The 72,089-nt window shown below is 41.8% G+C and overlaps 1 long non-coding RNA gene and 1 other non-coding gene across 2 annotated transcripts; both read left to right on the top strand.

The window, feature by feature from the left end:
- Nucleotides 1-31,344: 31,344 nt before the first annotated feature.
- On the top strand, nucleotides 31,345-44,627 carry LOC131484406 (uncharacterized). The gene is made up of 3 exons (XR_009248227.1): nucleotides 31,345-31,401; nucleotides 38,766-40,034; nucleotides 44,570-44,627. It is a non-coding gene; the product is annotated as an uncharacterized LOC131484406 (long non-coding RNA).
- A 12,453-nt stretch (nucleotides 44,628-57,080) lies between these two features.
- LOC131486394 (U6 spliceosomal RNA) lies at nucleotides 57,081-57,186 on the top strand. Its single transcript, XR_009249307.1, has one exon. It is a non-coding gene; the product is annotated as a U6 spliceosomal RNA (small nuclear RNA).
- The last annotated feature ends 14,903 nt before the right edge of the window (nucleotides 57,187-72,089 follow it).

The following is a 72,089-nucleotide window of genomic DNA, read 5'->3' as shown; positions in this document are numbered from 1 at the left end:
CCAATCTTTGGGTAAATTCCTTCCTTAGTTGTTTTCTAAATTTCAGCTTCTTCATCATTTTTTTTTACATTTATTTATTTTTGAGAGACAGAGAGAGACAGCACAGCAGGGAAGGGGCAGAGAGAGAGGGAGACACAGAATCGGAAGCAGGCTCCAGGCTCTGAGCTGTCGGTGCAGAGCCCGACACAGGGCTCGAACCGATGAACCCTGAGATCATGACCTGAGCCAAAGTCGGACGCTCAACTGATTGAGCCACCCAGGCTACCCAACTTCTTCATCTTTAAAAGGAGAATGACAGGGGCCCCAGGGTGGCTCAGTCAGTTAAGCATCCAACTTAAGCTCAGGTCATGATCTCACGGTTCATGGGTTCAATCCTCACATCGAGCTCTGCACTGAGAGGTCAGAGCCTGGAGCCTGCTTCAGATTCTGTCTCCCTCTCTCTCTGCCCCTCTGCTTATGCTCTCTCTCTCTCTCTCTCTTTCAAAAATAAAAGAAAATAAACATTTAAAAAATTTAAAAATATTTAAAATGAGAATGATAATACCTACCCTAAGTATTACTGTGAGGTTTAGTGAGATCATGTGTATAGGGGGTTTAGCACAATGCCTCATACAGACCAATAGCCATTATACTGAAGAATATTGGGTTTGCAGACACTGTATCAATCAGTCCATTCCCCTCTCCACACACATTCATTCATCGATTTCATTTATGTGTAATTCATTCATTTATTCAATCAATCTGACAGTCACTGGTTTATTTAATCACCACACAACAAACAATACCTCTCCATTGTATGCCAGGCACTACACTAAAAACTATGAGAGATACAGAAATGAATTAAATGTTGACCTGGTGGTTAAAGATTTCAACAAGTTTAACAGAAAAGTGGGATATGGGGTACCTGGGTGGCTCAGTCGGTTAAGCGCTGGAGTCTTGATTTCAGTTCAGGTCATGATCTCATGGTCAGTGAGTTGAAGCCCTGTGACAGACTCCCCACTGACACCCAGTGCCTGGTTGGGATTCTGTCTCTCTCTCTCTCTCTCTCTTTCTGCCCCTCCCCTGTGCTTTCTCTCTCAAAATAAACTTAAAAAAATTTTTTTAAGTAAAAAAAGAAAGAGGAAGATATGACCACAAATAATGGTAATAATATGAAGTGCGAAATGTTAAGTTACATGAACTGTACCCATTGAAATGGACTGGGGGTTGCAAGACAGGAGTTACTTTATTAGGGCAATCAGGACAGGCTCCACAGAGGAGAGGTTGTTTAAGCTAAAGCTTTTGGGAGCTGATGTTGGACTTTCAGAGATAAGGAAGACAAGGGCTTTTTAGGCAATCTGTTGTGCCTCCAGTAAACCTCATATCACAAAATTCTGGATCTATACCATTTAACAGCTGCCTTCCTCTCATCTTTCTATGGAAAAGCTGAGCCCCCGAAGGGGGGAATTATCCCAGGCTCACAGTGTTTGCAAGTCCAAGCTGAAAATTCAGAAAGCTTAGCTCCCATGCCAGAATTCATCTGCTTTCTCATAAACGCTTGCTGAACATCAAGTGCCTGCTTAATGTCCTGTTTAAATATTCATCTTACAAATGTCTAGTTAGCACAGCTGAATTACAACAGAACCTGACCACCAATAATTTCATTTGCATGTAGGATCAACATGGATATATGGCTGAAGCCAGAATCTGGTCTGAGTTGAACTTTGTGGTCACTTACATAATTTATATAATACTCCCCATGACTGCTTCATTATTGATGCTGATATTGAGATTGATTCCATACCCAGCTATTTCCCCCAGTAAATATTCTTTAGTCAATTCCACCAATATATTATGTCACACGTATATTAGCAAAATTAGACACCTAGAAGGTACTCAGTGTTACATTTTTACTTTAGGACTAAATGATGGATGGATGCATGGATCTTTTGTGACACTTATTAACAATAGACAACTGTGGCCCTCAAAGAAACAAAAGGATCAACAGCCAAACCTGGGGAGAAAAAAACCCCTGAGATTCTGGTGTTCTGAAAGGTTTGCCAAAAATCCAACAGATGAAAAGGAGAAAAATGAGGAGTCCTGGTAATCTGACAAACCAGGAAGAAGGTGAATTGGGAAAGGAAAGGCAGGCCAGGGTCGAGATCCAACAGTTCTGGGCATTTGAAGTAGGAAGAAGCAATATGGCAGTTTGCACTTCAAAGACCAATAAGAATGAAGGGAAAGAAAATTTGTTTCCCTACCTTCTTCCTCTGCTTCTTTTCCCACCTGCTGGAAGCTAGGCTAACAATTGCAAGTGAGTGTGCATTAAAAGTCAGAGTCAGTTGTAGTTCTTTGATTCGCTTTGGTGGTCCTTTCATTCTAAGGATCCCAATAGGGCAAAACTCATGATACATGTTGAGCACAGCAATGAAACACAGTCACTGGTTTCCTAGTCTGCTGTAGGCTGAGTCCTGAGTATTTTAACAAGAGTGTTCCACATAGTTCAGATAGTTTTATCAGAATTCTCTGCATCGGGTTTTTGTGCCAAATCTCAGCTAAGGTACTCTTCATGTTTGTTTTTCTAACTCCCGTTGAGTATTTCTTCCTCAGAAACCCACGTGGAGAGTGGCTGTGATCCACACATGATGCAGATATTCCCAGAATCCCAGGTCATTATAATATCAAGCTACTCCAAAATCCATCTTTTTTTTTTTTCTGATGGCAGAGAGACCTGGATTTAAATCCCAGTTCTGCCACTTCCTAGAAATATAAATTTGGGCAGTTTCATATGTGAAATAAGGATCAAGATAAAAACTAGGTTATAGGGTTGTTTCAAAGTCAAATGAGCTAGTGGGGGTAAATCTGGTTTGTAAACTGCACGCAAATGCAAATATGCAATGCTATAGAAAGAACACTGACTTTAGGGTCAGAGAATTGTTTCAAGTACAGAAATTTCTCCTTCAGTAACTTATTTAGCTTAAGAGACCCTGAACAACTTGGTCTACTATTCTGAGTTTCAATGTCCACACCCATGAAATGGGTTGAATGATACCTCCCTCCAAAGGTTGAGTGAAGTTAAGATAAGACAATGCTTATGAACTATCTGAAAATTAGTCATTTAATTAATATTTCTTTTTATTGTTGTGTATGGTGTTGTTCTTATTAATATTATTTCTGCTAAATTATGATTAAACCAGTCTGGCTGATGAACACAAACAACACAGTGATCATGCTTCTTTGGCAGGGGCTGTCTGTGGAACAGAATGCCTTCTGATTTTGCACCAACTGAGGGGGGTACAGACAGGATCAAGCCCATACCTCTGAGGTACAAGGGGAGAGTCCCACAGTAGAGATCAACTCTGCACTATCACCACCAAAAATCTTTCTTCCCGGGTCAAGGCATCCCTTGAAGTCTTTGCATGGAAGTGGCCTCTTCCCATGCATTTTCAGCAAACCACAGAATCTCTGGAGAGATGGGATCCTTTGTCTGGGCTCCCAAGTGACCATGCTGCTATATCAGGCCCTATCAGTGACCCAGAACCTTTTACCATTGACTGAATCACTGGCCAGGCAATCGGCTCAGAGGTGAGAAATGCGAAACACATAAAACACAGCGAAGGCCCAGCAAAGCCAGTTCTACCCCTTAGAGGAATTACACTTCAGTGAAATGAGGTGCATGTATGAAGACTTGACCTCTTAACAAGGAAGGGCAGAAACTAATCACCAACCGCAACCCCATGACCCAGAGCCCTGATAAAGATAAGTAGGCTCCCAGTGCCCTCTCTGTCTGGGCTTACCCCAGGGAACCCAAAAGATAACTATTACCTGAGAAATGAAATGACTTATCTCATCTCAGAACCTTTTCAGTTAATCAATCACTCGCATTATGTTCTAAGTGCTCAGCTCAATGTTATAAAGGTAAAAATGGCTGCTTTCAAGGAGCTGACGATCTAGCTTATGTTCTGCTTGGAAAATATTCACCAGGGAGAATTTGTGTTTTTTGGTTTATTTGCTTTACCTTGCTTTCTTTTATTTATTTTTGTTTGTTTGTGGACTTACTCCTCTGAATTTAAATTGTTAGGTGACCATGTTGCCTGAACTCTGTTCTTGTTCCCAAGGATTCTAAAGAAGGAAGACAAATTATATGTAAGCTCTGTATATTGTCTTCCAAATCAAGGCACTTGGTTCCTGTTCTGCCACCATCCGGTTATATATAGGACTTCAAGCAACTTACTTCTTTTCTGTACTATCTCTAGGCCTTATTTTCCTTTTCTAAAAATTCAGGGAGGTATGCTAGAGACCTTTAAGGTTCTATCCAGGACTGTATTACCAGACTCCTTCCAGCAGAACCTCTCCTCGTGCAAGATCAGACTTCCACCCTCTTCCTCCCCATCAAAAACTAGTTTTCCTACTGGTGGGCAACAATGATATTTCAAAGAATAATTCCGGTCGCAAAGCTGAGAATTTGCAGAAACAAGGTAGCAGTACAAACAAGACCAACGACATTTCATACAAAGCATGTGAACCGTGGTTGTTCCCCTTCAGAGTACTCCAGTATTCATTGACCCATTCTATGCATGATGAAGCAGAAGAGTGCATTTCATTAGTGACATGCAGGAGAAGCCAGCCTGCTATGAACGGCGAGTCACAAAACCACTATTAAGTGTATATTAAAATTCTAACTGTGCCAGCTACTGCAGACAGCCATAATTGGGTTTTACTTTCCTTCTGTGCCAAATGTTGCCCTTTGCATATGAGACCAGACAAGGCGGAACAGAAAAATCCATAAATACTGGGACTTTGCTGCAATCCTGAAAGGTTTTTAAAAAAATCATTGGGGTGCTTGAGTGGTTCAGTCGGTTGAGCATCTGACTTCGGCTCAGGTCATTATCTCACACTTAGTGGGGTTTGAGCCCCATGTCGGGCTCTGCGCTGACAGCTCGGAGCCTAGAGCCTGCCTCAGATTCTGTCTCCCTCTCTCTGTCTGCCCCTGCCCTGCTCATGCTCTGTCTCTCAAAAACGAATAAATGTTAAAAAAAAAAAAAATTTTTTTTAAATAAAAAAGAAATCACTAAGATAAAAGCAAAGCTGTTGATTTCCAGAAAGTTCCTCTCCTCTCTGGGTCTCCGTTTCTTCATCTGTAAATTGAGGGGAAATAAACCTCTTAGGTCCTTTCTTGTTCTTCTGTACTATCTCCCCATGCACGATCTAAGGAGGCTTCTGTTTCTCTCTCCACCTCCTAGCCTGACAAAGAGAGGGGTGAGTGCAGCTTGTATTTTGACTATGGCCACAGCGAGGGGTCAGGAAGTAAAAAGAGCATTCATTACACTTCAGTGAGGAGCCCTGGGCTTCTTCATCCTGTCTTGTCATGGACTGAGTAATACCAGGTGTCACTTACCGAAGGACAAACGGCTTCCGTGCGCCAGGCTCTGTGCTCTCACGACAGCATACAGAGGCACATAGTGTTAGCCCCATTTTACAGATGAGGAAACCAAAGCTCAGAAATTCTGAATAATTTATTCAAGAACCCAGAACTGGTAAGCAGCACAGCCCAAACTGGGCACACCCCATCCTCTTAGGGACCATTTCTTATTTCTTTGTCTACCTCAATGTCTCCCTGACAGAAAGACATTGTTGGAACTCACTCTACTTTGAACCTACTTTACCAGAAAAGATAATAATTAAATCAGCATGAAAAAAAAATAGGAAATAACTTTGAAGAAACAACTCCTAAATCAAGGAGAAATGGTTATGCCCTATTAAAGGAAATTATGCCCCCAAATAGCTAGCTACATCCTGTAAAGTCCTTATTCCCCGGCAAGGGCTCTAATCAAAACTCACCGTTCTGAAGTTGGGGGACAGGATGGGACCACTGCTGCTCAGCATCCCGATGTCCCTGGCCCCAGTGTCGCTCCCACCAGGTAGCCAGCTTAGCAAGACTCGCTGCTCCTTGGGAGCTGTCTGGTCCCGGCATTCGCGAGTTACCTCGCTCTGGCTGATGCTGAACTCAAACTAGAACGAAGCTGGATTTGGCTTTCTTGCTCTAAGGAGCATCCTCAGAAACCTGCATGCTTCGATCTTCCCAGAAAAACAACATACAGGAGCTTGAAAGTGAAAGGGGGCAACAAATCCACACATTTGTTTTTTGTTTCTTTAAAGAGTTAGTTTTTAAGTAACCTCTACACTAATGTGGGGCTCGAACTCACAACCCCAAGATCAAGAGTCACATGCTCCAGCGACTGAGCCAGGCGGGTGCCCCCAAATCTGCACCTTGGTTAAAGGAAGTAGCTGGACAGCTCTAAGTCTTTCACAATCTCCTCTCTGCTGGCTTTTGAAAACATTAAGCACCACCTTATGTTTCAGTGTTCGACTTTTCTGAGGGTGATCACAGAAGCACAATTTCAGGTCCCACGAGAACTCATTAGCATGGAACTTCAGAGTTTGCCAGTTTTCTCTTGAGCTCTGCCATTCATCCATTACAAAGTGTCTCTCAAAACAGGAGAATCTCTCCCATATCTCTCCACAGTATCGCTCATGCCAATTCTTTCCAGTGGAAAGATTAGCATGCACAGAAGTGAGCAATTTGCTCCAAGTCTCATCTCTAGTAAATAACTGAACAGACCAAGAAGCCATGCTTTCTAACTCCAGGCACCTGCACATTATTCCCTGAGCCTTCGGCTCATCACCTGCAAGGTCCAGTGACATACCCCCTTTGGTGCAGACTGCAGATTTCCTAACAGCATAAAACTGCATGAGACTTCCACAAGTCTCCTGAAAGGAGCTCCTGAAAGGGAGGATGCCCACTCCCTCCTCCAAGCTCATTCATCTGGAACCTTGCTGATGAGGGTCGCATTCTAGAGATTCCATGGAGGAAAGCTGAAAGGATCCAACCCCCTCTGTGATTGCAGAATCACTACACCAGCCTTGGATCACCTACCTCTTGACTTTTTTACTTAGAAAAGAAATAAATATATATCCAGCTTAAGCCTCTAATTTGGGGATAACTGTCATTCACTACTGAACATGAAACTAAGAGACGTAGCTGCCTCACAGGATTCTTACAGGGTGAGAAGAAGGGGGCAAGGTCAGTAGACATCAAATGTGGACACAATGTATCTCCCTCTCATCTGAGTTCCTACTGTGTATCTATGTGTGTTGGTATGTATGTGCATGTGTGAGTGTCTTTTATAAGCTATTATGTGGTATTTCACCACCTCACAGTGACCACGTGACTTCTAAAGGGCAGAGACCTTGCATTAACATTCTTTGTGTTACAGGTGTCACATTCATTGTCTGCAACAAAGCAGCTTGAGAATTGACAATATACCCTGAAGGGGCCATTTTCAGTGTAAGAGTCGGTATGAATGCAAGGATGGAAGGCTGTCAATGTTATTTTAATGTGGGTTCCACCCTTTGGACCTCCAGGGTGAAATCCCAAACTGGCCCCTAAAGGGCAAGAAGAAACCTAAGAAAAAGGCAGACCATTCCAAATTAGTAGGTGGCCACCTTAATAAACAAGGGAATTTACATCTGAAGCTTGTCTTGGACCCCACAAAATAAAATGGTTTCTTCACTGCACATCAGAATCTTTGTTTTTAAGCTTATTTATTTTGGGGGCGGGGAGCACGTGTGTGCACAGAGAGAGGGCAGAGAGAAAGGGAGAGAGAGAAAAACCATGAGATCATGACCTGAGCTGAAATCAAGAGTCAGCCGCTTTACAGACTGAACGACCCAGGCTCCCCACACACCAGAATCTTAAACGTTTACTTAGAAGCCTTAACTGGGTCTAGCCCTGTAAACCTCCCAAAGGCCTCAACAACAGTTAGCCCCCTCAAGGCCTCTACCTTGAAAGCGGGCCCCCACTGTGTGAAGGTGATTGAGTCCAAGGACAGGGGAGGGGTGAGGAGCCTCTGATTGCCCGCCTGGCTTGTGGGGGTCAATCTGTGGTCACATCCTCTCCATGACTTCCTCCAACATTGAGGATTCTGCAAAGTGAAACAAAGAAAATCTAAAATGCACAAAGTATCACATTCTCAGTGATTTCTGTAACTAGGGAAGACTTATTGTGATGGCATGAATAAATGCTATGCATTTCGTCTCAGTAACTCAACTGATTATATTTCAGATGTAAATTAGTCATCTAATGCAAACACAAAGTAATTTGTGACTAATTACTCTTTCTTCTTAATGCAGATCAGAGGAGCAGCTCTGCTGTCCAAAATACCCTGAGCTGGGAGAAGAACATCCTGGTAACCATTTCAGGCCCACAGGTGGCAAGAGAATGGAAGGAAACGACATGCACTTTTAAGAACAACCCTGAAAGGGCGGGCCTACCCGGGCTGACTCCATCTTGTTCTGTGTCCTTCACCTTGACCACGCCTCCTCCCCTTAAGTAACCTCCCACTCACCTGCCTAACAGGACTTGGACCCTTCCCCAGCCAATCGTCTGAGGCCACAGCCATTACCTCACCAACTGCCCCTAGGCCCCAATAAAACCTTTGTCCTTTTGAAATTCAGCCCTCTCTCTCCCCAGTATCTCACCGCTGCACCAGTGCAGGTAGGGGATTGAGCTCTGAGCTTGAGCTAGCTCGAATAAAGGCTCTTTTGCTTTTGCATCGGACTCGGCTCCCTAGTGGTCTTTGGGGATCACGAATTCTGGGCATAACACCCTACGTGTCTAGAAAGACTCCCGAGGATGCCTGAGCATTAGAAGCTGAATTTTGACAGGCCTTCAGGATTAAAGAGATACATGTCCCATGACCCTGGACTCAAGGAAATCAGTCTGGTGTGGAGATCAGCATGAAAATAAATAACCACATACGATAAGATTAACTGTTGTACTGAATATATAGGAAGCATAGGAAAAGTGGCAAATACATTTGTTTGATAAAGGAAGATAAAATTTCATATAGGAGCATTTGAATTGAGATTTAATTTTTTTTAACCTTTATTTATTTTTGAGAGAGACACAGAGTGCAAGTGGGGGAGGAACAGAAAGAGAGGGAGACGGAATCTGAACGAAGCAGGCTCCAGGCTCCCAGCTGTCCGCACAGAGTTCCACGCAGGGGTTGAACTCGTGAGCTATGAGATCATGACCTGAGCCAAAGAGGGTCCCTTAACTGAGCCACCCAAGTGCCCCGAATTGAAATTTAAATAGTGTCTAAATTTGTCTCCATGGAGGGGCGCCTGGGTGGCTAGTTGATTAAGCTTCCGGCTCTTGATTTCGGCTCAGGTCATGATATCACTGTTTGTGAGATCTAGCCCTGTGTCAGACTCTGCTCTGACAACACAGGGCCTGCTTGGAATTGTCTCTCTCCTTTTCTCTCTTACCCTCCCCCACTTGCACTCTCTCTCCCTCTCTCTCTCTCTCTCTTTCTCCCTCTCAAAATAAATAAATAAATATGAAAAAAAAGTTGTCCTCCTGAACAGAGTAGGGGAGGACATTCCAGGAAGAGAAAACACTGTGTGAATGTTTGGGTTGGAGGAAAGATAGGCCTATACATAGGGATTGGAAATAGCCTTGCATATTTAGGGAAACGATGAGTTATTAAGTTACCAAGACTGTGAGTCTTGCTATCTACCACCTTGTTATCCAGTTACCCATCCCAGGTGTACTTTTTTCCTTTGGGTTAAGACAATCTCCAGAAATCCACAGAGTTGAGAATTGTTGGGTTTCTTAATGTTGCTAACCACAGCAACAAAGGGAAGTGAAAAAACTCAGATGGTCACATCAGATCGAGACCCCTTCCTAAACCTATGGTGGAGAAAATCCAGTGACCGAGGAGTTCTAGCATGTTCACAGAGACCTAATTTTCTTTACTTCTTCAGAAGTTCACGATGTATGTCCTTCCTATCGTAAGGTTTACCAGGCTTGGAGCGTCAAGAAAAACTGAATGCCAGGAGCCCAGGACAAGCAAGGAAGTGACACCCTCAGAAAACAGTATTTCCTTGTTAACTTTTCAATGAGCAATTATTTCATTTCAGACTTTCAGTGGAGTAATATTTTTTAGACTGCTGTCCTTCAGGATTGAAAATGATAATAGTGCTGACTTACATGTTATGACAGGTTCAAAGACAGAAGAAAAAGAACAGATGAATTCACAAAAGGCACCCTGAGAAGTATATGAGATCCAATAACTAGCCCAGAGAATCCTTCATTCTTACATCAATGACTTGCCCCAACTCTACTTATTCCACACTGTACTTTAAATCGGGTATGGTTGGGGCGCCTGGGGGGCGCCGTCGGTTGAGCGTCCGACTTCAGCCAGGTCACGATCTCGCGGTTCGCGAGTTCGAGCCCCGCGTCGGGCTCTGGGCTGATGGCTCGGAGCCTGGAGCCTGTTTCCGGTTCTGCGTCTCCCTCTCTCTCTGCCCCTCCCCCGTTCATGCTCTGTCTCTCTCTGTCCCAAAAAAAAAAAATAAAAATAAAAAAAATAAATCGGGTATGGCTTTTCAATCTTCAGGTTTCAAAACTTGAATTTCAAATTAAAATGTCCGATATAAAATATTGACCAAAAGACAAATGAGCATATAAGTATCTGAGAAGAGTAGTTAGTCAAAGGAAGAAACCTTGTTTTTCCCACTCCTTACAAGGTTTGATGAACGTACACAAAGAAATTATACAACAGAAAGAGTTCTGGGAAAATATGGGGTAGTGCCCATGATGTGGGGAACAAAAGCAAAAGAAAGGTAGAAAAAATTAAATTTTTGCAGCCCATTGACAAGTACGTGAAACAGGCAGAGTGACCTTCCTCCAGGAACTCGGCTGCCTCAATGTTACTACTTTGCTAGAGGCTAAAGGCAGCCTTAGCTTGACATTAGCCTCATGTCCAGGATCCTGTAAGTCTTCTTTAACATATGAAAATCCCTTTGAAAATTCCTTTATCTCTACCTGCCCCCCCACCCCCCCGCAAGATACATGTTAGCAATCCCCTAAACATATAGCCCAGTGATATACATCTAAAGAGTCTCATGACTAAGGGTTTACTAGATAATAAAAAGTGGCATTACCCTAACAACAGCTAACCCCTCAAGGTCCTAAAAACCTTGCTTCCAAATTCCTTAGAGACTTACACTCTCCCTAACCCCCTCCCAAGTTAAAAGTATATAATCAGTCACTCCTCACAACCTCAGTGCAGCTCTTTCTGCCCACAGGTCCCATCCCCGTGCTTTAATAAAACTACCTTTTCTGCATTGAAAACATCTCAAGAATTGTTTTTTGACAATCCACTCCCAGCCCACATCACATCAGCAAGAGTATCGTTTCTCTTCTCTCTGAGAACACAGTCCTCTGCTTCCCGTTTTCCGGTATCTATAAACAATTGTTTTATAGATTTTGTCCATTTTTCTAATTGTATATGGCAGGAATTTCATTTCAAAGCCTAACAGAGCCATAATATAATTTTGAATGCAGATCAGTCTATGGGCCATGAAGTGAAAATAGCAAGAGAAATCCTACAATCACCCCAAAGTTCTGTCCAGAAGCATATTTTGGACCATAATGCAGAGAGGAGACTCAAAGCTGAACAAGATCTTTCTAAATTGAGACAGAGATTAGATTAGAGTCCAGGGAAGATGAGACAGCTGGAAAAAGCAAGAACAAGTTCTAGAGACTAGTGTGCTATGGAAAAAAACTCCAGAAGTATGCATGCAGTGTCCTTGAGTCTTTGCTGAACACTGAGCTGTGCTTACATAAGACCGGGCTGCACACAGCCAAGGAAAGTGTGACTGGGAGCCATAAGCTAAACAATTTCCAAAGGATATACAAAGTGAGAAGACAGTGACTCTTCAAACAGCCAGAGAGGACAGTCCCCAGACCACCTGGGCATTCAGAAGAGACCTCAGGGGTCACACCTTAGTAGAAGAATTAGGAGTCTATTCAGGGGGAAAATGCCATTCAAAAATGCAGGCAAAATAAAGACTTTCACACAAACCAAAAGTGAGATAATTTGTCTCCAGGAAATCTGCACCCCAAAAAAATATTAACGGAAACTCTTCAATTAGACAGAAAATGATACCTTATAGAATGGGTCTGTTAAAAGGAATTAAAAGTGCCAGAAATGGTAAATATGTATGTAAATATAAATGAAAATTTTTAATTTCGTAAGATATAATTAATTTTAAAATAATAAAAATTCATTATGAAATTTATAACAAATGTAGAAGTAAAATGCATGAAAATGAAAAGCACAAGGGATGGGAGAGAAAAAAATGAATGCATGACATTTTAAAGTTCTTACATTTAGGGGCACCTGGCTGGCTCAGTAGGTTGAGCGTCCAACTTCGGCTCAGGTCATGATCTCACAGTTCATGGGTTCGAGCCCTGTGTCAAGCTCTGAGCTGTCAGCACAGAGCCTGCTTCAGATTCTGTGTCTCCCTCTCTCTCTGCCCCTCCCCTGCTCATGCTCTGTCTCTCTAAATAAATACATAAATACATACATACATAAATAAATAAATAAATAAATAAATAAAATAAAGTTCCTACATTTTGAGTGAAGTGATACAATATTACTTCGGTGGGACTGTTAGAAATTAAACATGCATATTTATATTTATATGATAATATTTGTTACTTTGAGGTAGGCAAAGAGATCTTAGATAAAATATAAAAAGCAAATTTAAAATATCTGTTCTTCAAAAGATTTCTTTTTAAAAATGGAAAGGTAGTCCATTAACTGGTTGAAAACTACCTATCTATACGTACATATAGTCCTGGCACACATTTATTTATTTATTTATTTATTTATTTATTTATTTATTTATGTTTATTTATTATTGAGAGACAGAGACAGAGCATGAGCAGGGTGGGCACAGAGAGAGGAGGAGATACAGAATCCAAAGCAGGCTCCAGGCTCTAAGCTGTCAGCACAGAATCCGATGCAGGGCTCAAACCCACAAACTGTGAGATCATGACCTGAGCTGAAGTCAGACGCTTAACCAACTGAGCCACCCAGGCGCCCCCCATCACACATTTAAAACTCATTCATATAATCACATCTATAACAACATGTGTAGAACTTATGTTCAAAATTTATAAAAGCAATTATGACTTAATTTTTTTTTAACATTTTTTATTTTATTTTTGAGACAGGGAGAGACAGAGCATGAATAGGGGAGGGGCAGAGAGAGAGGGAGACACAGAATCTGAAACAGGCTCCAGGCTCTGAGCTGTCAGCACCGAGCCCGACGCGGGGCTCCAACTCACGGACCGCGAGATCATGACCTGAGCCGAAGTCGGACGCTTAACCGACTGAGCCACCCAGGCGCCCCAATTATGACTTAATTTTAAGACAAACACCCAAATGACAAAATAGACAAAATACTTGCACTGAAACTTCACAAAAGGTATGCAGATGAATATATATCAAAAATATGATTAACATTAGTCATCAAAGGAATATAAACTACAATGAAATGCCTCAACACCCCATTTGAATGCTGACATTAAGAAGACTATACCAGTATTAGTAAAGATGTGGAGAAATCAGAACTTTTATATACTGCTGGTGGTAATGTAAAATGCAACAACCACATTGGAAAACAATTTGACAGTTTCTAATAAATTTAAACATAACATTTATCTGACACCCAGTAAGTCCATCCCCAGGTGTTTACCCAAAACAGATGAAAACCTATATCTACTCAAGGCCTTTTATGTAAATGCCCATCAAATGATGATGGATGAAGAAAAGGCTGGACATCCATACAATGGAATAATACTCAGCAATAAAAAGAATAACTGATGTCTCTCTGCATGCAACAGCATGGACTCTCAAAAACATGCTGAGTGAAAGCAAGCAGACATAAAAAAGTGTATACTTTGTTATTCCATTTATATAAAACTCTAATAAGACAAATCTAATATAAAATTGGCAGAACGCCAATTGGTGTTTGCCTTGAGTCAGGTTTTGGGGACATCAAAATTGTCTAGAACTTTCTAACATGATAGAAATGTTCTATTTCTTCATTGGGGCAGTAGTTACATGGGTCTCTACATTCTTCAAAACTCATAGGAATGTACACGTAAAATGGGTGCATTGTATATATTGAGATATACAGTTGACCCTTGAACAACACAGATTTGAACAGTGTGTCCACTTACACACAGATTTTTTTTTATAAATACAGCACCGTACCATAAATATTTTTTCTCTTCCTTGTGATTTCCTTAATAACATTTTCTTCTTTTCTCTAGCATCTTTTCTCTAACTTTATTGTGAGAATACAGTATGTAACATCTATAACATGAGTTAATCAATTGTTTATTTTATCGGGAAGGCTTCCTGTCAACAGCAAGCTAGTAGTAGTTAAGTTTTGGGGAGAGCCAAAACTTCTATGTTGCATTTTTGACTGTGCGCATTGTTCAAAGATCAGCTGGAATTTACAACTTAATAAAGTAGATTTTTTTGAATAGCACTGGCTTCCTTTCCTATCTTCTGCTTCAATGTTAAGGAATTATGTTCTGAATTTAGAATTTGACTTTACTGCCCCTTCCAGATCACAAGTTAACTTCTCTTTTTATAAAAATATCTGAATGTTAAAAAATTATTCCAGCCATTTATCATTTAAATAGGAAGGGATTTATCCTACCAGAAATATTGTAATAAGAATGCTGTGCACGTCAAACAAAGTGGCACAATGGGTAAACCATTAGAGTCTCTGCAAAATTGTCACAGGGCACACATCGATGTCAAAAAGGTGAGGTGAGGGGAACTCTGAAGCTGGACCCACCAACCTTACATTTCTGATCCCAGCTACTCCAACCAGTGTATTCATTAAGACCATTTTTTTTTTCCTCAGAAACTAGAAGGCTAACAGGAAAACCATGCCCTGGGTATTTGTGTATTGATCAGTCCAAGTTGATCAATGGCATCGTTGGCTGCTCTGATGGCATTTCAGTTGCTATCCACTAAGAAAGGAAGGTAGAGCTTAATGTTGACTGAACTTCAGGTATCAGAGAAAATCTAGAGTTGGCTTCTGGGGTTACAACCTTCATGGTCATTCCAATAATAGGCACTAGGGAGATACCAAGGAACTAATAGTATATATATTGCCATAAGAAAGTGAAGAGAAAAGGAGAAAGGAACAATTTTTTTTTTTTTTTTACATCCGTGGCTGAGACATCTCACTATCTGTGTTGACTGAGAAAGCATCATTTGTCTAGTTCCAATAGCCTACTCTCACCAGGACAGACCATAAGGTGTTATCCACAGAATGAAACAGACTTGGAGACTTCCACAAACATGTGTCAAAGATGCCGGAAGGCATTAGAGGAAACAACATATAATTTCCTTTCAGATTCCTCCAAAGAAGACTTGCCAAGGAAGGATAAAAGAGCTAGCTTCAACTTCTTGAGAGACTGTAAAAAATGTATATTGGTGAGGTGGAACTTAGGACCAATGGATAGCAGTTGTGCTGAGACATATCTTGTCTCAATATGAGAAGTTTCTAACCCAGAAGCTGCCAGGCAACGAGGTGGATATCCAGTCATCATATCTGCTCATGATCGAGTGGAATGACCTCCTTTCAGGAGCGGTCTTTTAGGGTTACAAGTCATTCCCAAATATGATTCGATAATTCTCGCCTTCAATCCTGAAGATTACATAATTTCCTTAAAATCCTTTGAGCAGGATGGGGATAATAAACATAAAATATTGCTCATGCTTAAATGAGTACAATTCCCATTTTCTCTTCCGTCTCCCATATAAATTTATTTGACATCTTTTACTACATGGACTTAACAACATTTCATTTAGCAAATAAGAACCTTCCTTCCCCATTATTCTCTGACTAATGACATGCATAAGCCAGAACCCAGCAAACTTAGTTTCCTTTTGAAATGCGCCTGGGCTCAGTTTCAAGACAGCCCTTGAAATGCAGCCATGACACATCTTGATTCAGCGAATGCCTGTGTCTTGGAGGAAGGTGAGAACAATGGATTCTGTTCCTCAAGAGACGGGAGGGCGGTGATTTTTTTTTTTTTCTAACAACTGAAAGACCGAAATTCTTTTCATTCTGATCTAGGAGGTTCTCTGAATTCTTCAATTCCTCACAAATGGCTCTAATCTCATTACTTCTAGGAACATTTGGGAGAAAGGCAATTACAGGAGACACCATTTTTTTGTGAGGAATAATGAGACATTGTCAGTAAAGTGGGTTGTGCTCTCAGGAAGAATAGCACCAGAGGGGGAAAAAAAAAACACAAGATCAACAGTCTTCTTGTCTTCAGAATGGTCCCTCTCCCAAATAAAAGGAACACAATTTCACATGACCGAGTTTAAACCATGTTTTTATTTATTTTTTTTTTTTTAATTTTTTTTTCAACGTTTTTTATTTATTTTTGGGACAGAGAGAGACAGAGCATGAACGGGGGAGGTGCAGAGAGAGGGAGACACAGAATCGGAAACAGGCTCCAGGCTCCGAGCCATCAGCCCAGAGCCTGACGCGGGGCTCGAACTCACAGACCGCGAGATCGTGACCTGGCTGAAGTCGGACGCTTAACCAACTGCGCCACCCAGGCGCCCCTAAACCATGTTTTTAAATGCTGCTCCAAATTCCAAATATAAAGACACGTGTTTATGGATCTGAGCTTAGAGGCTGGAAACTGATGGACAAATTTGGTTAATGCCAGCACTTGTCTTGCTCTCTGAATTCTGACAATCACAGAGATCTGACCCTAGACGTGTCTTACTGTGTCTTACTGTGAGGACCTGTCTCCTTACTTCTGTTAGGTGCTATTTAAGGATGGTCACTGCCCTTGGCCCCAGCCAGGGTTCTTCAGCTCACAGTTCACACCATCCTACTTTCCCTTACATTCGAAGAAAAGGGAAAAATAATGGCTCTTGTCTCATTCGTTTGGTGCAGTATTCAAACAAAGAAACAAAGAAACAAAAATAAGATAAAATAAAATGAAGAAGCCTATATTGCCCTAGGAAATGTGTTCTCTTCCCTGATAACTGTTGCCCCAAAGCAGTATCCTAATAACCCCAGACTCTCCTTAATTCCAGAAAACACATTTGTACCTTCAAATTCTAATGTAGGCAATCTAATATGTAAGAGTTGGATTCAAACTTAAGAATACTCATATTTGATAGCTTAACACTGTACCTTTATATCCATTTATTTAATTTTCAAAACAATTCTATACGTGGGTTTTATAATATGGCCGATGAGGAGAGAAGACTTGATAAGACCTCACAGCTATTAAAAAGCATCACAGAACCAGTCCTGAGTGCTTCCTAATTCCCCCCTGCCCACCCTTATAGCCCTGTGTAACAACGCAGGTAAGAAGACTCTCTCCTATGTGTTCATTTTGCTCAATCGAATGAGTACATGCTTTCCTATGGGAAGGTTTCCAGCATTTCTCTACACTTGGAGATTTTTACAAGGGTAAAAAACTCAACAAGTAATGAATTATAAGACTCATTTCACACCAAAAATGATTCCTGACATCATCTAGAGTTCCTGTTGCATTTTTCAGTGTGTCCTGAGGGGTCACAGGCATATAAGTCAGCGGCTATTTGTTTTGTATGGAAGTTTGGTAGCAGCCAAGAAAATTGAGTCCAAGTGAAAACGCTTCTATTTATTATTCATAAGTTCAAATGGCATCTTTTATGGTTGGCAGGACATGAAATTCATTCTGGTCTCTTTTTAAAAATTCTGCATTTTATTTTCATTTCCCAAAAGATGTCAATAAGTTTGAAGGTAGCAGATGGACAATAGCTTAGCTAATGACCACCTGATCTGAGAATGAAAACCTTCCTCTCATCCTGAGGAATTATTCCACTTGAAATGGAAGTGGATTTAACTATTACAGACCCTCAGAACTAGGCTAGAGATCCCACACTTCCCCAGTCTTCCAGCATAGAAGGGATCACAGCCTGCAAGCTGCAGCTAATTTAAGGTCATTTGGGAGGAAGGAAGAGTCTTGCATGGGTGACAGTTTCATATTGGTGTACCTGACAGATGACGTGCCCATTAATGTCATTAACACTAAGAAGCAGACTCCTTCAGACATGGCACTCTTACCGGATTCCCATGTACCACCGACTTCCTTCATCCTTTTCTAAAGAATTTCAAAATGTTCATATTTCTGAAAACCGTGAAAACAAGGAATGTTTAGAAAAAGAACTTTCCTGAGTACACTGGTATTGCGATGGCCTGTCAAGATCCTTGACCCTGGACCCTTGGAAGTTGAAACTAGTCGGCTTTCACTTCAGCCTGACCTGGATTCTGGGATCGATGCTGGAGGCAAGCAGGGAGGGGTGGGTAGCATACAATGCAGTGGTATTTGCTAGGGAGCGCAATGGAAACTGCTCATTTGCCCAGCTTTTTAGGCCAAGTTCTTCATTCTTCTCCAAATCAATACATGGCTTGACCTTCCTGTGCCTCCAGGATTAACATCCTATCCTGAATTCCAGTTCCAAAGCCCTTCACTGCCTTTTCTACTGAAAGGGCGGGCCTACGCCGGCCGGCTCCATCTTGTTCTGTGTCCTCCACCTTGAGTGACTATGTCCCCGACATGACCCCTTTTCCGGGAAAATCGCAGAAACCTCAGACCGCGCCTCCTCCCCTTGAGTAACCTCCCGCTCACCCGTTCAAACTTCCTGATCAAAACACGCCCAGCGACCTGCGTAACAGGACTCCGACCCTTCCCCAGCCAATCGGCCGAGGCCACGACCCTTCCCCAGCCAATCGGTTGAGGCCACAGCCATTACCTCACCAACTGCCCCTAGACCCCTATAAAACCTTTGTGCTTTTGAAACTCGCTCTCTCTCCCTGGTATCTCACTGCTGCGTCGGTGCAGGTAGGGGATTGAGCTCGAGCTAGCTCGAATAAAGGCTCTTTGCTTTTGCATCGGACTCGGCTCCCTGGTGGTCTTTGGGGATCACGAATTCTGGGCATAACACTACCAGTTCTTTCTCTCCAGGCATAATGTTTTCTGTCCCTGAACAATACATTTTTATGACTACATCTCCTGTATCAGTTACCATCCAGGACAACTTCTACAAAATTCCTAATTAGTAGTTTTTTTTTTTACTTTGTTCAGCATTCTGCCTATCTTTTTCTCGCTACACTCATCACCTAATTTTCAACAAAACTTCAAATTCATGTCCCTACATGCCTGAATCTACAAAAATGAAAATAACCTCTGAGAAATGGCTCTTCTCTTCCAGAGTCCCTCAAATGTCAGCAAAGATTCAAATGAAAATTCTGGGCTGAATTTTTGGTGAGATATTCAAAGGGTGTGCACTGGAATGTAATACAGACTCTCCATTCGGACAGGGTGGTCCTTCATCCTGACACGGGGCATGGTTAGGAAATGAGTGGGTGTGGTCCTGCCTTTTCCAGGTAAGTCACTTTTGCCATAAAACAGTTCCTCTGTCCAGTACTTGTGTAGAATAGGAATGCAACATACTTTTTTCATCCTTGACCCCTGCAATCAACTGTAGCAATTAATTTCACACATTATATCAGGGTCTCTGACCCCTTGCCAAGAAGTAGCTACTTTTACCCTTTTTATTCTTAGAGTTTAGTGCTCCAGAAATACTAAACAAAATGCACACACACACACACACAAAAGTTCTCTTAAGTGTAACAGGGATATAGATCACCTTAATGGAAATGTATCTTTAACCTTGAATATTTAATCTCGAACTGTGCAATCAACCTGAAACTCTCCACCGTGAAATGCATTGGCCTCGGAGCTTATTCGATTTCAGTTTAGGACATAAACTGGGAGCACACACCCTTCAGAGAGTTCCTCTTCCCCTTTTGGACATGGCCAGTCACCCTGGATCCCTTTCCTTTCTGAGAGGGTGGGTTTTTGTCTGATTTTATGTTATTTTATTGACTGAGAAAATATCCAAGCAGGAGGAGTTCTCGGATCTCTTTAAACAAGAACCATCATTTCACAGATGAGGACACCAAGGTAAGGAAAAGGTAATAGGTCAAAAGCCACTCAGCTAGAACAGGGACCACTCAACTCCTAACTCAGTAAGCGATTACATAATTCATTAAGTTATAAAGTTTCTACCCTGTGCCAAGCACCGGGTTCTGTGAATACAAAAAACACAGTCCCTGCACTCCAGAAGCCCATGTACCCAGCACCTCCCTGTGGCTCAGGCACAGATAGCCACCATTTTAGACATGGTCTTCATTCAGACTATACTTTATAAGAAGCTTCTGGAGGCTTTTATTTGTGTCAGCCTCTGAGGACAATTTAACTGGACTCAAAGGGGAATGCCTTTTTACCGAGCTAATGGGTTGAGGCCCTGAGGAAGAGAATGAGATAATCCACCTGAACGCCAGCATCTACTTTGTCTCCTAGAGACTCTGCAGTCAGTGGGGAGGATTTGCAAAGGAGCATCTGCCAAACTCAGATTGGGACACCCTTGCTGCTGGAAGCCGAGCTATCCCAGCCTGAGTGGCAGGGCCCGGGCTGTGGACGGATTGGTGACTGCAGGGTGGCCCGCGGACAGTGAAGCTTCTTGTACTCCTGCTTGTAGGTAATTTGGCCTTGTTAAAGTACCTGGGGTATTGTCTGTTGGGGAATTGCCCTCGGCAGGCCCCTGGGAAAGGAACCATTAGGAAAAAAAAAATTAGGTTCCGCTAGAAATCGTGCGGCCTTACGTTTAGCCCTTGCCATCCCCTATGGAGACTCCTCTACTTACAGGAAGGAAGGATAGCCTCATCCCTTTGCCAGCAAAGAGGACCTGTAAGGAGAGACATGGATTTGAAAGCCCCACTCCGGCAACTAAGGAGTGTATCTCTGGGCACAGGTGACTTCAACCCCTAGGCCCACCTGGCCCCCCGGGAGGCATTCCAGATGATGACTGAACCTAGTCAGCTCATTGGTTCCTAGGTGCATTGTCTCTCTGAGAATGTATGAGGCATGGGTTTCTAAGGCTTTTTCGGCCCCTTTCTGGCACCTCGGACAGAGACAAACACATTGTTCTTCTGGCCTCATGTGGTTAGGAGGTCATGTCCCTGTAACTGTTCCACTTGAGGTGTTGAGAAATGGAGGGCCTTTCACGAGAACAGCAAGGCAAATGCTTTGTAGATTATATATAAACGCAGATGCATAATGGAATAATGTAAGAAATTAATCTATAATCAAAGGGTATGCAGGAAAGTTAGGGGAAAATCGCCATGTTATTTCTTAAAGGTTGATTACACATAGGAACATTTTCAAAGTTAGGTAATGTCAGAAAAACATAGATGACGTATGCTATAAGGAAATCACTAGCAAATATAATGCCACGTTTGCTGCAATAAATCGGCCAGTTCAACACACTGCTGTTGTCTGTGTCCATTTTTATTTTAGTTTTAGTTTTTTATTTTAGTTTTTTATTTTTTAGTTTTTTATTTTAGTTTTGTTTTACTTTCACCGACGACGCCGTTCTTCCTTCGGGAACCCCTGGTTGCCGGAGCTCGTCTCCGGCACCTTGTCTTTGCTCCCCTGGCACCACGTGCTTGGCTGGGTGTGTGTACATGTCTCCTAGTTAGACTTGAACTTCCTGAGGACAGTGATTATGAAGTCCACCCACAGTGCTTAACATGGTGTCAGGCACATAGTAGCTTTATACCAAGTGATTTTCAATTTCACTAATAATATTCATATATTTAAATGAGCTTGGAAGGGGGCTGCTATGGAGACAAGTACTAACGAAAGGAATTTGGGAGACTGGTTTGTCCAGCGCCCCTGCAGCCCTCCTTGAAAGCGCTTTCTGCCCTGTCACCTTACAATCCCTAAAGTCACTGTACGCAGAGCAGTCACACTTGGGCAGGGAGGGCAAGGCGTTCCTCACCTGGGCTCCTGCTGGTCCTTCTTTGTGCAGCTTCCTCACCCCCCTGGGCCTGTGGAATCTGAAGCTGGATATGGTCATGGTGACCGATGCAGATGGAATGATATAGAAACAAGAGTTAACACCCTCTGTCAGCTTTCACTTTAAGTTCACAGGAAAAGAAAATAGAGAAGTTTTCAAGCATAAAAGAATTTTCTATTCCAACTCCTTAAAAAAGAAAAATGCCTCACAAATAGAATCTTCCTTTGGACATCAAATTGCTCAGCTGACAGCATTTTTAACCAAGAAATCAAAAGAAGAAAGATGAGTGGAATTTACAAAAAGCACCCAGACAAGGGGAATGAAGTACATTTACCATGTAGGTGAAGCATCAGAGGAGACTCATATGTCTGCCTTGGAAATTCCCAGTCTTGTCATTGGATTCATCTGAGTCCATGGATATGATGACCTGAGTGGCATAAGGCTTCCTTGGGACATGTGCTGTGACCAGGAGGATTCCAGCTGTGCAGACTGGTCCATCTCCGCTGGAACCCACGAAGTTCAGGGATAGATGACAGAAGACAGAAGGAGATAGTGACCAAAAAGGGGCCTTGGACAGCAGTCCCCACCACCCTGATGCCTGTGATGCTATGGACAGTCATACAAGCCTTGGGTTCTAGGTGATAACCAAGTCAAATTGCCATTTAGAATCTTAGCCTGTGTCATACTTGGCTTTCTACGACTCTGCTTGTAGTGAGAAAATTCTGAGCAGAGCTTTTATTTACTACAAAACTTTGGCATTTTAGGCTGCAGGCCTCTCCTGCCAGGAAGGATAAGCAAAAGAAGTAAAGGGGGAAGGAGGGAAGATTCTGTGACTTCTTGAGCCGGCATTATTGCCCAACCTAGGAGCTCAAAATAAGAAGAATGTGTTTTGTCTCTGCCTACTTTTTGTCTCCAAGTCTCTTTGTAAGGTGTCCAAAAGCTCTTATCTGAAAGTCCTGCCATTCTACTAGGGTGAATGCAGCTCTTGGCACATAGTAGATTCTTAATATACAGTGATTGATAGGACGTGACTTGATTGGGTTTACTAATCATAATGCAAATTGGGACAGAGTTTTTCTTCAGGTCCTACTGAGCAAGATCACCTCCTCTGGTTCCCTGATTATGTAGATATCATCATGCCAAGTTTCTCAACAGAGCTAGAAAAATCAACACACAGTGCCCGGTATGGATTAAATGTCATAAGCAGCAATTCTAGGAAGAAGATGATGCATCCTATAAAACTAGAGTGACCCTTGCCAGCAACCCATGGCTGGCTTGAGCATGCTCACAAAAAAGAGCAAAGCAAAACACCGGAGACCAGAAGTGAGTAAAATGCATGCCTGCCTTGAAGAGCTCACCGTCTGGTGTGGAAAGGGAGGAATAAACCAGACATACAAGAAACAACTCCCACAGAATCCAGTAAGAACCACAATGGAGGAGAGCTTAGGTATGGTGGGATGTCAGAGTGGTGGCCAAATAATTCTGTGTGTGGTGGTGAGATGGGGTGGTAGCAAGGAAAGAGGTAGTGTTTGAGTTCGAACCTGAAATATGTTGTTGAAGTATGACAGGAAATAGAAGCATCAGTCAGACTCCCAACAGGAAGCAGATGGCACTCTCAAAATGAAATAACTTCAGGAGATTTTATTGTGTGGGGACTACTTCCCAAAGTATGGGTAAGAGAAACCAGAGTAATCCAGGTGAGAGCACAGTAACCCAGGGCCGGTGGAAGCTGCACTATTACCGACCCTTAGCTGGAAAGAATGCGTAATTACCAAATCTCAGAAAGTGACAGTAATCATTCTTGGACATCTGGAGAAGAATAGTGACCACTTGTCGAGGAACACAGCCAGCCTGTGGCAACCTTGTAGGATGGGAGCTAAAATGCATAGCCTGATCTCACTCTCCTCCTTTTAATCTCCTGCAGGTGGTGTGGGCTTTGGCCAAAAGCATCTGGAAGCCAAAGGGCAAGGGGACCTACTGATGTAGTCCAGGCTCAATGGAGGAAGGTAGAGAGTGGGTCTGGAGGGGGTCAACAAAAGATGTCTGCCAGGATCAAAAGTGAAGTCACAGTATGAGCAATGACGTGACTAGGAACGGGAAGGCCTACTGGGGAAGAATGAGAAGCTGAGCCTATAACCCACAGAGATGTCAGTGGGAGATGAGACATCTCTCCCTTCCACGCCTGGGGCATGAAAGTTCTCTACTTCAGTCCTGAAAAGGCAATATTTCATCAGCAGCCCCAGGCTCTAAGACCCTTGTCGTTGCTGCTCAGTTCCCATTGTGAGTCCCACCACCGCTGAGGCACTCCCTCCCCTCACACCCCCATCCCGTCATGCTCTCCTGTCACTGCCTCTTCTCACACTCTGAGGCCTGCACTGGAAATCAGTGAAGAGAACCAGGTGGGCTGGAAGGGTTAGTGTCCATTTCAGAAACCTGCTCCCCACACAGACTGAGTTGAGAGCTTCATCAGGAATGACCCAGACCTGGACATGTCATTAATAATAGTGATTATGTCACCAGAATTTGCTGTGTTCCATCCTTTTGCTGTAGACTCCACTCCATGCTGGAGCCACTAGGTCTGAACTCTAACTCAATCATGGCTCAAAATCCATCCTGACATCAAAATGTGGGATTTATTCTGTGCTTGAGTTCCCTCTCTGATAACTTGCCTCTGGACCAGTCTCTTGCTAACTCTGGAGATTGTCTTGCTTGGGACTCTACCTAACGACACCTCAAATAAGACCCAGGAGAGATGCCTTCAGCAGAAAGAATGCACATAAAATCAAGGAATACTGTAGATTTTATAACATGTCTGGTCCAGGTTTAGGCTCAAAACTATTATTTTTCAGCTTAAGTAGTAGTTCCTTGAAGAAATGTTTTCCAACTCACCAGCCAAAATTCGTTATCCTTTTTATACTCTATAATAGGGCAAGGTTCCTCTCCCTCAAAGCTCTTAGACTGAGTGCTATGTGGAGTCATAGAGACTATATATGGCACAGCTTCACAGAAGACCATGCATACGGACTAGGATATAAATGGTTCGCCCTGGAGTTGTACAGTGCAATCCTGCACAGCCATAGAAGTGGGTCCCTCTCGATACAGGAGTGCTGATGCATAGGGGCACTTGTACCCCAATGTTTATAGCAGCACTTTCAACAATAGCCAAATTATGGAAAGAGCCTAAATGTCCATCAACTGACGAGTGGATAAAAAAGATGTGGTTTATATATACAATGGAATACTACTTGGCAATGAGAAAGAATGAAAGCTGGCCATTTGCAGCAACATGGATGGAACCAGAGGCTATTATGCTGAGTGAAATAAGTCAGGCAGAGAAAGACAGATAGCATATGTTGCTATCTGTTTCACTCTTATGTGGATCCTGAGAAACTTTACAGAAGACCCTGGGGGAGGGGAAAGGGGACAAAAAAAAGTTAGAGAGAGGGAGGGATGCAAACCATAAGAGACTCTTAAATACTGAGAACAAACTGGGGGTTGAGGGGGGTGGGGAAGAGGGGACATTGAGGAGGGCACCTGTTGGGATGAGCACTGGGTGTTGTACAGAAACCAATTTGACAATAAATTGTATTTAATATAAAAATAAATAAATAAATAAATACATACATACATACATACATAACCCCCCCCCCCAAAAAAAAAGGAAATGGTTTATGGGAGAAAGACAGAAGACAAAGAAATCAGAATGTTACCTGTGTGTATCCTCACATGATTTTTATAATTAGTTGCACTGGCAAGTGCCCTCCCGCATCCTGCTTCTGTGCAGTAGTAAGGGTCTGTCCTGTGGAAACTGTTACTCATATTAAATCTTAAAATTGCTCCCTGTTACCCATTAATAGAGGATTAGGTATATAAAATTCAGGTTTTTAGTAAAAAGCAGTGAATAGTATAAATTTTATTTGGTTCAACCTAACAAGATTCAAGACTGAAAACCTTGATATTGGGGTCATATAATGAGTCTTTGTTGTAAGGGCCTGTCTTGTGACTTGTAGAATGCTTAACGACATTATATATATATATATATGAACACATATATATATGAACAGAAATGTAGCTTCATGATCTCCTTCAGGAGCATGCAGGCACAGGTCAGTTGCAGGAAAGACAACAAGCACCTGAACGTGAAGGTCATTTGGGAGGCCTCCCCTGCCCTGCCTGCCTTTGTTATTGCTCTTCTGCAGTAAGCTCTGAACCTTGAAGCAGTAAGTCTCCAAGCACGTAGAAATGTATGAGGACACAGTGCTGGTTTGCACCCATTGGTCCCCATGCAAATACATTCCTAAGAAGCCTATTGCAAAATTCATTTTTCCTTATAATAAGAAAGATGGTTGAATTTCTCTGATTTTTATACATTCCTTTATTGAACTCTTCTAAGTATTCATTGGTACAGAATTCCTTAGACATTTGTCCCCACGTGCAAAGAGCAGGTCATTTTCAGCCTACACAGGCCCAGCAGTGTCTGTACATTTAGGAACACTGCCATCACGCACTTGGTACATGCAGCTCTTGCAAGAAGGTCCTTATTTAATGTTCTGACGTCTTTTATTCTGATAAAAGTTTATAGAGATGGAGTCATTCTGGCTACAATCTAATTACTGGCAGAAAGTAGCGGGAGGAAAGTCAATGAAGCAGACACAAGAGACTTCCATTCCAGTGTTGGCCCTGGTAGTTTACAAATCATTATCATCTTGGGGAAGCTAAAACCTGCATCAGCTTCAGCAGCAGCAGTTTTTGCTTCTGTCAACGATGACACAAGTAACACGCTCATGTCTAACTATAGATATTGTTAAGTAGTCATGGAAAAAAATAGAGGATCTAAGGGATCTATGAAATGTTGCACAAATCATCATCATTATTCTCTGCAAATCTCCAGCAGAGTTGATATCAGGTGGAAAATAGCCCATGGTGAGCTGTTATGCATTCTTCTGTGTGTCTGGTTTTGATGTGTCACAACAACTCTTAAATTACCTCAAGAACCAGGTAACACACTGATGAGCATAAATGGACAGGGGAGGAAGTGGCATGAGATGGATTTGAAGACATAATTAGGTGTCACATTATGTGAGGCATTGCATCTGTGGTAAAGGGTCTGGATTTCATCTTCAAAGCAATGGGAAGCCATTGGAGGGTTCTGGGTAGAGAGAGCGACCTCTGCTCTGATGTGTGTGTGTTAAGAGACCACTGGGAATGTTCTGTGAAGAACACATGGTGGCAGCAGAAAGACCACTTGGAAGCCTTTTCCATGAGTGCAAGCAAGAGACAAAGATGACTTAAAGGAAGGATTTGGAATATGCTTTGGAGGTCAGTCAACAAGAATTGGCTAGTAGATCACATGTGAGGCATGAGGATAAAGGAAAAAGAAAGAATGACTGTCAGGTGGTACCTGAGCAGCTAGATGAATACAAATGTCACTTATTTAGAAGGGGGGATACTAGAGGAAGGAATTGGTTTGGGATGGAAAGCAAGAATCCTGCCTTGGCCATGTTGATTCTGAAATGCCTACTAGACATCCAACTGGCCCAAGCTACATAGCAGTGACACCCCTGCTGATCATTAAGAGTGACTGCTCAAACAAAAACATTTGTGCTTCACCTCTGGGATCTGCATCAACTAAATAGAAATCAAATTAGCTAGGAGTAATTACAGTTTATAAAATCTGCCAGAATTGTATTAATGAGGATGTTTTTTTAGGTTCGGTGTCAGAAACCCAATGGCAACTGATTCTGTTCAATAGAAAAATCTATTGGCTCTTGAAATGGAAAAAGTCCAAAAGAGGACTCACACTTTACTGAATCTGGGTTAGCTCAGATGATATCCCACAAATCTTTCCTCAGTTCAGCTTTCACTATTGTAGCTTCAACCTCAGGCAGAATCCCACATTTTGGGCTGTACAAAGATTTCCCAGGGTCAATTCTAATCTTACTTCCTACTAGTCTAGCAATCCAGAAGGAAAAGGGCATCTTTTGCCACAGCAGCAAAAAGGCATTTGCCAGTTCTGAGCTCCTAACCATCCCTAGAGCCAAAGATGAATTCAGCTCCTCACAAACCACATAAACTGAGGTGGGAGTTGTCCAAAGGGAAATAGAGGTGCTTTCATTACAAGAGAAGATCGCCATTGGATAAAGTCAAGTAACACGTGATGTATTAGTTCAGGCTGCCATAACAAAATGCCATAAATCGGATAGCTTAAGCAACAGAAGTTTATTTTCTCATAGTTCTGGAAGCTGGAAGTCCAAGATCAAGGTGCCAGCAGGGTTAGGTTCTGGTAAGGTTTTTCTTCCTGGCTTGCAACTGCCTTCTTGCTGTGTCTTCTCATGATGGACAGAGAGACAGCAACCTCTCTGGTGTCTCCTTTTATAAGGGCACTAATCCCATCAGAAGGCCCCACTCTCATGACTTTATCAAATCCTAATTAACCTCCCCAAAGCACCATCTTCAAACACTATCATATTGGCAGATAGGGCTTCAATATATGAATTTGGGAGGGAGTTGGTTAGAGCACAACTCAGTTCATAGCAGGTGGACATTAAAAAGCTTACAGAAGTAACTTGAAGTTTTAACAGCAAGAAAAAGAAAACATAGTGCTACGCAGAACTTTGCTAACATCACATAAAATTTGTGACTTATTTCAGGAGACAATATTTTTCCTGCTCAAGAAAAGTGATTGCTGTTGTCACACACTAAGATTAACTCCAGCTGAATTAAATGATCACATACAAAATAACGGTAGAAAAAAACCACCAGACAAGAATTGTACATTTGTCAGATCTTTATTTTTTTTAATTTTTTAAATATTTATTTGTTTTTGAAAGAAAAAGAGAGAGAGAGAGAGAGAGAGAGAGAGAGAGAACAAGTGGGGGAGGGGCAGAGAGAGAGAAGAGGACAGAGGATCCTAAGCAGGCTCTGTGTTAACAGCAGAGAACCTGACGTGGGGCTCAAACCCACGAACCTTGAGATCATGACCTGAGCTGAAGTTCAATGCTCAATTGACTGAGCCACTCAGGTGCCCCTCTCAGATCTTTAAACGGACAGTTTTCTACATTTTGAAGCAATAAAGAAAACAGAAAGAAAAATATTGGTCAATTTGTTTACAGAAAGTATAACTTTGTTACAATCAAACAAAACTCCAAACAGCTGACTATGAATATATCTGCACTGAGATTTCTTCTCTAAATCCACTCATTTACCTAACATTTACTGAGTGCTTACCAAGTCAAGTTTGCCAAACTAAACTGGGTTCCTCTCCTCTTTTCCTCCCTGGGTAAGAACATACTTTGATTATTTTGATGTCCATAAAAACCTAATCTTTGAACAACTCTGCCCACAAATTTTGTAACCTAGATGAAATGGACCAATTCTTTGCAAAACAGAACCTGCCCAAATTCCCACATGAACTAGATTATCTGAAAAGTCCTGTATCTATTAAGGAAACTGAAAGTACCATTCTGGTGAATGATGTTGATAACAGGAAAGGCTAATGCATGTGTGGGGGCAGGAAGTATAAGGAAGTCTCTATACCTTTCTCTCAGTTTTGTTGTAAATCTAATACTGCTATTAAACAGGTAAAGACAAAAAACATCCAATCTTAACACATGCAGAGAATGAGATGTGTTAAAGGGTCTGACCCAACCTTTGTTGCTTTTTAACTTCAGAGGAGTCCAGGTATTAAATACAGTGCTTTAGCCCCCTGCCCAAAAGTGGCTGTCTGCACCCCTCAAAATAGTCTCGGGGTCCCAGAACTGTGTAACACCAGGTCACCCAGGAATGGTGTCAGATGGCGAAAGGATTGCCCATAGACTTCAGCTACACCCTGCAGCACAACTAAGGTCACCCCCTCCCAGGAGGTGAAAGTTCTGACCCCATTTATTTTTTCACTCAAGACCAAAACAAAGACTGTGTGATGCAACTCAACTATGTACAGTATTACAGTCTGTTTCAAAGATTGGTGGAGAGAGGTTTCCCCACTCTTATCTAGAAATCTATAGAACTTGAAAGGTCTCTTCTCTCACTGCAGGGCAGGTATCATGTAATCATCTGCTTCTTATGACAGAGAAAAATCTTTGCTTGAAGGTGTTAGGGGTCTTAATCCCATTTTGGAGAACTTCTTTAGGAAATTTTCTTTTCTCACAATATTTTTGAGTGAAAAATCTTTGCTTGAAGGTGTTATAGGGTCTTAGCCCCATGTTACAGATCTTCTTTAGGAAATTTTCTCTTCCCACAATATTTTTGAGTGTCTACTATATATCTCCATTCACTTCCTATTTTTCTCAAGAAATTAGTAACCCTGTACAAGAGTCAGACATGCAGCATACAGTAGAATATAGTGCAATAAATTAAATAATAGGATATATATGAATGACAGACAGGTCTAGGGTTAATCAAAGTCTTGCTAGATGAATAGCAGATAAGTGTGACCAGTGAAATGTTAGTACTAAATTCTATGAAGATAAATCACTCTGCCTAGACTGACTCATCTAGGTCATCTAGCTCAAAATGTCTAGATCCTGATAGACAAACCAGAAAAATATGTGAATATATAATTCATCCCTGAGGAAGAACAAATGGTACATAAACACAAGCAATGTTCAACTTCCAGAATATTCGAATTTAAAGTGAGATTGACACCAAAAACCATAAATAGGAAACCCAATGTTCGTGAAACTGTGTTACAATCCTTTAAGAACCCCTTTAAAAAGAATTTGACTTAATAAGAAGAGACAGGTGCGAATTCATGAGCTGAGTCTAGTTACAGAGATAGTATGTTAGTTTTCTAGAGCTGCCATAGCAAAATACCACAGACTTTGTGGCTTGAACAACAGAGATTGGTTTTCTCACAGTGTTAGAGGTTGGAAGGTGAAGACCAAAGTCTAGTAGACAGGTTTGGTTTCTGTTAAGACCTCCCTTCTTGGTTTACAGATGGCCACCCTCCTGCTGTCTCTTCACATGGTCATCCCTCTGTGCTGTGCATCCCTGTTATCCCTTCCTCTTCCCATAAGGACACCATTCATGTTGGATTAGAACCTACCCTAATGGCCTCATTTAAACTTAATTACCTCTTTGAAGAGCCTGTCTCCAAATACTGTTACCTTCTGAAGTACTGAGGGTTGGAGCTTCAACATAGGAATGTGGGAGGACACCTAATGGATGAGATACTCTGTCCTCAAAATTCCAACTACTGAGAATTTAACCTAAGAGAATGGTTTTAAATATGTGCACTAATATGTCCAATGGAAAATTGTTTTTAATAATTATAAAAATAATTGAAATAACTGGTAAATAAATTATAGCTGGTCAACTTTATAGGTATTTTATACTCATTAAGGTTATATAAATAAAGACTATATCAAAAATATGTTAAGTGAAAACTCTTCTGTAATTTGGCCACAGGGTAATCTTAGGAGGTAATAATATTATCAAGGGTAATAATAGGAGATTCTTTTAGCTGCCACTAGAGGGAGTACTAACCTAGAGTTGGGTGTAAAGAGGCATCTGGAGCCCGCTGACCGGTGGCTTAGGGCTCAAAAACCAGAGAAAAAGAGAAGAAGAGGTGGCGTTGGTAGCTACAGACATGACGGAGGTAAGTCCACAAGCGAATCAGAGTACTCAGGGAATAACTTAATAATTACCAAGGATGTCTCTCTCCTGGGAAGTAAATGCTTCTTGCTACCCCTTTTCTCCACCTCCACTGAGGCAGAATATAGTTGCAGATCTAAACTCTGCTTTCCGATCTACGACAACAAAGTTGATTATTTGGGCCCTGACTTTTAATTTCAGTTGGTTAAGAAGTTTTTGAAGAAGAGATGCTGTCGATTAGTCCTTCTCAAAAACTACCAGCACTGAGCATTTGTCCCGAGGCCTGACAGAAATTAATGCCAATTAACCATTTATTGACTGAATCAAGGTGCATGAATTACAAGTGGGGAAATAGCCATCACAAGGGTATGAAAGTTTTTATAGAAGCCCAATCTTACCAGGAAATAATGTTTTAGTGCCACTCTCTGTGTTAACAAAATTGCAAGTAACTGATATAAAGCCATTTTTTTTTCAGATTTCATAAAATTTATTCATTTCAAATGATTGTCCAGAAAATCTACTGGCTCAACTGTTTATCTGATGTCTCCATTATTTCAGATTAGAAATCTGCTGGGGACAGGATCCAGTTGATGGGGAAAAAATGTACAGGTGGGAGAGTTTCTGAGAAATTCAGCTTGGCAGAGGGAGAATGCTGATAAATAAATAAGAGAGCTGCAGTGGAGGACCATTTAGAGGAGGAACGAGAAAGTTCTAACCATCTATCTGTGTATTCCTGAAAGTGAACACACTTGTATTTAGCGAGGATACTGGTATGGCATTGAGTCAAGAATGGGCCAAATTATATTCTCTATGAGTTAATAATGAGAATGAGAAGACATTAGGGGCGCCTGGGTGGCTCAGTCAGTTAAGCATCCGACTCCTGGTTTTGGCTCAGGTCATGATCTCACACGTTCATGAATTCGAGCCCCATATCAGGCCCTGTACTGATAGCACAGAACCTGCTTGGGATTCTCTGTCTACCTCTCTCTCTCTCTCTGCCCCTCCCCTGCTCTGCTGTTTCTGTCAAAAATAAATAAATAAACTTAAAAAAAAAAGAAGAAGAAGAAGAATGAGAAGATGTTAAAAAAAATTAGAAAATATTTTTATCATAGTTCAGAATAAAAAAGGTTTTAGTGTTTAGCATGCTAAGTGTCAGCTTTCTGGAATACTCCTTTGCAAGAATACCTTTATCTGTTTATTGCTCCCCTAAGAGAAGGAGTCATCAGAACAAATGCGACTCCAACATTTATGAGCTGAGAGTTGGATATTTTGTTTAACTTTAATAGTCTTATGTATCACCAAGTGGAATTCACTTTTCAATGTTAGCTTCCTCCAACACAATTCATTTTAAGAGAACAGAAAGAAGGACATTGTCTTTACAATGATTGCTATTGTTTTCATTAAAGTTTTAATTTAAGTTGGCACAATTGGCATATGGAATTCAATTCTCTTTCCAGAAGCCTAGGGGTTCCTGAACTAATGAGAAAAATCAGAGGTATCTAATATGGACAGAATCAGATAGTTGTTAGGAAGAAGAAGATTTTATATAAAATGGAAGGTGGGAAACAATATCAGTACATAAAACGTAGTGCTATGTATATTTACTGCCCACCTGTTCTTCAAACACTGCTCTAGCCATCTTAAGAGAAGTAACTCCAAATATCAATGGATGTCATTAAAAAGCAAATGTGATTCTCCACGGACTAATAAGTTTGAGAAACACTGTGTTAAAGCAAGTGAGGGTGTCTTTATTACCAGGCTTTGCAGCACAGTCAATGAGTTAATAGGGACTGGAAAGCCCTTGGCGGGGGATATGGTATATAGGCAACGTTTCCCGAACTCATTAGGTCATGGAACATTTTTCCACCGAGGAGCATATTTTGGGACCAGTGTTTGGCAGACGACACATTGGAAAACCAGAAAGCCAGGCTGTCAAGGATACTAAGGCAGTGAAGTCACAGGCTTCCTGGTCTGAGGCTCAGGGTCAGCAATGAGGTTGAGACAAAGACCCAGTAATCACACTGAGAAGAAGAAACTGTGCGTGTTCTTTCTGAGCTTTTCAGCAATGTTTATTGAACAGAAATTTATTTTTATTCTTATTTATTTTTATTTTCTTAATGTTTATTTATTTTTGAGAGAGAGACAGACAGAGCATGAGCAGGGGAAGGGCAAAGAGAGAGACAGAATCCAAAGCCGGCTCCAGGCTCTGAGCTGTCAGCACAGATCCCTTCTCAGGGCTCGAACCCAACAACCACAAGATCATGACCTGAGCCAAAGTCGGAGGAAGCTTAACAGACAGAGCCACCCAGGCACACTGAACATAAATTTAAATGAGCTAAGTTGATATTTTCTCAACTATGGATTATACGTTTTCTTTTTAAAGATCTCATTCTCTCTCTGTGCCAAGCATTTTACAAATATGATATTTAATCTCATAGAAACTCCACCAGGAGGGAATTATTTTTCTTATTATTCCTGAAACTGATGTCTAGAGAGTCTCCTGACAGTCTCGGTATCCCCTCCATGGAAAACTTGGGATCTGATCCCAGATCTTCCTGACTCTAGAGCTCTATCCATCCCCACCTGCCAAACAGTGGTATTTTTTTCCTAAAATACACTTACACAATTAAGACACATTTAAGTATAGGAAAATACAGAAATACCAGGCCATAGGATGGAGCCATTCAGGTATGACGAAGAGAAGATTTCTTTGCACTGAGGTTTAATATTTAACTGTAAAACAAAATAAAAAAACAAACTCTAAGGTCTGTTTTCCTAGAAAATGCCAAAATAAGGAAAAAATAAAATCCATAATATTGATACACTTGCAATCAGCCCATAGGAAGAAAGAGAGGAGTAGAATACAGATACCGATGAGAGTCTAGATACATATCCAGTCACCTTTCCAAACCTTGGTCAATGTCTTCTAGCATTTTTTTTACTTCTTTGGTATATTTGTTCTTCTTAAATACCAGCATCATATTTGAGTTCAGAATACATCTATATTTATTTTTCAGCTTATTCTCAGATAAAATAATTTATGAGATAAACTCACGTGTAGATTTCAAGTGTGTATTATGCCCATTTGCCATTACAAGGTCGAATTTCAATCACTTTATTCATCAGGAGATTGAAAATCTAAATTTTAAGTGCTCACAAGCATTCAAAATCTATGCTTCAGTTTCTCTGTAGCTGCCAACCCCTGATTTGGTTGAATGAATGAGGTGAAAGATAGAAGGGCAAATTAAGGATTTGGGCAAGGAGAGATTCAGTTTTTGTTGAATGGAAATTATTCTGTTTAAAATTTTTTTTAAATATTTATTTATTTTTGAGAGAGAGAGAAAGAGAGAGAGAAAGAGAGAACAAGCAGGGGAGGGGCAGAGAGAGAGGAGACACAGAATCTGAAGCAGGCTCCAGGCTCTGAGCTGTCAGCACAGAGCTGGACATGGGGCTTGAACTCATGAACCACAAGGTCACAACCTGAGCCAAAGTCAGGGGCTTAAACACTGAGCCACCCAGGCACCCTTGGATGGAAATTATAAATGTCCTTTAAAAGCTAGATTTTCAATATGTTTATATATGCTACAGGGGTATTATTTAAGATCTGCACCTGGAATCTAAAAACCTCTGACAATAATAATGATAAAATGAGACCACAATTTTGAGCTCAGTGCTTAACACACACACACACACATACACACACATATAATCATCTTAAAATATGTCATATTTTGAATTTTCTACCATGGCCTGGAATGTTTTATGGTTTTCAAGTAGGCTAAGTGCTAATACCTAAAGCCAAAGAAAATCCTAAGATCTTGCAAGATTTATTCTAAAACCAATCAATCTGCAATCAATGCCTTTTCAGTTCAACCCTTGTAATACAAGCAAGGCAGGTTGTTGTTGGAAGACAGAGGAGATGAAAGGAAATGAATTTAGCCCGAAAATTTGCTAAGATAATAAACGACCATATTTTCCAGAAACTTAACTGACAATTAGCATTCCATCCTTGATCCAGGAGAGAAAAGTGCATTGCAGCTGTTTTATACACATCTGTATCTGTGTTCAGTAAAGTGTTAGGTGCTTTAAATCTGCTTATGCAATGTTGGCAAGCAGAGACTTTTTCCTTTATTCTAACTGTGAATACTAATAGAGAATTGGTGCAAACTCTAGCTTAGGCGGTATAGATCCTCACATTTTCCACTGCTATCCAAATCTCTTTTACATTCAGCTCCACTTGGAGAGTGTTTCCAATCCCAGTTTCAACCAATGGGTGGCATTATGTGGCCTGCAGTTGTGCGGAGGGAAAAAGCCATTTAGAAAAAGGCAAACATTTTTTTTTCCTACTCAGTTGATTTTGCTGATAAGTAAATACTCAAAACATTGCATAGACCAAGATTCGCCTTCTACTCTATTTCTCCCCAGAAGCTGTCTCTTCCTTCTCCTTCTGTCCTTTCCCTGAATTCTTAGGCCTCTTTTTTTCCTGAGACTCATTTATTGCCTCATGTTTTCTTCTCAAAATATTCCATGAGTTTTATCTGTGCCTTCCTGTCTTGCTGGATTCTCAAAGTGTCATAGCCTTGTTCTTAATACAAATGCCCACACCTCTCAGCACAGTCCTGGATGCATGGGGGCCTTTGATGGCCACTTTTTTGGTTTGATTGCTTATTCCTGGTTCCCTACCAGCACAGATTAGTCCCCACCCCCTGCCACCATCCTCCACACACATGCCAGAGGCAAGCTAACCTCCAAAAGGTATTTCTCCTTTGTTTTTTGTGTAGGACCCAAATCAGACTTTGGGACCATGAGTGATATGTCACTTGTATGTGTTGCTTAGCCCACGGGGTATGTTTCAAATGCTTATAGTGCGTGCACATGCACACACTGTCATACACATCACTTGGCATCTGCTGTTCTCAGTGTCTAAGAACATATCCACCCTGCCTTCGTAACTAGAACCTGGTTTTCACATCAAAGGAAAATCTCTGAAAAACACTAAACCAGGATTGTATTTTTTTTCTCCTAAAAACCACTTCCATATTTGAAAATGAAGAGAAATTGCTTAAAATAACCAATATAAAGGGCCAAAATCCCCTTTCTTGGCAGTATTCTGATGATCAAATGTTGGTCCATCAGTGACTACCCAGGAAAGGAGAAGAAAGGAGAAAAAGAAGGTAAATCATGGAGAGTCTGAAAGCCCACAAGTTGGAAATCATCTCTCCTGGTGCATTCGGTACTCTGCCATAATATTTACACAGTGCTTATTACATGCTGGGCATTGTTTCAAGTGGGTCACAAGCATTAACTCATTTAGACCTCACATATGCCTATGAGGATAATGATAGTACAACTGAGGAACTGTAGGCCAGAAAATGGAAGCCATTTGCCCAATGTCACAGAGCTCATACCTGGCAGAGGTGAGGGTGAACCCAGGCTGACAGACTCCAGAGCCTGGTTGAGAACCATTGAGCTATAAGTGAGGAAGAGAAATCCATCTGGAGGGGAGAAAGCTGGTCAGTAACATCCACCAGATTCTAATCCTATCACAACTGTGCCATGAGTAGAGACAACAGATGGTAAAATTGTATATTTTAAATAGCTTTTATTGACCAAGACAAAGACCCTTCCTAGGATGTCCATGGAAATTAAACAGGCCTTGCTTCATTTGTGGAACCAGAAATCCTGAGCTACAGGCACTAATGCTCCTGGCCAGTACAGGTCACAGGGCTTTCCACTGATTGGCCATCAAATGAGCCAAGGAAATGGAAATCAGAAGATCTGCCCCTTTTTACAGACTTCCTGTTGTCCACCCACCCTCAGGGGCTTGTGTTGCCTTAGTAGGGATGTGCCCATCCAACCCTAGGCTCCTACCCACTTTTCTTCATTCCATGCATGTGCCTAATTGCTGATCAGCCGCTCCCCCTCCCGGGTACAATTGACAGTGCTGGGTTTCTTCTCTTGACACATGGCATCAGAATCCACCTAACAAAACACTCAGTCACCATTGAAACTTCTCTTAACTGTCTTTCTGCCCACACCCAAAATATCACTAAACAGTGCCAATTCAATTTCCTAACTAGCTCTTCAATTCTTACCCTTCTCTCCATCTCCATGACCACTGTTCTGGCCCAGGTTCTGGTATCTGTGTGAGTCACAACTCTCCAGAAAAACAGAACCCATAGATGTGTACATATATAGAGAGACATTTATTTTAAGGAATTGGCTCATGCTATCGTGGATACAGTCAAGTTCAGTATCTGCAGGTGGACCAGCAAGTTGAAGAACCAGAGAGGCAGCAATGTCCTGGTTGAAGTTCAAAGGCCACCTGCTGGCAGAATTTCTTCTTGCTCAGGAGAGGACAGTCATCTGTTATTTAGGCCTGATTGGAAGAGGGCCACCCACATGACGGAGGGCAATCTACTTAGTCAAAATCTACCGATTTAAATGTTAATCTCATCCAAAAATGCCCTCACAGAAACATCCAGAATAAAGTTTGGACACATATCTGGATGACATGGTCCAACCAAATTGACATGAAATTAACTACCATACCATCTTTCACCCAAATTACAGCCCCTTTATCAGCTCCTGCCTCGGTCCAACCCCTCTGAGCCATCCTCCATAAGGCATCAGGTGACTTTTCTAAAATGCAAATCTCACTATATAACAGTGGGCCAGAAATACCTTAAGTGGCCCTTCAAGACCTAGAGTGGGGAAAACATCTAAATTCATTAACATAGCCTATCGGGCCTTTAAATAAGTAAGCAACATGATGACATTTTTACAGTTTGCAAAAACATCGTCACATCTATTTGCTCATTTAACCCTCCCAAGAAAATCACACTTAGCAAGCCCTAGAGCCTACGGTGCTAACTGCCTACGATGTTCTCATACTCCAAATGCACTGAGCTGCTTGCCGTTTGCCATGTTTGCCCTGCTCTCTAATCGTCTCGTTTGCATATGCTATGGTATTTTATCTAGAATGACTTTTTCCATATTCTCCATCTTGGAAAAACAAAACAAAAAACAATTGTTCCCCCCCTCCTTCTTCATTTTCCTTTGTCTTTTGTTTCTATCAGCACCTAGCAAAGCCCAGCCCCTATTCGTTCCCTGCAAGGCACTCTCCAGCCCTGTATTCAGGGGCCAGAAAACTACATGCTGAGAACCAAGTCCAGCCCATTGACTGTTTTTGTAAATCAAATTTAATTGGAACACAGATTCAGTCTTTCATTTTCTATTGTCTATGGCTGCTTTCAAACTGCACCAACAGAGTTGAATAGTCACAACAGAAGTATGACCCTGAAAGCCCTAAATATTTAATATCTGGCCCTTCATAGTAAAAGTTTCATGATCTCTGTTCTGCTTCAGGTATCAGGTCAACTACACGTCCACAGGAGCTCCAGGACTCGTGCCTATGGGGTCCTAGAAGAATACCATGTTCCAGCCCTTGTTCTGGGAGAGCAGCCTGACAAGAAGACTGTTCTGCTGGTTGATGCTATATTTCTTTTATGAGGATTTGCTGCCGGAATGGTACTGGCACAGTGATTTGGGGTGACTCTCATTCACATCAGACAGAGGATAAGTTCAGGGCTCTGGCTACCAATGTTATACCCCTTGTCTTGAGTCAAGTGTATAGCCTGTGCACTGCCTCTTGTGGATCTGTGTTTCTACTATGGTACTTTCTGTAGTCTAAAGCACCCAAGAGAAGTGGGGTGGTAGCAAAAAAACTCTTACCATCTTTTCAAACCACTACATTCCCTAACTCTTGTACTGAGTGGAGTACGACCCCTTCCACAGGCTCCACATCATGTGCCAAGCAATGGAGGTACCCATTTCCTCTGAGAGCTTTCCAGACTATTGGTCCACAATGTCAACTGGTACTTCAATCAATATCCTTTCTTGCCTCTGATCAACGCGGTAACATCGTGCTCTCCCAGACTGGTCCTGGTTGGTTTCCCTAGTACAGCAGGGTGAAGGAAGGTCATTATTTGAGTGAACAGAACTGCTCTTCTTGCTCTACCCACAGTCCCCTACCTATCTTTACTGATTACCATGTGTGGAGGGCAAAGGTATGGTCAACAATGAAAGAGATCACGTTCAAGAAATGCAGTGATTATGGACTAAAGAATTCAAGAGAAGACATGGTTTGAAGATGTGCCATCCGACATTTATGCTACAAAATTCTAAACAGCACATTTCACATGACCAAAACGCAGATTATCAATTACATTTTCTCTATGCTCCGGGGAAGACTTTCATTGATGGTCATCATCAACAAAGCATGGTAACAACCTTTGAAAGAGTCTCTGAGAGTCAGTGTTTGGCAACAGCATAATGGATGGGTGATGCAGTGTCATGAGTAATGTTGGAACCAGACTTAAACGAATGGTGTTAGGGAACTGCAGAGATAAGAAGTTCTATGTTGCTTCAATCCCAGCAGATTCTGAAGAGCAATGGCATTGTGAGTAGCAAGTACATTGCTATCTTTTTTTCATCAGTAGAAGATACAAAGTTAGCCTAGAATGGTGTGCTAGAGAAGGAAGACATAAAGAGTTGATTCTGGACCAGAACAGAACTAGGTGGTGCCTGGAAACTATGAAGAATCTTCACATGTCCTGGTTGGATAATAACAAATATGTAAGTACCTTTTCTATACTCCTCATTCTAAATCTTCATCAATAAATCACAGTGTCTAACATGAACCCATGCTTAGTATACTTTTAATCAAATTGCTTATATAGACAAGGGTCTTGCAAAAAATACTTGCGTGTTCTCTCTCTGCAATGATCCCTCTGACTGGAGGGATATCATACTCTGATTAATCATGGGAAGGTCAAATGCCCCAAAACTGAGCCAGGCGGTGGCGTCAGCTGCATGCAAAACATGGGAATGAGAGCCAGGGAGGGATGGGTTCCCAAAGGAAAATCAAAATCAAACTGCTCTTCCCAGAACTGGGGAAACAGACACAGCACGGGCTAAAACAAACAGATGTTCATCTACCTCTTGCATGGTAAGTTAGTGTCATCACTATCCTCGATGAGATGCCTGAAGAATGGAAGAGCTGGGTCATTTGTCCGAAGTTCCATGCAAGTCAGGGACATAGCCAAGAGATGAGCCCACATTAAATCTGACAAGCTAACTCTTCATCTAACTTGGACCGTTTGCATTGGGTAAGAACTGATCAAATCCAGGACCTTATATCTGGCAAAGACTTTACATCAGAAGACTTGGAATAATTCTGACTCCTTATTTCTATTAGCTGTGTGATATTGAACAGCTTAGTTAAGCCCTCTGAATCTTGTTTCTTCAGGTCCAAAATTTGGGATAGTAACCTTGCAGCATTGACATTAGCATTAAATGACAGTGTACAGAGATGACTAAGCTTTAGTAATTACATAGTATAGTATAATTGCTACTCTAGTAATTATAGCAGACATAAAGGACCTTGCATTTTATTTATTTTTAAAATTTTTATGTGCCATGCACTATTCTAAATGTATCATAAATATAAACTCAATTAAAAAGTAGTGGATTCTCTTTTATTAAATAAGTAAACGAAGGCCCAGAGAATTTCAGTGACTTGCCCAAGGTCACAAGCTAGCAAATGGGGTGCCAGGATTCAAACCCAGGCAGTCAGGCTCCAGAGTCTATTCTCACATCACTACACTCTACTGTCTCTCAGGAAAAGGCAGCTATTATTATTAATAAGTAGCAGCACTTTATTGCCATTATTATTATAGATGATAAGACTGAAATCTAGAGACACCAAAATAGAAATAAAGCTAAAAATAAATCCTGGGTCTAATGTTTCCCAGTCCACTGCTCTTTCCAATATGCTGCCCCATTTCCTACTCAGAGGAGAATTACATTAAGGAGAAGTAGTAGGATTATGTATCTGCTGACAAAGGAGATCTTTCATACAATTCATCAGGTATCATTATCAGGGAGAAAAATAATTTTTTTCCATGAAAGATTCTAATGGTGGTTAAATCAGTAAGAGAAGGCGAATGGAGCTTTTCTTGCTTTCTAGATGGACGCAGGAAACAGACACAGATCAACCTGCCCCAGGTTTGGGAGTCACTGTGCCAATTTGTAAACACAATAACAGTTTTAGGATTCTATTCAGAAAGCACATTAGTGGCCCCAGCAGGTGCTAGAGGCTGCAGAGAGCTGGAGAATGCACAGTGGAGAAGACACAATCTTGGAAGTTAACGTTGGCCTTCAGATCTCTCAGGAATTGCAGTTTTAACAGTTCGACAGCCTCCTCTGTTGAGCTGTTAAACAGAGCTAAAACAGAGTCACAGACTGCAGGCGAAACCCCGAGGGCCAGGCCACAGTTTCCACGTTCTCGTAGAATTTCCTTTCCACTTTACTTTAAAGAAACCTCACCTCCCCTGAAGCTCATTTAGACCAAAGCATAAATCAAGCATCAGTAAAGGGCCAGATTGTAAATATTTAGAGCTTTATGAGACATGCAGCCACAGTCCCAACTGCTCAACTCTGCCATTGTAGCAAAAGCTATGAAAGAAAATACATCAAGAAATGGGAGCAGCTGTGTTCCAATAAACTTTATTTATAAAAACAAAAAGTGGACTGGATTTGGCCTGGGGGCTGTATGCAGTTTACTGAGGACTGGCATTAATCCTTCTTCCACGTAGGCTCCACCCACTCTCTTCTACACCTGCCTCTTTATCACCAGGGTTTCCCCACTGAGCATCAGTCTGAGTTGCCACTAAGTGCTAAGCACCGAGCTTCCTCCCTTTCCCAGCCCCTGCTGTCTTCTGAGGGAACTTCATTCAAGCAGATGAACTGTCCAACAGCTTGGCCTCCCTGCCTTGACCTGTTTAGATTTAAGTATCTTCCTTCACTGCCAGGTCACTTTAGAGAACCACATCCACACCTGTCAGTGGCCAGGTGCTTCACCTCTGATTTTTAACTGTCCGTCTCTGATCCCAAACCCTCGGCCTTCCTAACAACCTTGCACCTCCTTTCATCTCCCCTATGTCATCAGTCCCTAGGCCATGCTGACAGAGTAGCCCCTGGCTGCATGTGACTACTGAGCCCTTAAATCCAGCTGGTACAAATTAACATGGGCTGTAAGTGTGTCTGTGTTGGGGGGGGTGGTGGGCTGTGTGACTCAGTCAGTTGAGCTCCCAACTCTGGATTTTCACTCAGGTCATTTTTTTCACTGTTGTGGGTTCGAATCCCACATCGGGCTCCATGCTGATTGTGTGAAGCCTGCTTGAGATTATCTCTCTCTCCCTCTCTCTCTCTCTGTGCCCCCCCCCACTCTCTCTCTCTCAAAATAAATACATAAACTTAAAGAAACATGGGCTTTAGGTGTAAATTCATGCTAGATTTCTAAAACTTGGTATAAAAAAAGAATGTAAGATACCTGAATAATAATTTTTACATAATTACATGTTGAAATTTTAATATTTTTGAGACATTGGTTAAATATATTTTTAAATAAAAAGTCACAAGTGAAAATGCATACAGGGAATCACATAAAATGTCAGTAGCAGTTGCCCTGTTGTTGGAATTATGAGTGATGTTTTCATTCACAGCCTTTTTCCAAACTTTTGACAATGAGCAAGCATCATGTTGATAATAAACTAGAGTGAATTAAAGAGAAATAGCTGAAATCAGATACAACCCTACATCTTGCCTGATCCTGCAGAATATGCTAAAATTAACCACATGTGGAATTCATCTCCAAGAAAGTACAACTTCTGAACTGTTTAGAACTGATGATCAGTAGAAATAATGCGATCCCCCAGGATTTCATGTTATTTTGTAATTTAATATTATTATGCTGAGCATAATAACAGCACAGATGTATAAAAATACAGATTTCGGGCACCTGGGTGGCTCAGTCGGTTAAGCATCCACCTTCTGCTCTGGTCATGGTCTCACAGTTTGTTGGTTTGAGCCCAGCGTGGGGCTCTGTGCTGACAGCTCGGAGCCTGGAGCCTGCTTCAGATTCTGTGTGTCCCTCTCTCTCTCTGCCCTTCCCCCACTTGTGCTCTGTCTCTGTCTCTCAAAAATGAATAAATGTAAAAAAAAAAAAAATTTTTTTTTTGATGGCGGGAGCCATCAATCTATGTTTGAACAAGCCACTTGGGGACTCAGACACACATGCAAGTCTAAGAACCTCTAACCTAACTGGGCAGCTTTGGACAATTATCTAATCCCTCTGAACTTCAGTTTTCCTCCCTGGCCAACTGAAGATAATAAAACCTAACCTCAAAGCCTTGTGAGGATTAATGAAAAGCCGAGTAGCAAGCACAAAGGAGCACTCCATGAATTGTACCATTATTTTCCCCCTCCGATTCTTAAAAACTCAACATCCTCTGTGCACACTTTCCATTTTTTTTCTCCCTTAATACATTTAATTCTTTGCTTAATGGAAACAATAAACAGACATCTCTGCTAGATTGAATAAAATAATATATTAGATGCAGATTAGCAGGTCATTATGGTAACATTGTTTCTTGTTACAAAAAAAAAAAAGTCATATGGGCAAGTGGAAAAAATCCTAGAGTCAGACCTGGGGCACGTGCTCCAGCTCTAACTCTGTGCACGTCCCCTTCTGTACGAAGCCATTTGGAATGACAGAGGAGGCAAAAAACATTGTAATTAAGATAACTCAGGGTTCGTATCCTACCTCTGCTATCACACAGATCTGCAGGGTATATTTCGAGCCCCCAGAACACTCATGCGCATACAGGGCTGTGCAGAATTCCCGGGGTGCCACCTCCCTCCTTCCCTTTGCCCTATTAGCCTCAATTTTGTAACCAGGCAAGGAGATCAATGGGATCTTCCACCATGAAAATCAAGGAACAGGGAGAAATTGTCCCCTAGACTCCTATATCATTGGGTCATGCTTTTAATCTTAAACCCCTCTCCTCTCATGTCTGCTTGGGATGTCAACCAACTCTGCAAATGGCAGGTTCTCCTAAACTCCCTCTGCCATCCAAACCCAGACAAAGAGGATGTCGCTGCCCTTACACAGCTTCTAGCAATCAGAAGGCAATGGCACCCGTGCTCAGATTAACTAACCGGTGAAACACACAGCCAGAGAGCCCTGAATGACAGCTTGCTGTTCTATAGATACTCTGTAACTGGTCCACGTGCCACACACTGAACATTAATGGCTCTCCTAATGATAGGAGACAGGCATGCTCCATGAGACCACAGACACGCAAGGCCACCATATTCCAGGACTCCATCTTCACCGCTGTTAAGAGTGGTCTTCTGATGCGTTCATTTCCTTGGCTGCTGTAACAGATGACCACCAACTTGGCAGTTTGAAACAGTCCGATGTTCATCCTTTTACCGTTGAGGCCAAAATCAAAGTGTCTGCAGGGCTGTGCTGTCTCTGGAGACTCCCAGGGAAAGTATGTCTCTACTTTTTCCAGCTTCTGGAGTCACCTGCAGCTCCTACTTCCTTCTTCAAAGCCAGCACTGTGACACCTGGCTTCAGTCCTCACATTGCCTTTTGCTTCTGTGGACAAATTCTCTCGGCTCCCCTTGAGGACACAATGGTAACATCAAGTGACTACCCAGACAGTCCAGGACCACCTCCCCGACTCAACATCTTTAACTCTGTCACATCCACAGAGTTCCTTTTGCTGTAAAAGTAACATTCATAATTACAGGGATTAGGATTTGGTTATTTGGGGAGGGGCATTAGTCAGTCTACCACATTCAGTGTCAAGTGTCTTTGTTATTAAGATGATAAATCTCCCTTCTATTAGGTGGAGAGTGGTAGATATTGCTACTTTTGATTCCATCACCAGATATTGTTACTCTAATTTCATTAGCCCATAGAAAGGAAAATTAACCCTCAAGGCTTCATGCACATCTGGGCAGGGCTGAGAAAGGCAGGTGCTATCAAGACCCTCGGCGCCCCCAGGCAAGTCAGACACTTCCCATCTGTGATCTCAGGCTTTGAAGAATGAGGAAGCCTTGCTGAGAAAACTAAATGAGACAACATATAATAAGAGCCTATCACGGAGCTTGTGGGGTAATAAACACCCTGTCCCTCGTTTTCCACTCTGGCGTGATTCCCGTCTGTAGAAAAAAGGAGTTGCTCAAGGATTTTGCTCAGATCCTGCAAAATCCAGCTTTCTATCACAGTAGCTCCTGAGCAGACTGAGATGCCTCCTCCATATTCCCTCACTCCAGGCAGGATTGTGTCCTGTGCTCAGGGCCCCTTTGCCAGCCTGGCTTCTGCTGTATCCCAGATGCTCCCAGCATGGTCCTGCCATGGCGCCTTTCTTTCCCAGAACAGAGGAAGACATCCAAGTTCACTTGCTCCTGTTCTCTTTTCCCTTCCTCTCCTCCCTGCTTAAACCTACTTCCAGAAATATTTGCGGGAGGGACATAAAAGATCCTCACTCCCATCTTTACGAGATAAACAAATGCTAAGCGAGAAACCAACCCCCTGACCGAATAGATTGGCTGGTTAGAGACGTGTTAGTTTTTGCTTTGTTATTCTTTTGTTTCCCTTTTCTCTTCACACAACCAGGGCTCTTCATACTTTCAGAAGCTGATAAGCACACACTTCAACAGAGACTATTAGGAGAAACAAATGGTTTCTACTGGTAAGTTGTATAAACTCTGTATCTGCTCCTCGCTTTCCAGCTTCCAGACTGGCACTCTCATCTGTCCTCACAACACCTTTAAAGAAACTCAACTACCTGCCTAGTGTTTTGTGGGTGCCAGAAACAGAATGAGGGTTTTACATGTATTTCCTACAATCCTCGATCCTGTCACTAAAGGGACACGGGCCCTGTGTTCCAAATGAGGACACTAGGCTCAAAACTGTTAAAAGACTTGTTCAAGTTCCTATGGCCCAGTAAATGCAAAGATTGAGCTTCTCTGGCTGACAGCACACCAGACTGAGACTCACAAGACCGGGTTGCCGTCACCAATATCACTCCAGGTGTGGTAGTTAGAAAGCCACACTCTCTTCCTCTTCCAGGGCCTGAGTTTCCAGCTCTGACTTTCGTCAGGATGATCTCCATTTTCCAAAATCAGAGCTCCGTGGTTATGAGTCTGTCATGGTACAAACATGCAAACAGAACGGGAGAGCAAAAACAAAACAGAACAAAACAGAGCCACTTCACGAAGGCCTAGAAAGCCTTTGCTCTACACATCCCGCCCACCTAGGGGATCAAGGAGAAAAATGACTGGGAAGTGTCTTCCTCCCACGTCCAGAAGCTCTAGAAGTATTTTGGGCAGTGGGAAAATGAAAAGAAGGAAGGTAGAAGGTTGGAATATTGAGAAGGGAGGGAACAAGATGGCCAGGAAATGGAGAGAGAAGAGCTCACCAGGTCGGGGAGAGCCTCGCAGGCCTGGCCAGTGCTGCATTTGTCTCAGAGCCAAAACCAGAGAGAGATGTATGCTCAGGTGTCCTCACGCCAACAGACAGACAGGCACACGCACGCACGCGCACTGGCACAGGGACACATTAATGCTACACACACACATTTCACTTTTACAAATAAGTGGGTCGCTTCTGAGAGATCCTTACAAATGCTAGTACACGGCACTTCTAAACAGCCTGAGGGATCGGAGTGCTCTCTTCTGTCCCTGCCTGCAGCTGTGGTGAGTCAGACTGTGGCAGGAGACGGCCTCAGAGATGCTTGAGCCACCCCAGCTGCCCAGGCCACATACGCTTTGCACCCTCCTCACTCACGCAAGCAGTCTACCTGCCTTTGCTGGCTCACAGGAAGTGGGATAGGGCAACGTACTCACCACCGTAGGAATGAGAATAGCTGAGTTGACCAGACTAGGGCTAAATTCATTTTTAAATACTGTATTAGTTAGCTACAGTGGTGTAAACAATCACCCCACACTGAGTGGCTTGAACAACAGAAATGTGTTCTGTCATAGTTCTGGGGCTAGAAGTTCCAGATCAAGGTGGCAGCTGGGCGGTGCTCCCTGGGAAGCACGTGGGGAGGATCTGATCCAGGCCCCGCCCCCAGCTTCTGGTGGCTCCTTGGCTCTTGGTAATGTGCAGTGTTGCTGCACTTAGAATTATGGGGGCACCTTTTAAAAAATTCTGCCCCTGGGGCACCTGGGTGGCTCAGTCAGCTAAGCGTCTGACTTCAAGCTCAGGTCATGATCTCGCAGTTTCTGAGTTCAAGCCCCACGTCGGGCTCTGTGCTGACAGCTCAGAGCCTGGAGCCTGCTTCGGATTTGGTGTTCCCTCTCTCTCTCTTGCCCCTCCCCCGCTCCTGCTCTGTCTCTCTCTCTCTCTGTCAAGAACAAAATAAAAAACGTTCAAAAAAATTAAAAAAATAAATAAATAAAATAAAAAATTCTGCCCCTGCCCCAGAACAATTAATCAGCCTTTCTAGGGATGGAGCGTGGGCATTTGAAACCCCCCTGGACAATGCTGACATGCAGCCATTTTGAGAAGTGCCAATCTGCAATATTCCCTAGACCTGGTTGAGGGGACATGGTGGGTGTCCAAGGCATCCCCCTGTCAAAACACACAAGCTGACTCTTTCTCCATGCGGGAATCTGTATCACAGAATTGTTCACAAATGCTCACAGTAGGCAAGAAGCTGGCTATAATTCTGAGGACAACCGCTACAGTTTCAATTTTCATAATAATCAAGAACAAGCATCATTTCTCCAGGAAGTTGTCCCTGACTCTCATGGGCTGAGTTGAATCTTCTTCCTCTTCACTTGGGTTTCCTCCTAACATAGCACTTATTGTGTTCCTGTGATTGTCTGTCCTCCCCGTGAGGCCGTGTGCTTGGTCTGTGTCTTGATCATCATGCTAAGACACATGCTGGTAACAGGGTTTGTGAACGTTTTCGCATGAATGGATGAATAAATGAAGAAGTGAGTGGATGAATCAATGTAATGATTCATATCAGAAAATTCAAACCAAGATGTTAGTAATGGCTTATTACTAGAGTAATTTGGAAGAAAGACATGTTTACCATTTTGCCAAGAATATGCTTTATTTGATTTTATTATCTTGATCGCAAGAGTCCTCATTTGACACCAAATTTAAGAATATAGTGAGTACTGCTCACTTCTAATAAGGTTATACTTTCTAGCAAATGTACTTTCAAACACAAATGAGGGGAGCCTGGGTGGCTCAGGTGGTTGATCATTTGACTCTTGATTTCGGCTCAGGTCATGATCACAGGATCGTAGGATTAAGCCCCACATCAGGCTCCATGCTGAGTGAGGAGCCTGCTTGAGATTTTCTTTCTCTCACCCTCTGCCCCCGCAACTCGCTCTTGTGCTCTCTCTCTGTCTCTCAAAAACAAACAAACAAACAAACAAACAAACCCATGCCCAAGGCTTCAGGCTCTTTTTCCACAGAACCAGTAGCTTTCCCTTCTGGAGTAAGAATAAGAGCTCAGACATTTATGGCAAATCATGAAGGACACAGGATATACCCAAAACAATTTGTTGTCAGGGAATACTGTTAACTAAATTATTCCAATCTAACTTTTATATGTATGGAAACAAGGCTTTGCACAAAGACAGGATGATAAGCAAGATAATGTTCTAGAATCCAAACACATGCTTCTAAAAAATAAGAGGAGGTCCTTAGACAAATCTATATCTGCTTTTTCTTCCTATAAGCAGGCACCACTAACACAGGGCAGGTATTATGCTCATTTTTCAGGAAACTGAAATGCAAAGACGCTTAAAAATGCAGATATATATCCCTGCACTAATTTATTAAGAAAATGCATTTTCACCAGATACTTGCTATGCTTTGGGGAGGAAAGAGATGTTAAAATAAAGCCCTTACCTCAGAGGAAATTTCATTCTAATATGGGAGAAAGAAGAATGCTATATAGTTGTAATATCATACAGGATGTTGCTCCTGCTAAGTATAATGTGAGAGTAAATTAAAATGGAGAAATTGGTCATTGGGAAAGTGATATTGACCAGATGTTCAAAAAACATTAGGCTTTGCTAGGTAGAGATGTGAAGGAAGAAAATGAAGACATGAGTAGGGTTTAGGTGAGAATGACCATAATCAGGGTAAGAAGCTTGGTATTAACTTTAAGGGCAACTGTGAGGGGCCTCTGGGTGATTTAGTCAGTTAAGCATCTGACTCTTGATTTCAGCTTAGGTCATGATTTCACAGTTCATGGGATTGAGCCCTGCGTGGGGCTCTGTGCTGACAGCACAGAGACTGCTTGGGAACCTCTCTCCCTCCCTCTCTCCTCCTCTGCCCCTCCCCTGCTCTCTCTCTCTCTCTTTCTCTTTCTCTCAAAATAAATAAGTAAACATTAAAAAAATACATAAAAGCAACAGGGAGCCATAGAATTTTTTGAGAAAATTTTTGTAATTGAAGCAACACTATAAGAGAATTAATCTTTGAACAAAGTTTAGGGTAAATGAGCAGAGAACACTGGAAGCATGGAAACCAGAATCAGAGACACATTCAACTATAGAGTTGATGGGGAGATGGAAAGAAAACAGTATCAGAAGCATGTGATGAAGGACTGATGGAAAGTTCCAGGCCAAATTGGCACCTGAGCACAAGCATTTGTCTCTCCACCTTCTAGCTATCCCTCCCCTCACAAAAAAACCCCATGAATAATCCTGTGAGAACAAACAGATCTGAAGAGACAACAAATCTGCCAATAAAATGGTGAAAACCATATTTCTAGAAGAATCTCCATTCTCCATTTGCAGTTATCACCACTTGAAATCTCTAGTCATTAGAAGAAATCTAACAACATGAAGAAAATAAGATTGAGATAAATGGGGAAAATGACTGATTCCATAAAATAAAGATAATTTAAGATATTAAGAAGGAAAAACTGCTTTTAATAGTATTCGTGGAAAAATTCAGGAAGGTATTACAAGATGGTATAAAATTTAAACAGACAACAAAAGAGAACTCTTGGAAATTAAACTTAAAGTCAAGGTAATCTCCCAGAAAATAGAGAAAAAAAAAAAACTTAAAAATTGAGAAAAATTAAGAGAGATAAATCTCGGTTTAGGAGGTTATAATCAGGCAGGGTTTAATCAGGCAAGCAGAGTTACCATGAGCAACAGGATAAGAGATTTGTTGTGGGTAGTAAATCTCACACAGTTTTATGAGGGGCTGGGGAAGATAGGGTCCAAGAGGTGAGGGGGGTCACCCACAAATCATCTTGAGAACCTAACCAGGCTCAGCTTCCCAACGGGACTGCAAAGAGAAAGTTCCCGGGCGACAGAGGTGGGGCGGCGTTGTCTATGGCCAACTTCCATTTGTTCTGTGGGTCTGCTGCTAAGGATCTGGTGGAGGGCTTGGGGCTTCTTTTTGTCTACATGGTCAACAGTCAGAAGTAAGAACTGGAGCAGAGAACAGGTACAATATGGAACCTCCTGACCCTCTGCAACCTGTCACCACATCTCCGCATGACAACCTTCAGAGAGCAAAGTCTGCTGTTTCACACTGGTCCTCCAGGTCTCACAGAAACGCCTGTTACAGCAAATCTAACCCAGAACCTACAGGCAAAGGAATTCAGAAGTCGCAGCCCAACCAGACCAACACAATACAAACCACCCATATCTGACCTGTAAAAGTGAAAGGGAAAGAACACAGAAAACAGACTAGAGAAAATTATCACTACTGTAAAAGGGGAAAATGAGAGACACACATCTTCAGATTAAAAGAGTACCACAAAGGTCAAGCAGGCTGTACTTTTAAAAGATCCACACCTAAAGCACCTTTGTTAAATTTCAAAACACTAATGACCAGAACAAGCTCATAAATGCTTCAGGAAAAAAAAATAAATCACATGCAAATGAGAACAACTCTCACTGAACATCTTAGCAGAAATACTGGAGGCCAGAAGACAGGAGGGCAACGCTTTCTCTGTCCTCAGGGAAAATTATCTGGAACCTAGGATTCCACATCCCAATCTAGTGCAAGGGCCAAGGAAGGGTACTTAGATATGCAAATATCAAACTACCAGTAAGTGCATTTTCAGTGTATCCTTTCTGAGGAAATTATTTGAGGATACTTTCTAACATAATATAATGAAAGTCCAAGAAAGAAGGTAGATTTGAGATCCTTGAAATATGTCTCTAACCCAATGTCCCAAGGAAAAAAAGTTCCAGGATGACAGTTTCACGATGGAGATAGAAATTGATCATGTCCAATTAAAACAAGAAGTCAGTGGCTCCCACAAAGCTATTCTTTTCAGAAAAAGACACATTCTAAACAACAGGTAGAATGAATAAAAACAGTCAACTTCAATGGAATGTGGAAGAAAGAATGTCTGGGGCTCCTAGGTGGCTCAGTTGGTTGAGTGTCCAACTTCGGCCCAGGTCACGATCTCACGGTTTGTGAATTCAAGCCCCATGTCGGGCTCCGTGCTGACAGCTCAGAGCCTGGAGCCTGCTTCAGATTCTGTCTCCTTCTCTCCCTGCCCCTCCCCATTTGTGCTCTGTCTCTCTCTCAAAAATAAATAAATGTAGGGGCGCCTGGGTCGCTCAGTCGGTTGAGCGGCTGACTTCAGCTCAGGTCATGATCTTGCAGTCCGTGAGTTCGAGCCCCACGTCGGGCTCTGTGCTGACAGCTTGGAGCCTGGAGCCTGTTTCGGATTCTGTGTCTCCCTCTCTCTGACCCTCCCCTGTTCATGCTCTGTCTCTCCCTGTCTCAAAAATAAATAAAAACGTTAAAAAAAAATTTTTTAAATAAATAAATGTAAAAAAAAATTAAAAAAAAGAATGTCTTTTCTCTTAATAAAAGGATGATAAGAAACTATTTGAAAAGGAAAACTGGAAAAGTCATTGTTTAAACATGATACAAACTGAAATTAATAGATTGCATTGAAAGTGGACCCATTGGACCTGATTGTTAGAAGCATTCTCTTTGAAATAACAAATAGGCCACAGAGAAGAAAATATAGCCCAGACTGTTATTAGATTCTGCATCGAATACTATTAAGTTAAGAAAATTAAGATGTTATTTATTTGTTTTTATTTAAGTATGTTATATAAATGTTCAAAGATAATCAAGGAAATAAACAAAATTATAGCTTAATAACTATCAAAAGTTGGGAATAGAAAGAAGACAAAATACACCTGCACTGAATATCCACATCTTTCTAGCAAGGGGTAAATAGACACTTTTTTTATTAAATTTTTTTACATTTATTCATTTTTGAGAGACAGAGACAGAGTGCGAGTGGGGGAGGGGCAGAGAGAGAGAGAGAGAGAGAGAGAGAGAGAGAAAGAGAGAGAGAATCCGAAGCAGGCTCCAGGCTCCAAGCTCCGAGCTGTCTGCACAAAGCCTGATGTGGGGCTCCAACCTGGGAACTGCGAGATCATGACCTGAGTCAAAGTCGAATGAACACTTAACTAACTAAGCCACCCAGGTGCCCCAGTAAATAGATACTTCTTAAATGAACTTTAAAAAAAAACATAGGGCCAACCATATAGAAATAGCTCAAGAAATATTTATTAGGTGAATGAATCAGCCAATAAATAGTGGTAGAATTGTATTATGTAGAATCAGAGACATGAAGGATGAAATTACATGAAGGATGAAAATAGAAATAGTTAATAATTAATATTTCCCAGTTCAAGGAAGTAGAGCTGAAAATGGAGAGGGGTATTGTTGCTTTTCATCCTCAACAGTTATACACTATTACATTTTCAACATGTGCATATTACTTTAGTTTTAAAAAATTAAGTGATGATTATACTTTGGTTGTACAGAGAATTACTTGTTTTTTTAAGAAACACATGCTGGAGGGGTGCCTGGCTGGCTCAGTTGGTTAAGCTTCCAACTCTTGATTTGGGCTCAGCATCATCTCAGGGCTTCATGCGTTCGAACCCTGCATCAGGCTCTGTGTACAGAGCCTGCTTGGGATTCTCTCTCTCTCTGACCCTCCCCCACTTATGCTGCCTCTGTCTCTCTCAAAATAAATAAATAGATATAAAAAATAGAAATAGAAATAGAAAATAAGTAGAAATTAAAAAAAACACGAAACACACACTAGAGTATTTCAACATTAAAAAACATCATGTCTTCAACTTACTCTTGAATGTTTCAGGAAAACATAGGGGTGTGTGAATGTGTGTGTGTGTGTGTGTGTGTGTGTGTGTGTGTGTGTGTGTGTATGTGTGTGTAGACAGAGAAAAGAAAAGCAAATGTAATAAAATGTTAACATTTGGGGAAGCTGGGTGAAGACAGGAATTCATTGTATTATTTTTGTAACTTTTTTATAAGCCTGAAATTATGTGAATATAAATAATAACAATCAATTTTAAAAATATTTTAAGACAAGTTAATAGGGTATAGAGATATTTTAACTTTTTGTTGAAAATACACTTTAGGAAAATATCTAGCAAATTTATACACCCTTCAGTCTTTAAATATAATTTTTTTTTTTTTTTTTTTTTTTTTTTTTTTTTTTTTTTTTTTTTATTTATTTTTTTGGGACAGAGAGAGACAGAGCATGAACAGGGGAGGGGCAGAGAGAGAGAGGGAGACACAGAATCGGAAACAGGCTCCAGGCTCCGAGCCATCAGCCCAGAGCCTGACGCGGGGCTCAAACTCACGGACCGCGAGATCGTGACCTGGCTGAAGTCGGACGCTTAACCGACTGCGCCACCCAGGCGCCCCTAAATATAATTTAAAATATTAAAACTTATAGTATAACCTTCACTTACGCATAGAGGAAGGGTTTTGACTATCTCTGTATTTGTAAATTGTGGTATAGATAGATATGATAAAATGTATGTAATATTATATACAAGTTTATACATCATATGTGTGAAAAATACAAAACATCTCTTTTCTTATGCTTTTTCTTTTAAGTTTATTTATTTTCAGGGAGAGAGCACAAATTGGGAAAGGTCAGAGAGACAGGGAGAGAATTCCAAGCTGATAGCACAAAGCCCCAGGCAGGGCTCTATCTCATGAACCGTGAGATCATGACCTGAGCCAAGATCAAGAGTTGGATGCTCAACTGACTGAGCTACCCAGGTGCCCTGAGAATGCAAAATATTCCTTTTTATTTATGTATTTTAAAAAAATTTTGTTAATATTTATTTTGACAGAGAGAGAGAGAGAGAGAGCATGAGTGGGGGAGAGGCAGAGAGGGAGACACAGAATCTGAAGCAGGCTCCAGGCTCTAAGCTGTCAGCACAGAGCCCGATGTGGGGCTCGAAATCACGGACTGGGAGATCATGACCTGAGCCGAAGTCAGACTCAACCGACTGAGCCACCCAGGCACCCCAGAATGCAAAATATTTCTAAGTTATATCCATATTAACTAAAATCTCAGCAACAAGTCAAAATATTTGAAATGTAATATTACTTCTCCAAGCAATTTGAAAGTGGTCATGTGACTTGTATGGATCAAAGACTATATTTATTTTCCTGGGAGGAAAAAAAGAATTAAATGAAATAGAAGGTACAAGACTGTAATCTGAAACAAATTATAAAACAAAATATAGACACAGATAACTACTGAAGGAAGAGACAAGAAGAATGTAAACGCTTATATAGTTTCATCACAGTGTTAGCAATACAAACCAGTAGGTTGGGAGAAGAGCTGGTTTGGAAAGGAGAGTGATAATTCAGTTGGGAACCAGCTTCATCAAGATATCAGGGGGCATACATGCGGAGATGTACAATAGTCAAGAAAGAGCACCAGAGAGGTACACTGTAGAATCATTCACAAGCATTGCACAATAGCTATAGTTGTCAAAGTGAGGAAGACTGAAGTGGAAGAGGCCAGAGAGAAGAAAGCTGGCTGAGAACAAGAGCTCCAGAAACTTCTCACGTTGGGGGATGGGAAGAGAAAGAAAGAGGCCATGAGAGGCAGAAAGAGGCCTAAAATGTCATCACTTCCTTAGGGTCTTGGGAGGAAGGGAGGGAGGTTTTGTCAACCAATGCAGGACACGCATAGAAACACAGAGTCTGAGGACAAAGTAAAGACTATTGGTTTTGATGAATAGAAGAACATGGTCAGCTTTTCAGTCAGCTGACAACAGAGTGGAGAGAGAGGTGGCCAGATTATAAACGTCAAGTGAGGAATGAGGGTGAGGGCATGAAGGCAGTGAGGACTTTTAAGAATTTTAATGATTCTGTTGGTGGGAATGTGAGCTGGTGCGGCCTCTGTGGGAAAGAGTATGGAGGTTCCTCAAAAAACTAAAAATAGAATTACCATATGATCCAGCAATCCCACTGCTAGGTATTTACCTAAAGAAAATAAAAACACTAATTTGAAAAGATGTATGTATCCTTACGTTTATTGCAGCATTGTTTACAATAGCCAGACTATGGAAGCAGCCCAGTGTCCATCGATAGATGAATGCATAAAAAAGAAGTGGTATATATATATATATATATATATATATATATATATATATAAAACTCAGCCATGAAAAAGAAAGAAATCTTCCCATTTGCACCTGCATGAATGGATCCAGAGGGTATTGTGCTGAGTGAAATGAATCAGTCAGAGAAAGACAAATACCATATGATTTCGCTCATATGTGGAATTTAAGAAACAAAACAAGTGAAAAAAGAAAAAAAAGGAGAAAAGCAAATAGACTTAAATTCAGAGAATAAACTGATAGTTACCAGAAGGGAGGTAGGTGGGATAATGCATGAAATAGATGATGGGGATAAGAGTACACTTATCATGATGAGCACTGAATAATGTATAGAATTGTTGAATCACTGTATTTTATACCTGAAACTAACACTGTATGTTAACTATACTTCAATTTTAAAAATAGTAAAAAAAGAATGAGAATAAGATAAAATGTCAAAAAAAAAAAAAGACTAGTGATTAAAGACAGGGGCAGCACCCACACAGTCTTATAAACAGAGCCTCTGATCATGTTGAGTGCAGAACTGGGATTAGAACCTAGGTTTCTGGAACCTTCTTCTCAAGTCAATTCTGCTTCTAATTCCCCTTGGGTGTGGGTCTAATTACAACAGTGGTGAGGACAGAGCCCTAGTACTTGCTGGGATATTTCTGCTAGTCTTAAATTGTTGCCGAATCTGTAAACAGCTGCATAGCCTTTCCAAAGTGAGTCAGGGGCACGACTCTAAGCAAATCGAATGTTGATAAGACATCAAGAATTAATGAAATTCCCAGAAACTATTTTAAGTAATTCTCAATGTGTTTATCCAACTGGAAACAATGACTCACTTGATATGGATAAATATTTTTACCAAATCTGTTTCTTTTGACCTTTTAATTTGAAGCCTAACTCATTTTGTTTGTTTTCCCGCTAAAAGCATTTAGACTTCTGAGAATATTTAGATTTGTTATTCAAGTTTTTTTTTTAATTGTATGAAGCAATAAACTAAAGCATATTCAGTGCAAGAGCTAAAGAAAATTTTATTGTTGGCATTGTGTTAAAGGTTATACATTTTTAAAAGTTATTTCCAAATAACTAGAGCTTTCTGATTAGGTTTTGTAATAAGATATATAAGACCATTTGACAAATGACTTTTGAGTCTCTGGGGCATAAAAGTTGCCAAAAACAATGAAGTTTAGACCCATGCCCAATCTATGCAGAACATAATCTCCTGGTATTTCCAAAATATTTGAACACTGTTATCACTGAAGTCCTTAGCAGAGCAACATTTTTAAGCTATACCAAACAGACGTAAGCTAAGTCAATATTTCTTTTAAAAAGCTGTGTGATTTAAATCCTGCCCTTGTGCTGGCTTCCGCAGCACATAGACTAAAATTGGACCGATATAGAGAAGATTGGCATCACCCCTGGCAAGGACGACACGCAAATTCGAGAAGTGTTCCATAGTTTTCTATCACCAGTGCCCAGGTGGCCTCCCTGTACAGGAAGTGGAGTCAGATTCAGAACCATCAGGGAGAGGACTTAGACTCTGACCCGGAAATAATTCTCTAGGTAAGTCTACTAGACTCCCACCCTCCCCCGGGCTAGGGTCAGAGGGTGGCAGGGGTGAGACACCGGAGGGCATCACCTCTGCTGTTCAGCAAATCTGGTGTTGCAGTCATGTGGGTTTTGAGTGTCACGTGTATGTGAGCGCAAGGGGATGGTTTAAGCCGGGGTCTGGGGTTTTATCAGCCATTTTTTTCCCCAATAAATAATTATTGAACTCCAGTAAATAAATAAGTAACTAAGTAAAAATCTGGCCCTTGAGGAAGTTACTTGCTCAGTTTAGAAGAAGAAACAAACCAAAACAAAACAAAATAGAACAGAACAAAAACAGGAGGGAGAGAGAGATTACAAAGAAAGTAACTGCTAATCTCCAAGAGAAAAATCTTGTCACACACTTCAAGTTTTACTTTCTTTCCTCAAGCAAACTGGTCAGTGTTCTCTTGCCTTGGTTTTCCCCCTGCATGTCTGACCCAGCAGGAAGCATAAACCAAAAATCTATGCCTTTTGAATCCCCACCTTTTACATCTGAGCTGCAATCCTAAGGAACCAGCAGCAGACCACAGCTATATTCTTCCTAGCCTGGAGATATTTCATTTTTATTCAAATAGGTTAAGCTCCATAAAGCATATGAAGCTATATCTTCAAATTTCAAAGAATATGGCAAGTGTGTTCTTTTCTCGGCATCATCCAATCAATATTCGACGACTTGCTCCTAAGTGATTTTGCTACCTAAATATACTCTTTTTGTGTGCAGCGTTTATCCATTTGGGTGGAGTTTTTTAAATCTTTCTGTCACTGTATCACCTTCAACTCATTCTTTAAAGCACAGAATTATTACTTTTTTGTTGCTGACAAGATAGAAAATAATTCTTTGAGACACATTATATTAAAGAACCATGTATTTGTTCCAATGCCCAGGAGTGAGATGCTTTTGAGAAATAGCATACTTAGTGACAGTATATTCCAGAAGTAATGTACAGCCAGCAATTGGAGAACAGTTATATGGCTGCCCACATCCTTTATTCACATTTGTGCCCATCATTTGAAACTCTCCTCACGTGATTCCTGCCTCACTTGTGCCTCTACCACCATCTTTGACCCAATGGATGCTCTCAATTTGTTACCCAGTATATATTTTTGCAACTATATTTACTCTATATGAAAATAATTCTGAGAGTCTATTTAACTCATCTTGATCATCCTAGGGCCAAGAACAGTTTTGGGGGCTCTGTTTTTTTTAATTTTTTTAATGTTTATTTATTTTTGAGATCATGACTGGGGGAGGGGCAGTGAGAGGGGGAGACACAGAGCCTGAAGCAGGCTCCAGGCTCTGAGCTGTCAGCACAGAGCCTGATGTGGGCTCAAACCCATGAGCTGTGAGATCATGATCTGAGCCAAAGTCAGATGCCTAACCGACTGAGCCACTCAGACACCCCATGGGCTCTTGTGAGCACTTAGCAAATCCTTGTGGAAAAAGAAAGAACAGTAGGACCAAGAAATATTATTTTCTAATTCTAGCTTTAACTTGTATATCCCTCTAATAGTTAAAACAATACAAGTAAGAGTATAGCCGCCTCAGGGATAAGAATCTCAGTATTCTCCAAGAGCTCCAAGGCTGAGTGCAGTAGGGGCTGCTCAAATCCACAATGCCTGCTTCATGTTCAACACAACTGTGTGAATCTATTCTGACTGCTATAACAAATTATACCATAGACTGGGTGCCTTACACAATAGAAACTTATTTCTCACAGCTCTGGAGACTGGAAGTCCAAGTTAAGGATGCCATCATGGTTGGGTTCTGGTTAGAGCCCTCTTCCTCTGATTTGCAGATGGCCAACTTCTCCTTGTATCCTCACGTGGTGGAGAGCAGAGATATTCCCTGGAGTCTCTTTTATAAAGGTGCTAATCCCATCCACAAGGGCCCCACACTCATGACTTCATTACCTCCCAAAGGCCCCACCTTCTAATATATCACACTTTGTGGGGAGTAAGATTTCAGCATATGAATCTTGGTGGGATTCAGTCCATAACAACAACTCTGTGGTGGCACTTCTTGTGGAGCATTTAAGACAGACAGAGTCATCCATTGGCAGGGTGAATGTGCCTGATCAGCCTAAGGAGCTCTGAAAGATCTGGACTATGGAGTAAGGAAAAGTTGACCTCTCTTCGGAATTTTCCAACACAAGAGACACATCTCAAAACATTATACTCTCCCCACTTTCCCCACTGATACCTCAATTACAGAGTCTGACCACATCAAAGAAGGCACTTGTCTTTTTAAAATTTTTAACACGATCCTTTCTTACACAGGTTATTTTGGAATTTTTACATTTGAAATCGAGTTATCTTTACTTAACTAAGCAGCACATCTTCCCCCTAAAGCCTCTTTCCTCAAGTTCTCTTGAACTAGAAATAGTCTCATTTTCTGATGTTTAACTGGTGGAGCCTCATTTCTCTACTATTTGTTATTCACTTTCTTCTTCTGATAGAATCCTCACATTAACCCCAGACTTCACTCAGCATATATTGAGCACCCACCACGTACAGAATCCATAATATACCTCCAATGATGATGGAACGAAGGGGCTCTCTAGGGCAGTGATAGCTTTGCAAGTTGAGCTTGGTTATGATAGCTATTCCCTGCAGACATGGGCACCCCCCAAGATAAGAGTTGTGTTGAGTAGTGTATCCGCTACCATGAAAGGAAAGGAAGAAGGCAGGGAAGGGAGCCTGTGTAGGCTTCCAAGCCAGTTACCAGCTGGCCGTGTAGGGGCCAGGGAGTGAAAGGTTAAATGGGTGCACCAGGGCAATCCTGGTTCAATACCTCAGCCCGTGATCATTACTTGTGGTTGCTACTCTAAGAAATGATGCATGGGAGGGTTGTGGTATTTCAGAATTGAGAGCAATATGGATAAATGTAGACACTTCCATTGAGGGTTAAAAAAATGAATTGCCTAAGTGCAAGAAGGGATGACTAAGATTGACAGAGGCTTTTTAAAGGTATTTTTATTTTTAAATTATGAAATATTTCAAATATTGACTGACCACAAGCACAACCTGAGCCAGCAGGATTCTGAAGCTGAAAAAAAACTAAAATTGTTGAGTCATTAGGCAGCAAGAGAAGAAAAGTGATGCCCAGCTCAAGGGAAGCCATGGTTCCCTGGATCTATTTGCTCCAGATAATTCCCCTTCCCCTCTCCCAGGGGAACGAGACATAGGTGCACATTTTTGAGGTGTGTTTCAAGCACAATGATTTGAATAGTGACAGATCAGCTTCTGAGATCTGAGACTGATGCTTGAAAGAGTCTAGGCTGCTTATTCTGAAGAAGGGATCTGTGACAGCTGCCTCCCAATGATTGAAGGGTGGCCATGGGCCCAAATGGACTTGACTTATTCTTGTGACTCCAGAGGGCCATGAGGATCACTTGAATAAAGTCACAGAGAGGAAGCAGGCTTCAGCTCAGTATAGAGAACTGATTTTTTTTTTTTTGAGAGAGAGAGAGACAGAGAGACAGACAGAGAGAGAGAGAGAGAGAGGCAGAGGGAGAGAACATTAAGCAGACTTTATGCCCAGCACCCAGCTCCCAGCTCAGAACCTGATGCAGGGCTTGATCTCACGACTGTGAGATCATGACCTGAGCTGAAATCAAGAGTCAGCTGCTTAACTGACTGAACCAGCCAGGCACCCACAGTATAGAGAACTTTCTAACATGAGTATGGTCCAGCGATGAGTCTGGGGGTGTTACAGGAGATTAAGGTCTCATCCTTGGAGGGCTCGGTCAGATGTCAGATGCCACCTCCCAGGAATCGCCAGATTTCAAACTTCCTCCCAAGGTTCTCTCAGTCCCAGGGTGTGGGAGATGGACAAAAAACAAAAACAAAAACAAAAACAAAAACAAACCACTACCATGCAATGCAATGAAAGATCAGAGAAGGGTACTTCTAAATCTGCTCTGGAAAATTAGAGAACGCTTCAGAGAGGAGGCGACACTTGATATGCTTGAGGTATGTAGAAAATAGAACAGAGGAGACACCATGTGCAATGATTTAGAAAGCTTATACAAGGCCTGAGGAATGCACTGGGTCTGGAATATCAAGTGTTTTAATGGGAAGTAGTGGAGAATGAGGCCACAATTGAGAACCATGCTTAGGAATTTGGAATTGACCACATAAGCAAATACCTGATTACATCCCTATTTTAAGAATATCACTTTGGCAGCGGCATTAGAGGTAGACATTGTCTTGATATGTTGAAGATCTCCTTTATCACAGGCAACTAATGCAATCCAATATCAGTTTCTTTATTGGATTATGGAGTCTCTTTCCCCACTTATTAACTATATGACTTTCGGATTGCCTGGAAACACTTTACAAAGAGAAAAGCAGGGACCCTGAACATTTCTGGTTCTGTGTTTTCTGTTTATTTCAGAGGACGGCAAGCTGTTGAGAGTAGAGACAACGTCATTACAAACATGCAAACGGTTCTGGGCCACATGAGGCCTTGACGTGCATCTAGCATGTTGGGCTATGGAGAAGATGCACTGTTTTCTGAAAACCAAAGATGCGAAACCACAGCACAGTACATCAGTTACATTTTAATATTGGAACATTTTGCAAAAGTGATCACTTTGTGTTCCAATCACTACTTCCAATCTATTCTTCATTAATTGGTCTGCCTAGTTAGATGAAAACATACTTTTTTTGCCATCCAAACTCCTTTACCTTTGTTTTGGTAAAGTGCACCTGAATCTTGCCAACTCCCAGCCCATGCGGTATAGTAGGAGTTGAGCACACTCTCAACTCTACAGTAGATCCTTAATGACCAGAGCTAATCAGCATCCTGCATTCCTCTGGCCATAGTGATTGGTTTCAAGATGGTTCATACACTGAGTTGGAACCATGAGACACCACTAAAACTTTGCTGAGGGCTCTGGAGAAAAGACCCTCAACCCTTCCCCCAGACTTGAAGCCAGGTAGGGGCACAAAAGGCCTGGAAGTCCTGCAGCCAACTTTTGCTCCCAGAGGGAGACCTCCCTGAGGATGGGTGACGTGGCAGGAGTCATAGGCAGACAACAGAGAAAATGCACCTCTGAGGACATAGCTTGAACCAGATCTGTCACTGGAGTTTCATCTACATTAGTCATAAGTTCTCTCCTTTGCTTAAGCTACTTTGAGTGAGATTTTTTGTCACTTGCAACCCAGAACTCCTACCTGGTGGAAATAATTTGGGGGGACATTGATAAGATAAATTCATCATTCATTCCATCTGCCTATTAGGAAAGCTGTTCCAGGGCATCTGGGTGGCTCAGTCAGTTAAGCGTTGACTCTTGATTTCGGCTCAGGTCATGATCTCACAGTTCATGAGTTCGAGTCCTGCCTCAGGCTCTATGCTGACAGTGTGGAGCCTGCTTGGGATTATCTCTCTTTCTCTCTCTCTCTCCCTCTCTCTCTGCCTCTCCCCCATTATCCCACACACATTCTCTCTCTCTCTCTTTCTCAAAATAAATAAACTTTATAAAAAAGAGAAAGCTATTTCTGTGGTAAAATTATTTTTTCCCAGAAAAACTCACCTGTATGACATTTTCCTAGTTCTACTTTGTGACAGTGCACAGTACATTTTCTAACCTGCATGCTCCCACTACATCATGAGATTTTGCTGGTATTTATGCTATCTCAAATAGTTGACATTTGTGGGTGTGTCTTTTTGTGTTAATGGGCCTTGGGTGTCTAGTGAAGATGACAGCTCGCTTATCTTTGGATCCTCCAGAGCCTTTAACACAAGACCTGGCATGTAGCAGATGCTCAATAAATGTTTGATAAAGTAATTTGCATTCGTTTTACCATTTCACATTCAATGCCATCCCAGGTTGTATAAAATCAAATTTCGACTTGTTCTGGCAGTGCTGTTCTTTTAAGAAGTCAATAGAAATAAATATGAAATAGTGAAAACATTGCCTTCTGAATCACTCCTGGATTCTGCAGGACTGACAATCCCAAGTGTAATAGAACAAGTCACGTATTTTGAAAGGGAAAACTAATATTTGTTAAAATGGTATTTTAGAGATCTAGACAATGTTGAAGAAAAGCCTTCAGTTTTATTTTCATAGAAATAGGAAATGATATTTTGTCAAGGGTGAAATGTAATCCTGAACACAGAGAAACACAAAAGTTATGTTTGAATTTTCTCAAAAATAATAGTAATCCATTGTATCTGATTCAAAAGATCCAGGAAAAGGACAATTATTGAATGGATTAACATAATTTACTTCCTTTTCATTCACCACCATTTTGGCTGTTCTTGGGGAGATTCATGCCAATTGACTGTCCCAGTGTCCCACTGTCATCATGGAAATCTAGACCCTTGTCTACATATTCTTGGTGCCCAGAAAATGTTGATTGAACTAAAAGGAAAGGAGACAAATGAACATTCCTGTGTGTTTAGTATGTGTCAAGCACATTTTAAGGATGTTTTCATTTTTTACCATTTAACTTTATGACAGTTCTTTTTTCCATTCATTCATCCATTTATTCATCATTCAGTATGTATCACTAATAGCCTACCTTGTGATGGACCAGTGAATAGCAGAATTTGATTGTACTCCAGGACTCCTGGTTCCAAAGCCTGTGTCATTTCCTCCCCACAAATTAGGTAACTTCCCTAGAACAGGGAAAAGGATAGCCATGATTTTAAGCACGAATAAAATCCTTACATTGTAAGACTGAAAGCCACATTGGTGAACATCATTGATGTATGTGGACCGGGGCAAGGCTAGCAGCCCTGAAGCCTGAATTCTAGAATCCTTACTAGCTTGTCCTGACTTCCCAGATCTCTATATGAGTAAGTTAGATTAATGAGGACTTCTATGTTTGGTCTTTAGCATCTTAGGTCTTTTATAAACCAATTTTAAAAAATAGAAAATAATTTGCATTTACTCTTTTGATTGCTTCAACAAGTATAAATATTTCCAAATGATAGCAACTACCATCTTTTGGGTGTCAATGATACACCAGAAATAGTGAAAATTTTGTTGTATACATCATCTCACTTAATCCTCACAGATCTCTAATGAGGTCAATACTACCTGTCAGCATTATGTATGGCTGAGAAAATTGAGGCCTTACCATGTTAAGTATACATTAAGGGTCATACAACCAGTAAAAAGTCAACCCAGGGGAGTCTGTCCAATGTCTTCGTGACCCATATAATCTGTGCAAGTTAATTTGCATAGCATTCCCCCAAACTGTCAACCTCTTTTTCAAGTGCCACTTTAGCTTAGCCTGTGTGAAGTGGCCCAAATTCTCAATGAGTGAGGTCCAAATTACTGGCATTTTCTTATATAGATTTTTTTTCTTAAAATCGTTTGGGTCAACTTCCATAAGGGTGGTGTGGGCAGCCAAAAAGCAGTGAAAGAATCAAATACGATTAGCCAGAGATCCACTCTTCTTTACCCATGTATATAAGTCAGCTTGGGCTGTCCTATTAGGAGACCAAAAACTGAGTGGCTTAGACAATAGAGATTTATTTTATCATAGTTCTGGAGGCTGGCAGTTCAAGATCAAAGTGCCAGAAATGTTTAGTGAAGCTTCTCTTCCTGACTTGTAGGTTGCCTTCTCTCTGTGTCCTCACATGGCCTCTTCTCTGTACAGGCTTGGAGACAGAGAGAGAGAGAGGGAGAGCGAGCGAGCACACTGGTGTCTCTTCATCTTCTCATAAGGACACCAACCTCATTGAATTAAGATTCCACCCTTATGACTTCACTCAACCTTTATTGCCTTCTGATAAGCCCCATGTCCAAACAAAATCACATTGAGGATTAGGGATTCAATTCAGTCAATACCACAAGCCCAGCATCCTTTTCAACAAAGAGGTCAGTTTCTGGTGGGACTTGGAAATATCAAAAAACAAAACAAAACAAAACAAAACAAAAAAGGAGATCTGCCTCCCTCATCCAGAGTGAAATTAGTTCTACGATTGTCTCCCACAGATGTCAAGTCTATGAGGCCGGAGATGCTCATGGCCCACAGCACAGTGCTTATTTAGTAAGCCTCAATGAATGCTTGATGTTAGATGGCTCCAAGTAGATTTTGCTACCAAATTAGAGAACGTGGATGTTAATATTTTGAACATAAGAAGCCACGGAGGAGTTCTGAACTTGGAAAGAACATGCATAAAAGTTTTCCCCCCTTTCCCCCAGAATATGATTGAGGGAATTCAGCACCACCTTCACGATTAACACTCTGATGCCTCCAGAGCAGAAGACCGCAGAGCTTAATCAAAGTCACCTGGAAAAGCTCATGCTTTCCAGTAACATTCTTCAGAGCCACTCTGACCCACACTTTAGGAAGAGGGAGATGTAAGTTGGAGAATCCTGAACTTTGTGGGCTCTGCACTGTTTTAGAAGAAAAAGCCACAGAAGAAGCAAAAGTTCTGACATTCAGGCTGCATGGACTTTTGAGTGTTAGCTGAGCCCAGGGCCATTTCTTAGGAAGATTCAGCAGCAGTGAAGTTAAAATCCATGCAGTCTAGAATTTATATCCAGAGATTGTCACAACACATAACTAACTAGTTGGGGGGGTGGATAAACATGTATTTATAGGTTGCCCGTGTAAGTGTAAAGATGTGTGCATGAGTTTTTTCTGTCCCATATATCTTGAGGGGCCACTCAGAAGCTGAAGAACATGATGTTTCCATTCACAGGAGTCAGGTTAAGGGGAAGAAAGAAAAGAAAAAGAAAAAGAAAAAGGAAAAGAAAAAGAAAAAGAAAAAGAAAAAGAAAAAGAAAAAGAAAAAGAAAAAGAAAAAGAAGAGAAGAGAAGAGAAGAGGAAGGAAGAAGGGAGGGAGGGAGGGAAGGAAGGAAGGAAGGAAGGAAGGAAGGAAGGAAGGAAGGAAGGAAGAAAGGAAGGAAGGAAGGAAAGAAGGAAGGAAGGAAGGAAGAAAAGCAGGTTGAATTTACTCCAAAACATGATTTTATTTCCAAGGCCATCTGTGCACAGACATACCCCAGAGGCAATAAAAAGCTGCATTATTCTTCATTATTGTCGTGGGAGAGTACTCTGCCTTAATAAGGGAGCCCTGATTTCATAAATGGGAAGGAACAACAGTTCCCTAGGATGGCAAATTAACTTGCTTTTGATAAATAAATGAATTTTCTCCCTGAGTAAGCTTTGCCGAAGTAATTCAATGTCTTATTTTTTACACAGTACTAATATTCTAATGCCACAAAGTTCTATATCTGGTTAGTTCTTCGGCTTTCCTATCTGAAGTTAAACTTCTATTTTACTAATTTTTAAAAATCTTTTTTGTTTAGCTTGTGAAAAGCTGGTTTAAACATTATTTTTTTTTTTATCCTGGGAACAATTTTTCAAGATGAGGCAAAGTCATTGAGTGAAGGGGGAAAGTTGCTCGCATGGCTTTGGGGACATCTCAGAATCTTCTGCTCTCCTCTGGAATGGGATGATGCCTCACAGACTCCTGGAATATTCACTAAAGCTCTCAAATTCCCAAACCCTTCGCCAGCACAAACCACGTGTTAACATTTCCTTTCATGTGGGGACCGGAGGCCCAATATTCACTTTCAACTGTGCCAAGGTATTTTTTCCAGGTGGAGAGATGTTTCAGTGCTTGGGTTTACATCTCTGACATTATGGCACAGCGTCTATTTTCTTTCTACCTGGATGGTGTGACCAGGATGAGGGAGGGCCCAAAGGAACACATTCTTCTATAGGCCGTCCACTCCTGACAGAAGCCACACATACCATGGAACTCCCAGTGTGCCTCCAGACAGCTTCAGGGCTGCACAGTGACTCCTGAGTGACCAGAGGACAAGTCTGAAGTGGGGAGTGGGGGTCATCCTAGCAATCATGTATAGTCAGGGTCAGCTGAGCAGGTTAGCAAGAGCTGAGGAATCAGGGCCAGGAGACCTACGTCCACACTTAACTCAGTGCCCCAGCTCTGGAAAGCCATCTAAACCCACTAAGCCTTGGTTTTCTTGCCAATAGAATGGACACACTCCTCCATCCAAAGGAGGTTGCCAGGCTCCAGGAAAATCAGCACACACTTAGCAAATTATAAAGCACGGCTGGGAATCTTCAGTAAGACTGCCCAGCACAGAGCCTGATGCGTCTGAAGCCAAAAGTCCTTTGAAGGCAAGAGCTTTCTCATCCAGCCAGAGCCCCCAGACTCACCAGCATATGGAAGGCAGTAGAGGAACCCTTGGTGAATAAAGGTATGAAGGAATTATCACACAAAGCAGATTCTCAATCGGTATTAGTTTTCTCCTTCATCTCCAAACGACTAAAAACTGTGCCTTGTGTTTAGTGCTTTAAAAGTTTGCTGTTGGGGCGCTTGGGTGGCTCAGTCGGCTAAGCGTCTGACTTCGGCTCAGGTCATGATCTCACAGTTTGTGAGTTTGAGCCCCGCGTCGGGCTCTGTGCTGACAGCTCAGAGCCTGGAGCCTACTTTGAATTCTAGGTCTCCTCTCTCTGCTCTTCCCCTGCTCACGCTCGGTCTCTCTCTCCTTCAAAAATAAATAAAAACATTTTTTTTAAAAATTAAAAAAAAAAAAAGTTTGCTGTTTGGTTAACAGTTGCTAGCGCATCCTGTCTTTCCTTCCCCAGGGCTTTCCGTTTCCCCTGTGAATAGTTCTATAAAACCACAAGGGCCCATTCTGAGACCAGAGTTTAGGTTTCAGAGAAACATTAGGGGAAAGGGTTTTGTTGGACCTGGCAAGCCTTAAAACAGTGTCTGAGTCCACCTAGGAAAATAACCAGCCTGGGGCGCCTGGTGGCTCAGTTGGTTAAGTGTCCGGCTCTTGATTTTGGCTCAGGTCATGATCTCCAGGGTTTATGGGTTCGAGCCCCGCATCAGGCTCCTTGCACTGACAGTGCAGAGCCTGCTCGGAATTCATTCTCTCTCTCTTTCTCTCTCTCTTTGTCTCTTTCTGTCTCTCTCCCTCCCTCTCTCTCTGTCCCTCCTGTGCACACACTCTCTCTCAGAATGAATAAGTAAACTTTAAAAATAAAAAAAAAGAAAACCAACCAGCCTGCCTGCAAGAAAAAAGTAGGAAGAAAATTGTGAAAGGAAGGTGCCAGTTGTAGAGCAGTGTTGTGGGAAGCAATTGCTCCTGTACCAGCGGTTTACTGGGGAGTTCAAGACTGGGGGCAGAAGAGACGGAAAAGGCATGGGGCCAAGAAAGAGGGAGAGAAAGCAGTCCATGGGCTCTACGAGCCAGTCGCTCAAACTCCAGAACCTACTGCAGCTCTGAGTAGTGTCTTTAGGAGGAAGAACTGAGAAAAATGCATTCCTGGCTCCATGGAAGTTCACCCATGGAATGCTGACTTTTCCAACTTCCGAAATGTTCAGGCTTGGGAACCAGGTGGATCCCGTAGCACCTTGTGTGACAGAAAAGCCCTGGGTGGGAGGCCCGCAGTGCAGGTTACAAGGCTTGCCTGCAAGTGACCTGAGGGGCCAGGGGCAGCTTCCGAGGGAGAAATTATATATACGCATATATGTATATATATGTCTCGTACGGTGATTGGCACAACATTCGTGCTCAGTAAGTGGTACTGAAATCAGAATCAAGAGTGCAGTTGACATTTAGTAGGCAAGAGTGATCTTTAAATAGAAACTTAGATCATGCCATTGCTTTGCTCAGACCTTCTAGTGGTTTCCCATTGCAATCTGAATTACACACAAATACTCCTTCTGGCAAGGCTCAGTGTGATCTAGCCCCTGTCTGGGTCTTACACCCAGTGTCTTACACCCATCCTCCAGCCCCAGCTTTCACTTTTTTAAATCTGCCCGGCTCTTTTCCACCCCAGGGTCTTTGCACTTGCCATTCTTTCTGCCAGGACTTCACTTCCTCCTCTGATTTCTTTCTGTGTCTCCTTCTTATTGAACAGATGTCAGCTCCTTAAAGAGGTCTTCAGTGACACTCCAGTTGAAAGTATTCTCTGACATTGCCTCATATTTTTTGAATTAATTTTTTTTTGAGAGGGAGAGAGAGAGAGAATCCCAAGCACACCCCACGTCCAGTGAAAAGCCAATGAAGGGCTCAATCCCATGAACCGTGGGGTCATGACCTGAGCCGAAACCAAGACTCTGACACTTAACTGATTGAGCCACTGGTGCCCGTGCCTCATATTTTGGCTGTTTTCATGGTGCTTACCTTAATCCTAAATCAACATGCATATTCATGTAGCTCCTTGTTTATTATCCATTTCAGCCTATTGGAACATGAGATCCTTCAGAGCAGAGGCTTCATCTCCCTTGATCTACAGAGATTAGAACCGTACCAGGAACAAAGTAGGGACTCCTTAACCATTTGTTAAATGAATAAGCTAGTGAGCTTCCATAGTCCACCAAATTCCCCCCAACTCTGGGAATATGCTGGCTGTCAGGATATCAGGAGTGAAGCGACATGTAGGCATGATTCCAGCCCAAAGGCACTTCTCACTTCAGGAGACCACAGGCTGGGTTGTGACCTAAACGGGAACAGTGTGATTGGAATAACTAATCACTATGAGCAAGATCTTGAGAGATGTGACTAAAAAGCTTTATAAATGTTTAAAATTGATGCCAATAGCAAGTTCAACCCGTAGACATACTGTAGGTGGTCTAGATATCTCATCTGCTTTTGACGTCTTTCTCTGGCCTTCCATCTAGTCAACATTAACTGAGACCCAACAATGTGCTAAGCTCATTGTTTGCTTCAGCCTTAAAGCTCTTCCAGAAGAGCTCCTCGTGTATTATTTCAAGTGATTTCTCAACAGTTCCCTGACTATTCATCATTGGAAGGATATATCTAAAGATAAACAGAACTGCAAAGAAATATTCGGGGTGGGGGGGAAACCCTTATATAAAGCCAACCCTTCCACAATGGCGCCTTGGGCTAACCCTACTCTGTAACAAACTCTTTTCCTCCAAATCCCTTAACCACATGTGTATAGAATCCGTGTCTCTCTTCCTCCCTCCATCTTAGTCTTGACATGCTTCCTGCAAGTTCATGGTGGCACGGAAAGAATACTAGCTTCATCAGATAAAATCTTGGCTCCATCATTTATTATCTGTGTGTCTTTGGACAAGATGTTGAAACTCTGTGAGTTTCATTTCCTTCTTTTGTAAAATGCACATAATCATGACCTCACAGCATTGTGAAAAGTGAATACAGGAAATAAATATGAAAAGTATGTCAAATTCCTGGCACATAGTAGCTGTTCAAAAATAGAAGTTACTATGACTATGACTACCACTACCATATTATTATTATCGTTACTATTATTATTACCGTTATGCCATCGTTGCTTCCTCTCTGCCCGCCATGCCATGCCTTGTCAGTGCGTCTAGCTGTTGGGTCAGACGGCATGCTTTCCCGTTGTTTCTTTGTCCTTGATAATATTACAATAGCAGTAGATGTTTCACAAAAGCTTACTGGTCGGATTTATTCTCATACAACTAAAGGGTTGAATTCAACAAAGCTCTACTGAACTTTTCCAAAGCAGCACAAACTGTGATGTCCACCTGCACACATGTGGATAAAGGAAGAGGACATTCCATGGTGTGATTTCAAGGGCACCAGAGAAGCCCAGCTGCTCTGTCCCCGTTTCCCTTTTGCTGATGGCTAATGCCTAGGATTCAGCCACTTGCATGCTATTTGTTTAGCTTAAGAATGTACTTCTAGGGGTGCCTGGGAGGCTCGGTCAGTTAAGCATCTGACTTCGGCTCAGGTCATGACCTCACAGTTCTTGGGTTTGAGCCCCACATCAGGCTCTGTGCTGATAACTCGGAGCCTAGATCCTGCTTCAGATTCTGTGTCTCCCTCTCTCTCTGCCCTCCCCACCCCTTGCACTCTTTCTCTCTCTCTCTCCAAAATAAACAAATATTAAAAAAAAAAAAATTTAAGAATGTATTTCTAATCAGAAAGGAGCAGCAAGGCTCCTCCCTTCTATGGGAGGGTTTTTTTGTTTGTTTAGTTCTGGTTTGTAATGGAGGGGCCTGGGAGCATTTGCTTGGACTAGAGAGAGAATGAGGACCCCACCCACTGAAAAGAGAAGGGAGGGCCAGGAGCGGGAAAGCTAGAGGGCCTGAGGCTGTCAGAATCAGTCCGCAGCCAGTCTTTTTGAAGGGAAAGTTCCCGAAGATAAAATGATCACCGAGGTGAAGCCCCAGTGTGTGGCCTATCTGGAACCTGCCTTAGCAGGCGGGATCGTCCTTGTCCCTGTCAGTGCCCTCTGGGTCACAGGAATCCTACATAACCTGCAGCACTAACCCATCCCAGGAGCTAGTAGGATATATGGTTTCCCTCCTGCTTTGTCCTGAATTGGTGATCACGTTCTGAATTTATAAGCTTCCCAGTATCGCCTCTGCTCAGGCATTCTCCTGGGAACAAAGCCAGACAGAGACACTGGCAAGATCTGAAGAGACCTGCTTGCCGTTGCTGGATTTGGTCACTTTCCAGTCTAATTGCCAGAGCATCCACCTGCCTTCAGCATCATTTCCAAAGGGCAATGTGATAGTGATGGCCTCAGTGTCTCCCGGTAACAGCCAACTTATAATGCACAGTCAACCTCATCTGTCAACAGGGGAAGTGCTACATTTAGGTGGTTTAGAAATTCCATCGAATTTGGCAAGTCCTGGAACAGGCTTGGCCTGAGCCCCATGAGGGATTTGGAGATGTATAAATAATAGCTCTTGCCCTCAAGAAGCTTGCAGTCTAGTAGAGAAGAAAGATCCAAATGCACAACCTGACCCTTACTAGTATCTAAGAGAAGTCTGATTTTAAAAGGCATTGAAGTTGACTGTCTCTAAT

This window comes from Neofelis nebulosa, chromosome 9 (assembly GCF_028018385.1).
Source record: "Neofelis nebulosa isolate mNeoNeb1 chromosome 9, mNeoNeb1.pri, whole genome shotgun sequence".
Lineage (NCBI taxonomy): Eukaryota > Metazoa > Chordata > Mammalia > Carnivora > Felidae > Neofelis > Neofelis nebulosa.
This window is presented reverse-complemented; position numbering and strand designations above follow the sequence as displayed.